Source organism: Balaenoptera acutorostrata, chromosome 12, assembly GCF_949987535.1.
Source record: "Balaenoptera acutorostrata chromosome 12, mBalAcu1.1, whole genome shotgun sequence".
NCBI lineage: Eukaryota > Metazoa > Chordata > Mammalia > Artiodactyla > Balaenopteridae > Balaenoptera > Balaenoptera acutorostrata.
The window spans coordinates 12,472,983-12,534,356 of record NC_080075.1 but is presented as its reverse complement, the minus strand read 5'-3'; the positions used below and the strand labels follow the sequence as shown (position 1 = coordinate 12,534,356).

At 41.9% G+C, this 61,374-nt stretch overlaps 1 protein-coding gene across 1 annotated transcript; it reads left to right on the top strand.

Moving 5' to 3' along the window:
• Window positions 1-29,056: 29,056 nt before the first annotated feature.
• Window positions 29,057-46,175, top strand: LOC103006479 (uncharacterized). The gene is made up of 5 exons (XM_057558674.1): window positions 29,057-32,377; window positions 36,315-36,500; window positions 39,707-39,879; window positions 42,989-43,106; window positions 45,904-46,175. Exons 1-5 carry the CDS (start codon window positions 29,057-29,059, stop codon window positions 46,090-46,092), a joined length of 3,987 nt encoding a protein of 1,328 aa, XP_057414657.1. The 3' UTR covers window positions 46,093-46,175.
• The last annotated feature ends 15,199 nt before the right edge of the window (window positions 46,176-61,374 follow it).

The following is a 61,374-nucleotide window of genomic DNA, read 5'->3' as shown; positions in this document are numbered from 1 at the left end:
GGCGGGGTTCTTCAAAGTCCCTTCGGTCCTGATCTCACTCTGACTTCCTTTTAGGAAACGATTTTTGGTGCATTTGAGGGCCAGCGAAAGGACTCTATCAGATTTCCCGTAAACTTCCTACACTTCCCCATAAGATAGCCACATCAGCCACGCGCTTCACATCTTTTACTCTTCTTTAGAGAAAGAACATCCTGGGACGTCTCCCCGTCCTGCTCTCCCTGTGCTCATGGTGTCTAATTAGCATATCGTAAAAGCGGTCTCCTCTCTCCCATTTTGCCCACATTCCCAGCGGCGAGTACTCGCCTATTCTGCGCTCAAGCCTCCAGCTCGGCCACCACCTGGAGGCATTCACTGTCGGTGGGAAGCTTGCTCAGAGGAGGAATGGGGCAGAATCAGGAGTGCCGGGTTGGTTACATTTCCTCACCCCCCCCCAAGCCCGCCCCCAGCAGTCAGACATCCAGGAGGAATGAGAGTTGGTAGATAGTCCCCCGGCTTCCTCACCCCTCGGCGGGGAACGAACCGGCGGGGAGGCATATATCCTGCACTCTACTTCGAGGTCATCTGCAGAAGCGTTCCAGTTGTCCACAGTTTGTAACCTGCTCACTCACGCACCTTCTCTTGTTGGAGTCCTTCCTTTTCCTGGTTTACTATCCCACCTCTCTTGGGATCACTTCCCAAATAAACTACTTGCTCTCAAATCCCTGTACCAGGACCACCTTTTTGGGGAACTCAGGCCCAGACATTGTAGCTGCTTCTCTTCACAGCCAGTCATCTCGGAAGAGACACCCACTTTCATCGTAACCCCTTCCTCTTCACTCAGTCACTCCTCCTGCATCACCCACTCTCCCCGGCAAGCTGGCTTCTCTCTCTGCCACTCCACAGGCACGGATGTCATTAGGAACATCAGCGACCTCTGAATTTCCAAATCCAGTAGTACTTTTCTCCTTTTTCTCACCTACACTTTGTAGTGAACATCTTTTTTGTTTGTTTTAGTGCTTGTACAGCACCCCTTTTCTTTTTTTTTTTTTAAAGCAATAATTAGTTGGCTTTTGGTTTTATTTATTTATGGCTGTGTTGGGTCTTCGTTTTTGTGTGAGGGCTTTCTCTAGTTGGGGAGAGCGGGGGCCACTCTTCATCGCGGTGCGCAGGCCTCTCACTGTCGCGGCCTCTCTTGTTGAGGAGCACAGGCTCCAGACGCGCGGGCTCAGTAGTTGTGGCTCACGGGCCTAGCTGCTCCGCGGCATGTGGGATCTTCCCAGACCAGGGCTCGAACCCGTATCCCCTGCATTGGCAGGCAGATTCTCAACCACTGCGCCACCAGGGAAGCCTCAAATCTAAAAATTTAATCAAGGCCCTTAGATGCCAAATCCCATATCCTTTCTGCTATGCCAAACCTTAAGAGGACATGGTGAGTAAGTGGAGTCTTAAAATTTTCCACTTTTGTTTAATACTCCTACAAGCAATTACAACACTGTTATTGTTATTATTCAGCAGATTATATATGCTAGGTACTTGCCAGGCATTTTATAAATATTTTTTCAATTAATCCTTACTATAGTTCCATGAGGTAGGTTTATGAGTGTCTTACCCATGTTACAAAGGAGAAAATGAAGCTCCAAGAGATTAAGTAACTTGCTTGGGCATTGGTACCCATGTCTCCTGACTGTGCTCTTAACCACTCCCACTTTTAACCTGTGTTAGGGCAACAGTAGCAAAAAGGAACACAATCACAGAACCCAAGCAATTTACAGTTTAGTTGGTGAGATTAAGCATGCACCAAGGGAACCATTATAGAAAAATCACAAATGAAAATCGTAATAAATTTAAGACAATTGATAGACCTAAATAACTAGAGGTGCTAAGGGGATAGGAATACAAGAAGCATTTGCGAGAGGGGGAAATAATCAGGGAAAACTTCTTAGATGAAATCAGTTTTGAAACAGATCTAGTATGGAAGGAAATAGTCCCATCTCTATTGACCAAAGGAAAGGCCAAAGGCTAAATCTTCCTCTACCCAGTTTATCCCTCTCCCACCTGACTTTGGGTACCTCTAAGGAGTCGGTTTGGCAATTTGTATCTTTTTAGGAATTTTTCCATTATGAAAGTTATCCAATTTTTTGTCATGAATATGTTTGTAATATTCCCTTACATTCCTTTTAATTTCAATAGAGTCAATAGTGATGCATCCTATTTTGTGCCTAATTTGACTTCTCTCTTTTTTTTCTTGGGCAGTCTAGGTAAAGGTTTGCTAATTTTGTTGATCTTTGCAAAGAACTAATTTTTAGTTTTATTGATTTTTCTCTGTCATTTTTCTGCTTTCTATTGTACTGATTTTTGCTCTAATCTTTTTTATTTCTTTTCCTTACTTTGGATTAAGTTTGCTCTTCTTTTTTAACTTTTTAAATGTGGAAGTTTAGATGATTGATTTAAGATTTTTTTCCCTTTTTCTTTTCTTTTTTTTTTTTTAAACTAAAAGCATCTTTTTAATTGTGGAAAATATTTAAACATTTTAAAGGTGAAAGACAAAGTGGGGGGAAATGTTTGTAGCCCATACAGTAAGCAAAGGGCTAATTTCTTTAATATATAAAGAGCTCTTATGGGTCAATTTTTTAAAGAACAATAAACCAATTTTAAAAATGATCAAAACACATAGGCTTTCAGATTTTTTTTTCACAACTCACACACACACACTGTATTTTATTTTTACAAGAGATAAATAAACTGACACCAAGCATTGTAAATAGATGACCACAACAAAAGCAACAATGATTGCAATTACCAAACACTTTTTTCCCTTTTTCTACTTTAGACATTAAAAGCTATAAATTTCCCACTAAGTACTGTTTTATCTGCATCCCACACATTTTGATCCATTGTGCTTTCAGGTTCATTTAACTAAAATTTTTTTCTAAGTTCTCTTGTGACTTCTTCTTTGACCTATCGACTATTTACCAATGTGTTTTAATTTTCATATAGTCAAGAATTCCCCAAATTTCTTTCCGATGTTGTTTTCAAATTTAAATCTACTGTGGTCAGAGATCGTACTTTGCATGATTTCAATCCTTTTTATTTATTGAGACTTTTATACTTTTATGGCATAGCATGTGGTTTTTCCTGGAAATGTTCCATGTGTTCTTGAAAAGAATGTGTATTCTCCAATCATTGGGTGGTGTATTCTATATATACTAGTTAGGGTGCATTTGTTGATAGTACTGTTCATGTGTTGCTCATTTTCTGACTAGTTGTTCTATTAAATATTGAAAATGGGGTCTTGCAAATCTACAACTGTATATGTTGAGTTGTATATTTCTCCTTTTAAATCTGTCAGTTTTAGCTTCATGGATTTCTTCACTGACCAGGGATGGAACCCGGGCCCCAGCAGTGGAAGCACCTAGTCCTGACCACTGGACCACCAGGGAATTCCCTAGCTTCATGTATCTTGGCGTTCTATTGTAAGTGCATTTACATTTTAATTGTTACATCTTTCTGACAGATTGACCCTTTTTATCATTATGAAATGTCCCATTTTGTCTCTGATGGTATCTAAACTGGGTAGCTTAAAACAACAGAAATTGATTCTGTCACAGTTCTGGAGGCTAGAACTCTGAAATCAAGGTGTTGTCAGGGTCATGCTTTCTTTCAAGGCTCTAGGATTCTCAAGGGAAGAATGTTTCCCTGCCTATTCCTGGTATTTGGTAATTGCCAGTAATATTTGATGTTCCTTGGCTTGTAGATGCATCACTCTGATCTCCGTCTCCACCATCACATGGCGTTCTCTCTGTGTGTTTGTGTCCAAATTTCTATTTTCTTATCAGTACATCAATCATTGGATTAGAGCTCACCTTAATTCAGTATGACCTTGTCTTATCTTGATTACATCTTCAAAGACTCTATTGCCAAATAAGGTCATATTCACAGATTCTGAGTAGACATGAAATTTGGGGGAAATGCTGTTCAACCCCATTCAGCACTCTAGCTCTCTTCTGGTTACTATTTGCGAAGAGTATCTTTTCCCAACATTTTACTTTCCATTTATTTGTTGTTTTGAATCAGGGTTGTGTCTCTTGTAGACAGGATTGGACTTTGCTTTTTATGCAGTCTTTCAATTTCTGCCTTTTGATTAGGGTGTTTAGATAATTCAGATTTAATATAATTATTGATATTGTTTGTTATATATTTGTCATTTTGCTATTTGTTTTTTATTTTCTCCTTGATTGTCTTCTTTTGTGTTAAATATTTTTAGTATGCAATTTTAATTCATTGTTCATTACTTTTAGTATTTTTTTTAATTTATGGTTGTGTTGGGTCTTCGTTTCTGTGCGAGGGCTTTCTCTAGTTGCGGCAAGCGGGGGCCACTCTTCATCGCGGTGCACGGGCCTCTCACTGTCGCGGCCTCTCTTGTTGCGGAGCACAGGCTCCAGACGCGCAGGCTCAGTAGTTGTGGCTCACAGGCCCAGTTGCTCCGTGGCACGTGGGATCTTCCCAGACCAGGGCTCGAACCCGTGTCCCCTGCATTGGCAGGCAGACTCTCAACCACTGCGCCACCAGGGAAGCCCACTTTTAGTATTTTTAAAAGTTATTTTCTTAGTGGTTGCTTTGGGATTGTAATGTACATCTTAACTAAAAAAAAACTCTACTTCAGTTTGATAATAACTTAATTCTGGTAAAATAACTAAAGTTTCCTTCCATGTAGTTTCATTCTGTCTTTCCTCCCTTATGCTTTTATTGTTATAAATCCAACAATACGGGCTCATAAATATTCCTTTATATAAACTTATATCTTTTAAATCAGTTATGAGGAAAATTGTGTATTGTTTCTGATACTTATGTAAGTACCTTTATAGAAATTCTTCATTTTTTTTCTGTTGATTTGAGTTACCATGTGGTGTCATTCCCCCTTCAGGCTGAAGGACTTTCTTTAATATTCCTTATAAGACAAATGTGCTAGCAATGAATCCTCTTAGTATTTGTTTATCTGGAAATGTCTTTACTTCACCTTCATTTTTGAAGGGTATTCTTTCTGGATATAGAATTCTTGGTTGATTGACAGCTTTTCTCCCCACTGGCACTTTGAATATATAATACAGCTACCTTCTGGTTCTCATTGTTTCTGATGTGAAGTTAGCTGTTAATTGTATTGATGCTTCCCTGTACATTCTGCTTTCAATGATGAAAGGGTCTTTGGCTTTCAACAGTTTGACTATAGTGTGTCTAGGTATGAATAGCTTTCTTGGAATTTGTTGAGTTTCTTGGATTGATAGATAAATACTTCTCTTTTAATTTGAGAAGTTTTTGGTCATTTTTTCTTCAAATATTTTTCTGTACCTTTTTCTCTCTCCTCTCCTTTTGGGATGCCCATTAAGTATATATTAGGACACTTGACGTACAACAGATCTTTGAGGCTCTGTTCATTTTTCTGCACACTTTATTCTTTCTGTTGTTTAAACTGGACAATTTCTCTTGATCTATCTTCAAGTTCCCTGATTCTTTCTTCTGTCATCTTGAATCTTTGTTGAGCCCTTCTAGTGAATTTTTTATTTCAGTTATTGTACTAACACCAAAATTTTTATTTTTTAATAATTTCTCTATCTTTATTGAGATTCACTGTTGATTGTTGTCTTAATTTCCTTTGAGTCTTTGCACATAGTTTTATTTGTTTGAACATACTATATCTGCTTTGAAAACTTTGATAAATCTAACATTTTTAGTCACTTAGAGACAGTTTCTATTGACTGCTTTTTTTTCTTAAATATGGGTCACACTTTCCTTTTTCTTGCATGTCTCATAATTTTTGTTAAAAATTGGTCATTTTAGGGATTTCCCTGGTGGTCCAGTGGTTAAGACTCCGTCTTCCAATGCAGGGGGTGTGGGTTTGATCCCTGGTCAGGGAGCTGGGATCCCACATGCCTCAAGGCCAAAAAACCAAAACATAAAACAGAAGCAATACTGTAACAAATTCAATAAAGACTTTAAAAATGGTCCACATCAAAAAAAAAAAAATTGGTCATTTTAGTGACTCTGGATTTATTTCGTCTCCTAAAGTTGTTTTTGTAGCTGTTTATATGTTTAGTGGTTTGCCTGAACTATATCTGTGAAATCTGTCTGTCTCCTTTGTGGTGTGTGACCACATCTTCATAGATGGCTTTACTCATGAATATATTTTTGTTTTTATGTTTAAGCCTTGTCTCTATGGTTTCACTGTGTCTGCACAGCCCAGTGGGTCAGCCAATAATTGGACAGAGATTGTGCTCCAACACCTCAAAGCAGTTAAGCTTCATGCTCTGCTGATGCATTTGTATGTAGACAGGGGAGCACATTCATGGTTTAGTCTGTCTTAGGGTTTGCTCTCTGATGGGCCTTTTGAGTCTTCTATGCTTATGCACAAGACCTTAGTGTCAGCCAGGAGTCTCTAAATAGCTTGAGGATTCTTGGTCTCTGCTACATATGTACAAAGCGTTAGCAGGGAATGTGCTTACCCCAGTTACAGCCTCAACCTCTGGCCGGTAGAAATGAACGCTTGGCCCTCCCCAGCTCTCCTGACTCTGGGAAACCACTTTCACTGACAAGGACCCTGAGTGTGGGCACTATCCGCTGCTCCAAATGGAGTGAGCCCCCTTTGATGGCAAGAGCAAAGCTGCTGGTTCTCATGGTCTTCCCTCCCTGACAGTACTCCACATTGAAGGGATAGACAGGATCAGCCACAGACTAGAATGCCATAGATTTCCACCAAGTCCAGCATTTGCTAAAGCATAAACACTTCTCAGATTGTTGAATGCCTATGGTCAACTTCCAGAGCGCTGAAATGATTGTTTGGGGGCAATTTTGTCCATCTTTATAGTTGTTTTTAGGGAAGAGCGTTTGACAATCTCCTCACTCAACCATAGTCAGAAGTCCTGCCTGAAATCATTATCCTTCCCAACACTTTTGTACTTAATTCTTTGAATCAAATTCCCTCTGATTTAAGTACCTAAAGTGCTTTCTGTGTTCCTGATCAGACACAACTCAAACATCACATAGTCTTTAGGAACTTATTGCAGATCAAGGAATGAGTGATAACTTGAATAGGAAATAATTCTCAAAGGTTTGGTACCATTCACCTGCCCCAGTCTTTGGTTTCCTCACTTGTAAAGTGAAGTTCATAATACTTACCTAATTAAGTTGTTCTGGGAAGTAAGTGAGATGACGTATAGGAAACACCCGGGACACAGTACAAACGTTAAATACATATTTAATTCTATTTTCCCTCCAGTTTAAGACCCCATTTCTTTTATTGTTCCCGGCAAACAGCAGCAGTGAATATTCACTCACAAACCAGATTCTTGTGAAAATCTACACATGAGGAAACTAGAAAGAAGCCAAGTTAACTAAACTGCTTCGTGATTCATCATCTGGCTTTCAGATGCCTAATTTCCTTTCAGTTGCCCACAACAAAACTTTTTGAAGACCCATAGTTGAGTCTTATTTTTATGACTGAATTGATTAAAACATTTAGATTCTTTCTCGGACTGTAATCTGGTTCCTATTCCTGTGAATAAGCAGGACATTCAATACTGCAGAAACAGCAGACTTTGAATAGCTCCATGCATAAATTATGATGTTTGCTTGTTAGCAATACTGTGTGTGACGTCAGTAGCAGAGTCAGCTAACAGACGGTGGGAGATGCCACCGTTTTGAACAGTAGTATGGATGTAAATAGATTCCTGTTGCTGGTTTTAAAAAACTGGATATTTTTCATTTAGAGTGAATCCAGTATTCTGCTCTTTGGCTTAGAGAGTGGAAAGCATCTTCCCATCAAGGTAAGCAAAAATGTCCATGTTTTCCCCCTTGTTGGTTCTCTGTGGGTGGCTATGCTCTCATGATTGTCAATCAAAGATGGATCATAGGGTTTTTACAACTCATGCTCTTGGCATAAGATGATGTTGGCTGATCTCCAGGCATACTCAGAAGCAGGAATAACCACGTTTTCCTTTTTCTTATGTGTTAAACTCTTTCTTATCTGGAATAACTTATTTTATGTTTTTTGTTTTTCCGTTTGTTTGGTTGTTGTTGTTGTTGTTTTGGTCACGTTGGGTCTTCGTTGCTGCGTGCGGGCTCTTCTCTAGTTGCAGCGAGCAGGGGCTACTCTTTGTTGCGGTACTCGGCCTTCTCATTGCGGTGGCTTCTCTTGTTGCGGAGCACGGGCTCTAGGCACATGGGCTTCAGTAGTTGCAGCGTGTGGGCTCAGTAGTTGTGGCACTCAGGCTTAGTTGCTCTGTGGCATGTGGGATCTTCCTGGACCAGGGCTCGAACCCGTGCCCCCTGCATTGTCAGGTGGATTCTTAACCACTGCGCCACCAGGGAAGTCCCAGGAATAACTTATTTTATAATAAGTTTTGGTGTGTTAAAATCTTTCATGAACAGAGTTCACACTAGAAACATTGTGTGGGGATCCATTTAAAAATGAGAAAGAAGATTTTTATAAAATAAAAAAAAAATACTAAATAAAAACCTTTTTTAAAATTTTTAAATTTTTTGATAACTGAGACAGCGGGCCAGGATTCTGTAGCTCCTCCCCGCCACTCTGTAAGCACTACAGGTGGTGCTGACCACGTGTAGCTATGCAGAGAGAGGGCCCTCATTCCTCTGGGAGGTTCCCAGGTATGTCAGCTGAGTCTCCCCAATGTGACCAAATGGTTTAAGCAAAACAAAAAAAGGGTGTGTTGGAAGACAACTTTTTACCTGAATCCAAGGGCGTAAGCAATGTCTTCAGGACTTGGTCTTACTTGCTCCATCCCTTAGCTACCCTTGCTGGCTCCCTCCAAGAGCAGACACCACCCGCCACGCCATCATGGGGGCAAAATGGCTGCCAGCAGCTCCAGGCGCATAGGCTGGCTCTCAACGGGTTTTGGGGGTCAGCTTTAATTGGATGGGCTGAGATCATTTGCCCTCCCTGAATCAATACATGTAGCCAGGGGAAGAGACTGAGCCCGGCTTCCCCAGAAGCAGAGACTGAGATAGTGGTTTGGGGGCACAGGATGTACTGAAGAAGTGCCCTTCAGGAAAAGCCTGAAGGGAGGACAGGGGAGGGGAAGGAGCAAGGACCTGGTCTCAGGATCAAGTCTAACCTGGTTTGACCCACAGGATATGACCATGGAGCATAAACTGCATCCTAGATTTGCCTCCCCTAAAGGCAAGGGGGCCTGACCATTTACACTCCATAACATTCAGTCATTGGCTACAGTCTGCTCTGCCCAGGGGGAAGGAATTACTCCCCAGGGAAAGCAGCTCTGTCAGCTCAGAGCAATTCCCAGGAGAGGGGAATTGGCAGCTCACACTCACAGCACCAGCTGCACTGCTGGTGACAGTGTCCGAGCGGGCACCACTACCTTAATTTTAGAGGGACTCTTCCTGTATCCCTCCACACCCCACCCCTGTGGGAGCACGCCTGCTTGGCTGACACAGATTTCTCAAAAAACTTGTGGGTTTTTTGTGTGTGTGTGTGAGTCTCCTTGGGATTAACTCCACTAGATGAAACACACTACAGATCCTTGAGATAAACCCTTCACTACCCTGAGCTCCTGCATGAAGGCTGAGGAACACTGCTCTTAATCTCCCCTTATTGTTTGATTGAGAGGATCTGAGAGGAACACCCAAATCTCTTTAAAGGGACCTTTGTATGACGGAACAAAACTCAGATCCTTTGATTTTCTTGAGGTAAGTAGCCGTCTCCACCACACAATGGTTTTAAAGGCAATTCCCTCTTAATCTTTGCCTTAGCTTCTTGGTTATTCTCAAGCACTTATTTTTCCGTATGAACTTTTCTGTCATTATTGTTGTTCCATATGACTATTTTTAGCTAGCTCTAAACTCATTGTGATAGAATGGCAGTGATGTCCAAACATATTAATGTTGGGAGGGTTCTTATTTCTATGATACTAAGTCTTCCTATCCAGACATGTTATATCTCTCAATTGATTCAGTTTTTATGTCCTCTAAAAGATTTTATTTAAGCTAAATCATGCCTTTCATGTTAAATTTACTTCACGTTGGATATTATCACTATTATAATGAGATGTTCTTCCATATCCAATTTTTGTTAATACAGAAAATATATGCAACAATTTAACCAAATTTTCTTTTTAAAGATTTTCTTTCCTAAAATGTCATGGATGATTTTGCCTATTTTTTAATTTAATTTTTATTTTATTTTATTTTTTTGTTTAATTGCATTAAATAGAACTTTGGGAAACGTTGAATAATAGTGATAGATGGCATAAGTAGTTTGAAACTGATTTTGATGAAATTGGCTCTGCATTTTACTCTTTAGTCTAAAGCTTTCTCTTGGTAAATAATCTTTATCATATTTAAGCATATTACTTGGAAATCTTTTTAAAGATTAGGAATAGCCTTTTTACAATTTATTGATTTAATATTATCATATTTAATTTATTGATTAAATATATTGTGATCATTTATTTTTAAAAAATAAGACAATTCTCTTAAACAGTTTTGAATTTACAGAAAAATTAAGAAAGTAGTATGAGCTCCCTGAACCCAATTTCCCCTATTATCAACATCTTATATTAATATGGTATATTTGTTTTAATTAATGAACTAATACTGATACACAATTATTAAATTTTTATTATTTATTTATTTATTTATTTATGGCTGCATTGGGTCTTTGTTGCTGCACGCAGGCTTTCTCTAGTTGTGGTGAGCGGGGGCTACTCTTCGTTGCAGTGTGTGGGCTTCTCATTGCAGTGGCTTCTCTTGTTGCGGAGCACGGGCTCTAGGCGCGCAGGCTTCAGTAGTTGTGGCACACGGGCTCCGTTGTTGTGGCTTGCAGGCTCTAGAGTACAGGCTCAGTAATTGTGGCTCACGGGCCTAGTCGCTCCGCGGCATGTGGGATCTCCCCGGACCAGGGCTCGAACCTGTGTCCCCTGCATTGGCAGGCGGATTCTTAACCCCTGCACCACCAGGGAAGTCCCCACAATTATTATATAAAGTCAATTCTTTATTCAGATTTCCTTAGTTTTTACCTAGCATCCTTTTTCTTTTGCAAGATTCCATTCAGGATGCCACATTAAATTTAGTTGTCATGTGTCCTTAGATTCCTCCTGGCCATGACAGTTACAAAGGTTTTCCCTGTTTTTGATCACCTTGATCAAAACAGTTTTGAGGAATACTATTTAGATTCATCACTGTTGATGTTGACCTTGATTGCTTGGCTGAGATAGTGTTGTCAGGTTTCTCCACTGTAAATTTACTCTCCCCCATACCCGTTCCTTACAGTCCTCTTTGGAAGGAAGCTGTTAGGCACAGCCCACACGTAAGGACTGGGGAGTTTTTCTCCCCCTCCTTGAGGGTGGAGTTGCTATAGAAATTATTTGGAATTCTACTGCATGGGAGATTTGTCATGTCTATGAAGTAACCCTCTTCATCTCCAGTAATATTTCTTGCCTTCGGTCTACTCTGTATGACATTAATTATAGCAAAACAGCTTTCTTTTAGGTAACATTTCCATGGTATGCTTCTTTATTTTACTTTCAATCTCTCTCTGTGCCCTTAACTATGCCTCCTGTAAGCAGGATTACTGTATTATAATTAGAATGAATTTGTTTTATCTAGACTGACAATTTTAGTCTTTTACATGATGAATCCAATCTGTTTACATTTAATGTAATTAGATGTATTTGTGTGTATATATATATACACACAATATACACACAAATATATATATATATACTGTCTTACTGGGGTGACTTTTCTATCCGGCATCTGTTTTATGCCCATTTTTCTTGACTTTAAAAATCAATCAGAGGGCTTCCCTGGTGGCGCAGTGGTTGAGAATCTGCCTGCTAATGCAGGGGACATGGGTTCGAGCCCTGGTCTGGGAAGATCCCACATGCCGCAGAGCAGCTGGGCCCGTGAGCCACAATTACTGAGCCTGCGCGTCTGGAGCCTGTGCTCCGCAACAAGAGAGGCTGCGATAGTGAGAGGCCCGCACACCGCAATGAAGAGTGGCCCCCACTTGCCGCAACTAGAGAAAGCCCTTGTACAGAAACGAAGACCCAACACAGCCATAAATAAATTAATTAATTAAAAAAAAGTGGGACTCCTGATATTCATACAAAAAAAAATCAATCAAAATTGTAATTTTTCTGTTATTTCCATGTAATAACTTTTTAATTACACATTCCTTCACTTTTTTAGTGGTTAACCTAGAGATTATAATATGTGTCCTTACATTATTATAGTTTAACACAGATGATTATTTTTACTAATTTCTTAATGATGCTGCAACCCTAGAACACTCTGACAACATTTACCCCGTCCTGCTCTCTGTGTTATGATTGTCAGGCATTTTATCTCTTTTTTTGTTTCTGGCCATGCCTCACGGCTTGAGGGATCTGAGTTCCCCGACCAGAGATCGAACCCGGGCCCTCGGCAGTGAGAGCACCGAGTCCTAACCACTGGACCACAAGGGAATTCCCTGTCATGCATTTTATTTTTTTTAACACCTTTATTAGAGTATAATTACTTTACAATGGTGTGTTAGTTTCTGCTTTATAACAAAGTGAATCAGCTATACATATACATATATCCCCATATCTCCTCCCTCTTGCGTCTCCCTGCCTCCCACCCTCCCTATCCCACCCCTCTAGGTGAACACAAAGCACCGAGCTGATCTCCCTGTGCTATGCGGCTGCTTCCCACTAGCTATCTCTTTTACATTTGGTAGTATATATAAGTCCATGCCACTCTCTCACTTCGTCCCAGCTTCCCCCTCCCTGTGTCCTCAAGTCCATTCTCTACGTCTGCGTCTTTATTCCTGTCCTGCCCCTAGGTTCTTCAGAACCACTTTTTTTTTTTTTTTTTAGATTCCATGTATATGTGTTAGCATACAGTATTTGTTTTTCTCTTTCTGACTTACTTCACTCTGCATGACAGTCTCTAGGTCCATCCACCTCATGTCATGCATTTTAGATCTACATATATTTTAAACTCTACAAAATATACCATTATATACTATTATTGTTTTGTATAAGCAATATCGTATGTTACCCTTCTGCTGTTCTTCTTTTTCTTCTGCATTTGTTTCCCTCCTTGGATCATCTTCTTTCTGCCTGATAAACTCCCTTTTTTTCCTTCAGTGCAGTTCCTGCTGGCAACAAATCCCCTTGGTTTTCGTTTGTCTGAAGATGCCTTTGTTTCCTTATTTTTTTTCATAAAAAAAAAAACACAGTTTACATACAGTAAAATGTACCCTCTTTTAGTGTACAATTCTGCAACTTTTGACAAATGTACACATTTACATAATCACAACAATCAAGATTTAGGACTGTTCTATCACCCCAGCACATTCATTTTTTTAAGCATATTTCACTGGGTGTACAATTCTAGGTTAGCAATGATTTTCTTTTATCGCTTTAGAGATGCCATTCCATTATCTTCTGTATTCCTTTGTTTCTATAGAGAAGTCACCTGTCAAATTTAATACTGTTCCTTTAGAGATAGAGTGTCTTTTTCTCTGGATGCTCACAAATTTTTTCTCTTTGTGTTTAATTTTCAGCAGTTGGACTATGTAATGTTTCTCAGTGTGAGGTTTTTTTATTGTAAAAGCTTTCTTTTTATTTGTTTCCCCCAGCACTGGGCTTCTGAATTGTCCAGGCCCTGTTCCTCAGCCTGTGCCCAGAATTAACAAATTCCCCTAAGAAAATAGTCATCTACACTAACTCATCTCTGAAAGATTCTCTCATTCCTAGAATTTTAATCTGTCTCATAATCCTTGCTGCCACAGCTCTCTGATGTATTTGGAATATAATTTTTATAATTTATCTGACTTTTCTTAATGTTATAGCAGGCACTTGGACCTGTTGTAATCTCTTAGGTCTTAACTAGAAGGGCAAGTCTGAGCCTTCCTCTTTTCATCTCAGCCATGTCATACTTCTGTCCACAGATGGAGTCTTTCCTCTTGGATGACATTGGCTCCATGATACAGAACAAGGCCATTGAGAGAATCATCTCACCAATGACTGTTCAGCTTTGCCATCTGATCATCTCAATGGAGAGGAAAGACATGGACAATGAAGTATTTGCCTCTTTGGAGAAGATGGCAGAGGAATTGGCTCAAGCTAGTGAAGAGTTTGTGCAAATTGCCCAAAGGTAATAATTTTAAACAACTCAAGCGCTTTATTCTGACAAGTTTGCAGAAGAAGAGTATAAATAGAGCCTTATTATAGTCTCCTTAGATACTTTTGGAAAGAAGTCAGGTGTGACAAGTAAATTGATAAAACATAAAACAAAGCTACTTAATATGTTGTTATTTATTTGTTGGGATGTAATTTCAAAAGGCAAACATTTCAGAATTAGCTGACTGAGTTTTCCACTAAGAATACATGTTTTCATCCAACATGTATTTATCGACCACCTACTAAAGTGTCAGGCACTATTCTAAGTGCTGAAATATAGCATGAATAAGACATTCACCGTCCTTGCTCTCAGGAGCAGTGGAGCAAACAGAAAAGAAAACATACAACTATATCAACAAGGAAAAGCCAAATACATAAATAGAAAAGTAAGGAAAGTACAGCTATTTCAGTGAAGAAGAAATAAAAATGAATTTTAAAATCTGGAATATATATTCAATCTTACTAATCCTCAATAATTCTTTTAGCAAACAAAGAAATGAAAATTAAAATGGTAAGATACTATTTTTCTGGCCCAACATATCAGCAACTATTAAAGAATAATGATAATACTGTGTTGGCAGAAATGGGTCATCTCATATACTCATGATAGAAATGGAAATTGGTGTTTTAGAGGGTAATTTGATAAAATAGATCCAAGACTTTAGAAATATGTACCTGTTGACTCATTAATTCCAATCTTACTAATTTATCCAAAGGAGATACTCACAAATATGAGCTAAGATGTATTTACAAGGACGTTTGTTGTGTCATTATTTAAAATTGTGAAAAAGTAGAAACAAGCTAAATGACCTAGTTTAGTAAACCATGATATAACCTTATGGTAAAACAATAAAACAAAATAGATGCTTAAAATGTCAATTAACATTTATTAATTAGGGGAAATACTTGTAGTATTGCTTTACATGGGGAAGCGGGCTATCAAACAAAATTTTTAAGCTAAGATAGAGCTAGAATTAATATGAACAGAGAATGCACCTATCATAATAATAACTGTTCCAGGCAAGGGTCATCAGTGGATGCTAAAATTAGTGGGCAAAAGTTTAATGAGGAGCAGGATATTTGTATTGTCTCTAGTTATCTTCCGGCAGAGTATTTATTATTTACGAAGGGGAAATAGTAGTTTTACAGAGGAGAAGCCTGGCAGATATCACCTTACGCAAGTGATCAAAGTTAACATTACTGTCATTGGGACAAAAACAACATCACATGCCCGCTGATGTGGGCCATTGAGAAGGACACAGCACCACTTCTGTGGAATCAATTGCCAAGATGTAGAACCTGAGTCTATTAATAAAATATCAGGGTAGTTCCCTGGTGGTCTAGCGGTTAGAATTCAGCACTTTAACTGCTGTGACCCAAGTTTAGTCACTGGTCGGAGAACTGAGATCCCGCAAGCCAAGCACGTGGCCAAGTAGATATAGAGATATATATATATCAGAAAAACCCAAATTCAGAGACCTTCTACAAATAAATCGCTTGTATTTTCCATAAAGTGTCAAGGGTCAAGACAAAGTCTCAGGAACTGTTCCAGATTAAAGGAGACTGAGGGGACGTGTATTAGTTTTTTATTGCTGCTGTAACAAGTTATCACAAACTTAGGGACCTAACACAACACAAATTTAGTACCTCAGAGTTTTGAAGTTGGTGGGCTTGGCTGGTTCCTCCGTTTTGGGTCTCACAGGCCAAAATCGAGGTGTCTATGGGCCGGGCTCTTCTGTAGAGGCTCTGGGAGGAATTCATTTCCAGGCTCATTCAGGCTGTCCCTTGTGGTCATGGGACTGAGGAACCCAGTCTCTTGCTGGCTCTCAGCCAGAGGCTCATATTTGCTCTTCAAGGCTGCCTGCATTCCTGTGGCCTCTCCAGCAATGGCGGGTCAAGTTTGCTCACGCTTCAGACCTCTCTGACTTCCCCTTCTGCCTTATTCTTCTGCTTTTAAGGGCTCATGTGATCACTTTGACCCACCTGGATAGTCCAGGATAAGTTCCCTATTTTAAGGTCACCTTAATTGCATCTGCAAAGTCCCTTCCTAGCAGTACCCGATTGACTTGATTGACTTACCAGGGGATGGGAACGTTGGGGTGGGGGCATCTTTAGAACTGCCCACCACAGGACTCGACAATTAAATTTCATACATGTCCTCAGATTGGGAGCAATTAGCAAACTTAGAATATGGATTTTGGATTATGTAATGGCGTTGTACCAATGTTTAATTTTCTGATTAATTTCTGATAATTGTTTTGTGGTTATGAAAGAGAATGTGCTTGTTCTTAGGGAATCCACACTAAATCATTTTAGGGTAAAGAAGCATCGTATCTGGAACTTTCTATACACACACACACACACACATACGCAAAAAGAGAAAGAGAGAATGACAAAGAAAATGTGGCAAAATGAGAACAGTTGGTGAATCTCATTGAAGGATATATTGGAGTTTGTTGTATTATTTTCGCAAAAATTTTTGGAAGTTTGAAATTATTAAGAGCTACAAAAACATTGTTAAAAAGATACTCATGGGGGTTTCCCTGGTGGCACAGTGGTTAAGAATCTGCCTGCCAATGCAGGGGACACGGGTTCGAGCCCTGGCCCGGGAAGATCCCACATGCCACGGAGCAACTAAGTCCGTGTGCCACAACTACTGAGCCTGTGCTCTAGAGCACGCGAGCCGCAACTACTGAGCCTGCGTGCTGCAACTACTGAAGCCCGCATGCCTAGAGTCTGTGCTCTGCAACAAGAGAAGCCACCGCAATGAGAAGCCCACACACTGTAACAAAGAGTAGCCCCCGCTCGCCACAACCAGGGAAAAAGCCCACGCACAGCAATGAAGACCCAACGCAGCCAAAAATTAAAAAAAAAAAAACCACCTCATGCTCAAAAGTTAAGTGAATTAGAAGCAAAGAGGATTCAAAATTGTACATGAGTCCTCAAAAAACCAAAAATGGAATTACCATATGATACAGCAATTCTACTCCTGGTTCTATATTAAAAAGAATTGAAAGCAGGAACTCTAACAGATATTTGTATACCCGTGCTCACAGCAGTATTATTTTCAATAGCCAAAAGGTGGACACAACCCAAGTGTCAATAGACAGATGAATGCATAAACAAAATGTGGTGTACACATACAGGGGAATATTAGTCTTAAAAAGGAAGGAAATTCTGACACCTGCTATATCATGGATGAACCTTGAGGACTTAGTGTTAAGTGAAATAAACCAGGCACTAAAAGACAAATACTGTGTGATTCCACTTATGTGAGGTTCCTACAGTAGTCAAATTCATAGAGACAGAAAGTAGAATGGTGGTTGCCAGGGCTGGTGAGGGGCAGGCTCAGGAAGGGGGAAGATGGGAAGTTATCGTTTAATGGGTATGGAATTTCAATTTGAGGGACTTCCCTGGTGGCACAGTGGATAAGAATCTGCCTGCCAATGCAGGGGACACAGGTTCGAGCCCTGGTCCGGGAAGATCCCACATGCCACGGAGCAACTAAGCCTGTGTGCCACAACTACTGAGCCTGCACTCTAGAGCCCGCGAGCCACAACTACTGAGCCCATGTGCTGCAACTACTGAAGCCCGCGTGCCTAGACCTCATGCTCCGCAACAAGAGAAGCCACCACAATGAGAAGCCCGCTCACCACAACGAAGAGTAGCCCCCGCTCACCGCAACTAGAGAAAGCCCGCGCGCAGCGACAAAGACCCAATGCAGCCAAAAATAAATAAAATTAAATCTTAAAAAAAAAAAAAAATTTCAATTTGAGATGTTGAAAAAAGTTCTGGAGATGGATGGTGGTGATAGTTGCACAACAATGTGAATGTACTTAATGCCACAGTAGCTGTGCACTTAAAAATGGGTATGATGGTAAGTTTTATGTTACGTATATTTTAATACACAGACACAAGATATGCAGCCAGAGGCACTGTACATGGTGGGACCCCAGTGATGTGAAAGGAAAAAAAAATCATGGAAAGAAACTTGCCAAAATTTTTACTTAGGAGTTTGAGAATAGAATGATTTTATACTAATTTAATGCTCTTTTGTACATTCTAAGTTTTTAATGCAATGCATTTTGTAATCACACACAAAAAAGGGCACACAAAACTTTGGGAGAAGTTAAATATCCTTTTTGTCTGCTTCATTATAAATGCCTTTGCTGTATCGTCTGTTCCGGGCAAGTAAATTATTTATAAAGAGAATTATCTGTGCTCATGACCGTGGGATATGGTCCAGCCCATCAAATCCAAGCAACACTGCAAATAATTCATATTCTGACTTGGGTTTGGTTCCCTTGGCTTTCAGGACAGCTCCTCCAGCAGTTCTCAGGAGAGGGCAAATGGAGGCAATCAGTACACAACGTGCTAAGTGTTTCTCTCTGGCTGGCAAGTTCCGGTGTTTCTCTCTGCTGTGTAAGCTCTCAGGAGGCCAGAAGGAACTTGCCACATCAGCAGACCAGCGCTGGCATCAGGACGGGGCTACAGGGAAGACCCCACAAGAAGAGGCCAACACAAGCATACGTTCCCTTTTGCTTAAAAATGTATCATACGATGAACATTTAGAAAATATGAATGAGATGAGGAAGAAAAGAATTACCCATAAGTCTATAGCCCATAGGTAACCACTGTGAACATTTGGTGTATATTGATTCCAGATATTTTTGCTTTCTCTCTCTCCTTCCCACTCCCTCTTCCCATCCTTTTTTCTTCCCTATCTCTCCATTTTCATTTTAAAAATTCATATAAAGCATATCTATGCATGGATATGCCTGTATATATGTATATGTGTTTACCATACATATATATGATCATACTGGTTGGTAAACAGGGAAGGGTCCCTGGGTTGCACATCCCCACAGGGTACCACTCACTTCAGAGTCTGGGTGAATCGTGCCTTTGGGGCTGTGACTGCACGGCCAGCATGAGCCTCACAGCAGCCCTGGGGAAGACGGTTTAACACACCTTCTCTCCGCTCCACTTCCAGCTTCCGTCTCTCCTGGACCACGCAGTTGGAGATTTTCTAGTTACCTTTCTGATTTCTAGCATAATTATACTGTGGTCCAATAAATATTCTATATGATGTCTCTTCTATTATGCAGTTATGCACTTTTAAATTATCCTTTTAATGTTGTACACTATGCATGAGTTAGTTCATTACAACATGAATCCTTGACTTTTTAGACTCTAATATAAATTAGTATTGATTTTTTACAAAGGTGTAAAGGCAAATCGGTGGAGGATGGTTAGTCTTTCAACAAATAGTGCTGGAATAATTGGATATTCATATACCAAAAAAATGAACTTTGATACATACTATATTAGATTATATACAAAAATTAACTCATAATGGATCACAGACCTAAATATAAATCCTAAATCTATAAAAGTTCTAGAAGGAACCATAGGGAAAAAAATCTTTGAGATCTTGGATTAGGAACAGATTTCTTAGACATAATGCCAAATGCATGATCCATAAAAGAACAAATTAGACTTTTTCAAAAAATAAAAAACTTTTGCTCTTCAAAAGAAGAGAATGAAAAGAAGCTACTACTAAGAGAATGAAAAGAAGCCGGAGACTGGGAGAAAATATTTATAAAGCATCTATCTGATAAAGAACTTATATCAAAAATATGCAAAGAACCAACAGATCTCAGTAATGAGAAACAAACAACAATAAAAATGGTCAAAAGATTTGAATTGATACTTTACCAAAGGAGCTATGCAGATGGTAAGTAAGCATATGAAAAAATTCTCATGAAGATAAAATATTATTAGCCGTTAGGGAAATACAAATGAAAACCACAACAAGATAGCATTACAGGGCTTCCCTGGTGGCCCAGTGGTTAAGATAAGAGTACACTGGCCAATGCAGGGGACACAGGTTCGAGCCCTGGTCTGGGAGCATCCCACATGCTGCAGAGCAACTAAGCCTGTGCACCACAACTACTGAGCTTGCACTCTAGAGCCCGTGAGCCACAACTACTGAAGCCCACGTGCCACAGCTACTGAAGCCCACGCGCCTAGAGCCCGTGCTCCGCAACAGGAGAGGCCACTGCAATGAGAAGCCCGCACACCGCAATGAAGAGTAGCCCCCGCTCGCCGCAACTAGAGAAAGCCCGCACACAGCAACGAAGACCCAACGCAGCCAAAAATAAATAAATAAATTTTTAAAAAAGATAGCATTGCACATGTTATTGCAATGACTAAATTTTAAAAGACAATCCAAGTGTGGTGAGGATGTGGAGGAACTGGACCTCTCACATTGCTGATGAGAATGCAACATGGTACAACTACTCTGGAAAACATTTTGGCAGTTTGTTTAAAAGTAAACATATGCCTACTACCCCTAGGTATTTATTCAAGAGAAATGACAGCATATGTGCACACAAAGTGTTATACACCAATGCTCACAGCAGCTTTATTTGTAATAGCCAAAAGCTAAAAACAACCCAAATGTCCATCAACTGACAAATGAATAAACAAACTGTGGTACAGGCATACAATGGAATACTACCCAGCAGTATGAAGGGATGAACTACAAATGACATGGATGGATCTCAGACAGAATGATGCTGCATGAAAGAACTCAGACACAAAAGAGCACATTTTTTTCATTTACACAGAACTTTAGATAATGCAAGCTGATCTATGGTGACAGAAAGCAGGTCAGTTCCAGGGATAGGTGGGCTGGGGGGCCCAGGCTGTAAGGCAGGAACGAGGGAGCACAAAGGGCATTAGGAAAGTTTTAGAGGTGTTGGATAGGTGTTCACATGAATACATGTGTCAAGCTTATTAAAATTTATGCTAAATATGTGTATGTCACTTCTACCGCAAGAAATCTGTTAAAAAATAATAGAGTTCAGGTACACACATCACCTCATTTTCCCTAATGTTAACAACTTATATATGCATAGTGCAATTTTCAAAACCAGGAAATTAACATTGATACAATACTATTAACTATACTGTAGACCTCATTCAAACTTCGCCAGTTTTCCTCCTAATGTTCTTTTTCTGTTCCAGAATCTAATCCAGGATTCCACATTGCATTTAATGGTCTCTCCTTAAGATTTTCCAGTCTGTGGCAGTTCTTCATTCTTCGTCTTCTATGACCCTGATACTATGATAAGTCTCGGTCAGTTATTTTGCAGTCAGTTATTTAGTACTTTCATATCTATTAATTTGGGTTTGTCAGATTGTTTTGTCATGATTAGATTAGATTGAGGTTATGCATTTTTTGGCAAGAATATCACAGAAGTGATGTGTCCTTCTTTATGCATTGTATCATGATGTTGCTCTATCTTATTACTAGTGATTTTAAACTTTATCATTTAGTTGAGTTGCTAACTAACCGATAGATTTCTCCACTATTTTTCCTTTTGTAATTCATAAGTGTCTTGGAGTAATTTCTGTAACTGTTCTGTTTCTCTTCAAACTTTCATCCATTTATCCATTAGTGTATCTTACCTGTAAGAATTGTTACTATGATGTTTGCCTAATAATTTTTTAAATTTCTCTCATTTCTTCTACGTATATAAACTGGAATTCTTCTGTACAGAAATAATATCGTTTCTCCCTCATTTATTTATTCAATTATATGTATATATTCAATGATTTATACTGGATATTTATTTCATTCTATGGCTTATAATCCAATACTGTCATTATTTTACTGTTTAATTCATTCCAGTTTTGGTCATCAGGAGCTCCCTCCAATCAGCTCCTGTGTCCTTTTGAAAATGTCTCCATTTATTTAAGGCACCCACTTATTTTTCAGACTCATCTTGTATTTTTCCAGCCTGAGCCCTGGAATTAACTTCTTCCCCCAAAGAACCCTGGTTTCCTTTACTGAAGGATAAGAGCATTTAGAAACCAAGATCTGGGCTTTAAATATACTCACTACTGCTGTGTCATTGCTCCTTGGGGCTCTCAGGAGACAGAGCTAAGAAATATATGTATGTATCCTAATCCATGGGCACACATACATTGACTATTCATTTCTATGTCTCTGAATGCATATATATATATGTATCTCATATTCATATCTCCAAGTCCAATCCAACCCCACAAGGTTCTTTCTTATCTTCTCCTTTCCTTATTTGCAGCTTCTTTCTCCAACAATGAGAATCCTGGTTCTCATTATCCACAATATATCCACTTATTTTCAGCCCTATACACGTGAAGGAATTGCAAATTTAACCTATAACCATATGAGAAACAGATTACTAGAGGGAAGCATTTTTATGTAGTTCTTACCGTTTTTATCCTGACCCTCTCCTGGAAAAATATTGTTCTCTAGAGTTACTTAGGTGAGTTTTTTTCTTCCCCATCCCCTTCAGTGTTATTCATTTGTAATCATATTCGTTTTCTACTGCTGCGTTACAAATTACCACCAATTTAGCTGCTGAAAACAACACCCATGTATCATCTCACAGTGTCTGTGGGTCAGGAGTCTGGGCCTGGGGTAGCTGGTCTGCTGCTGTGGGTCTCATCTGGCTGGGTGAGCCGGATGACCCAGGTGTCAGGTGGGCCCCAATCTCACCTGAGGCTCAGGTCCCCTTCCAAGCTCACTGGTTGCTGGCAGTATTCAGTTCTCTGGGATTAGAGAACTGAGGCCCTGAGATATGGCCCTCTCCACAATGTGGCAATTTGCTTCTTCAAGGCTAACAGGAGAGTGTCTCTGCTGCTTCAAATCTGTCTCGTCAAGAAGGACCCACTCGCCCTTTTAAGGGCTCATCTGCTTTGGTCAAGCCAGCCCAAGATAATCCTCCTTTGATTAACTCAAGCCAATGATTAGGGACCTTAATTACATCAACAAACCCCTTTTCCCTATAATATAACATAATCACAGGCTGCCATCCCATCCTATTCACAGGTCCCACCCACACTCAAGGGGAGGCCATTACACGGGGTGTGTACACCAGGGGATGAGAGCCTTGCGGGTGATCTTAGAATTCTGACAACTTCAGTGATTAGTTAGATTCATTTGTTAGTTTTCATATTTTATTTTGGGATTTCCCCACATTCTGGTTAATTTTGACACGTGTATTTTTTAATATCTTCTTTCTTACGTGAAGAGTATGTTACAGATATTGTTGTGCACTTTGATTATTTTACTTAATATATCATGGAGATCACACATATCATTTCATAGAGATTTTCCTTACTTTTTTATATGGAGTTGTATAATAACTCCATTGTGTGTATGAATGCACCATAATTTATTCAACCACTGTTGTATGAATGCACATTTAGGTTGTTTCCAATATTTGAAATTATAAACAATGCTGCAGTAAATAACCTTGCGCATATGTACTTTCATATTGTTGGAGGTGGTAGATTCTTTGTAGTGAGATTGCTGGTTGAAATATATTATATATTACATGTTGGATCTATTGAAATATAATTAGGTTATTAGCCCTTTGTAGTGTATGTTAGGTTATGTTATTAATCCAAAACACATACACTATTAAGTGATAAAAGCAAAGTGTATGGTGCAGAGTTATATCATTAGGTTTATAAACATTGAATATATTATACGTTAAGGTTAGTAGCTCTTTGTCTGTCATATATATTGCAAAAATCTTTTCCCAGCTTACTGTATGTCTTTTGACATTTTAGGTGGTGTTTTTTTTTGCCATGGAAATTTGAAAATTTTATGTAGTTTAATTTATCAACTTATTCTTTTACTGACTTTTGGTTTTGAGTCATAGTTACAAAGGTTTTCTCACACCAAGATTAAAGAAGAATTCACTCACATTTTCTTCTAGTACTTGTATAGTTTTGATTTTATATTCAGATTGCCTAATCTACTCAGAGTTCAGTCTTGTGTATGGCTTAAGATAGGAATCTCACTTTATATTTTTCCAGATGTCTACTCAGTTGTCCCAGCACTATTTATTTATGTATTTATTATTTTTTTGGTCATGCAGCTTGTGGGATCTCAGTGCTCTGACCAGGGATTGAACCCGGGCCGCAGCAGTGAAAGTGCCGAATCCTAATCACTAGACCACCAGGGAACTCCCCCAGCACTATTTATTATAAAGTCTATCTTTACCAAAATAATTTGAGATGCTACCTTTATCTTTTCATGTGGGCTAATTTAAAAAACCCTGAATACAATACATAATGTATGCAAATTGTAGTATTGTCTCCTTCCAGAGAGAATTTAATTTTATTCTGATGGGCAGTTAAAGTAGGGAGAGGTCACTCTTCTCCAATCAAAACCTTGAGATGCTTCAAGACTAGTTTCAGTCTTTGTTAGGAGATGTCTATTTCCAGTTCTTACTTTTTTTTTTTTTTCTGAAAAGAAAACATGATTTTAAACATTCATATCTTATTTGTTTCTAAATGTCAGAGTTCTCGGTCAGACTTGAAAACACTTTAAAAACAAGTCCTTGGCAACCTCCAAATTATTCTTGGTGACCTTAACATCCCTCTGGCCATAATCTTGGGACAGAAGGGCATAAAAAAAGTCACCTTCCAGTTCTTACTTCTAAGGTGTAGCCTTTTGGGGCCTCAGCTGAAATCCTGGGATACTCATCAGGTTTCCTCCACATTGATGAGACCCAAACTCTAATTTTTATTTTCTCAGTACCATGAGACTACTGAAGTCTTGGCATAGCTGCTACTTTTTACATGGCTCTTGTGCCTCTTGGCCTGCATTACTTGGGAATAAATCTTGGCTGCCTTGGTTGATCTCTAGCACCTTAAAGTATCTGGGTTTTAAAAAATATTTCATCCATCTTTTATCAGTGTTCTTGGTGGGAACGTTGGTCTGATACTCTCATGGCTTGAAGCAAAAGTTTGAGAATATTCACTATTTTATTTATTTATTATTTTTGGCTGCATCGGGTCTTACTTGAGGCACATGGGAGTTTCGTTGAGGCATGCAGGATTTTTCGTTGCAGCGTGTGGGCTCTTCGTTGCAGCACGTGGGCTTCTCTCTAGTTGTGTTGCGTGGGCTCTGTAGTTTGCAGCACTCGGGATTAGTTGCCCCGTGGCATAAGGGATCTTAGTTCGCCGACCAGGGATCAAACCCACATCCCTTGCATTGGAAGGCGGATTCTTTACCACTGGACCACCAGGGAAGTCCCAAGAATATTTACTATTATGACTCAAATTACTGATCTGAAAGAGCAAGCTATCAATATAATTCGGCCAAAGAGCAAAAGCAGAAATATATAGAAATCACACATGTAAAATATAGTAAAATTGAAGGACAGATCCAGTAGACCCAATTTTCAGATAATGGGGCTTCTAGAAGGAGAAACATGAAGAGATTGAGGAGAGGCAATAATTAAACAAATAATAGAAGAAAAATTCTCTGAGCCAATTAATGACCCAAATCTGTACATAAAAACTGCTCCCTGGGTTCTGGGTGATTTGCAGAGGAAACATATATATAAAGCATATGTTGGCATAATTCCTGAACTCTTAGTGCTTCCAGACAAAAGAAAAACAAATTACTTATAAAGGAAGGTCAATTAGACTGGTATCAAATAGACTGACTTCGTATTTCTCACCTGTAACTCTGGAGGCCAGAAGATGCTGGTAGCTAGTCTATGGGCTGCGAAGAGGAAAGGCCTGCGATTAAGAACGCTCTACCCAGTCACCTCATCATTAACCTGAAACAGGAAATATAGGAATGCAGATAAGCAAGGATTTAGTGACCATATCACCATGTACCCCAACTCAAGAAATCAAGAAAACCCAGAAAAATACTGATAAACAACACAAACAGAAACCAAAGACCTCAAGATAAGGGAAGATGAAGAAGAACAGAACTTTGTCAAGGATAATAGTACCGCATCTTGGAATAGTTAAGAATCAAAATTCTTGAAAGAGAGATGCAATGCTAAGGGAAATTCTAATTGAGGCTTCAAATTCAAAACATTAAACTATCTCAGCCGAATCTAAAAGTAGGGAAGGGAGTGAGGGGAGAAAGGATTGAAAAATGTTCCAAAGGTCTCAGGAAGAGGGAGGAGAGTTGGGAAGGTCAGCAGGTCATCAGAAGATTCATTTGGGCGGATCACTGCAGAGTTTCTATTCTGTGTGAAGTAGCTGGTACGCGAGGTCATATATTTGAACACAGCTATTAATTGCCTTAAGACTGGACCCCACAACCTCATTTCACATATACAACCCTGATTCTTTTTTTTTTTAATTAATTAATTTATTTATTTTTGACTGTGTTGGGTCTTTGTTTCTGTGCGAGGGCTTTCTCTAGTTGCGGCAAGCGGGGGCCACTCTTCATCGCGGTGCACGGGCCTCTCACTATCGTGGCCTCTCTTGTTGCGGAGCACAGGCTCCAGACGCGCAGGCTCAGTAGTTGTGGCTCACGGGCCCAGTTGCTCCGCGGCATGTGGGATCTTCCCAGACCAGGGCTCGAACCCGTGTCCCCTGCATTGGCAGGCGGATTCTCAACCACTGCGCCACCAGGGAAGCCCAACCCTGATTCTTGACTGCTATGTTTCTCTCCCATGAGAAAGCCCAGGAAGTTAGCAAGTGTGTGAGGGCCCCAACTCTGCAACTGAACAGCTGCCGGGATGTGGCACAGTCATACTTGTGGGCTGAGCAGCCTGAGTGTCAAATTTATGGGCTGAGCAGCTGACGTGCAAATTCTCCGCAAGGAGTCAAAAGTAAAATAAGGGAAGACAGAAGCTGTCACATATTCTCTCCAAGAGTCCTTTCCCCCAGTGTTTCGAGATTTTGCTGTGCTGGGTTGTTTGGGTTGGTGTGATTCTGCACACTGGGAACTCGGGATATTTTACATGAGGGTAGCTGGATTGTTTGGGGCAGGAAAGAATGAGGAGCATTGAAATCAGCTGCCATTAGGTAAGGGACCAAAAGCTGAGAGGAGCTTCTCTGAGATCACTCAAGCTGGCACTCCTGTGTCCTCCCAGCCTGCAAGTCCAAAGGCACAGAGCTCAGCCTCATTTGCAAAGAATAACCATTATATGATCAGGCGGGAGGGGGTGGGACTTTTCTTGTTTTGTTTTGTTTTGTGTGGTTAGGGATTATTATTGAAGAAGAAATGTTTGCAATCACATGAACAAAACAGCTGCTGCGGACATCTGTGTTCATGGAAACTGATTTTTGTTACACAAAACATCTCCTCCTGATAACATGGATCGCAATGAGATTCTAGATAGTTCTTCCTTACAAAAAGAGGCTTATTGTTTTCTGTAGTAATTATATGTGTTCATTGCAGAGAAAATGAGAGCAATTCAAAAAGGAACAAAGCATATTTTAAGACGCCAAGATAGAACCACAGTTTGATGATTATCCTTCTCGATAAATGGTTCTCGATGTAGATCTACACTTAATTGAAAACAAATTAAGTTTGTTAGATCTTGCCACACACTATTCTGTAGTTTGGTTTTATTCACTCAATATCACATCTTGGAGAGGCTTCTGTCACCTGACATATAGACCTACGTCACCACTTTAATGGCTTCATAGTGCTCTGTAACTTCTATGCGTCATAGTTTCCTTACCGAGATGTTTCTTTTTTGTAACATTACATCCATGGAGTGTTGGTAAATGCTGAGCGAAGAACATGTCTGTCTAGGCTGGCGGGAGACACTGAGGAAGTGGGGCTCCAGGAGGAAATGGGGGTTGCTGCGGAGTCTCTGATCCTGTCTTCAAGGAATATCACGCTGGTAGCTCAGAAGCTCCATCTTCAGCCGGAATGTCAGAGCCACCAGGAGGAGCTAGTGACCACAGCTCAGCACATCCTGGTAGACACCACGAAGGTGAGGCTGATGTCAGAGCTGGCTGGCCGGTTGCTCTGGACGGAGAGCTCATTGCTAGGAAGCATGGACGGGGCATGTCATTCCCACAAGGGATGCCCACCCCAGAGAGAGAAACCTGCCCAAGTTTATGCCAAGATTGTAGAGTTCATTACCAATTTAATAAATGCTCATTGTGGAGGCTGCCATAGGGAGCTGGGTAGACATACTGAGTCTATGTTCTTAAACCCACGTGCAACCCCTGATCCCCACACTTGGCCACCAAACCGTAATGATAAGGGATGCATTTCCCACCCTACCCATGGCCAGGAGCTACCTGGCGAGAAGCTACCAAAACCTGGGCAACTCTAAGCCTATTTGGCTAACTTGCTGCATTGCCTTACAGCTGGGAGGATCTCAGGGGCCAGGATAACCCCTCAGCCTCCAAATACTCCCCATTCTCCATCCTGACATTCCACCATCTGTCACAGCTCTTTTAGCTCGGTACATTGCTCCCTGTTACAATGTTACATGCCTCAAATATTATCAAATATTAATATATTAATAATGTTCATCATTTAAACTTTAATACTGTGGGTTATTGGGAGGGGGTGTAGTTGTAATTTAACAGATCCTCATTAAAGAAAGATTGAAATGGGGAGATGAGAGAGGCACAGCCGGAGGGCTTTGGCACCTGCTGATGGGAGGAGGAGAGGGGAAGAAGGGTAGGCTCTTGGAAGTGGTTGGGTACCAGCTCTGTTGAAGTGGATGAACAGAGCAGTCAGGGAGCGACAGAGTCAGACCAGGAAAGATTTCTTAGAGGCACTTCTTGCACAAGCCATCTCGCCAGCCCCCATCATCCTCATGCAAACAGTAAGTGCTTCCTAAACACTCTTTCGGTCGTGGTGTGTTGGTTGCCACGTGGACGGTTGACTGCTCCTCCTGTAATGTGAAGAGAAGGGCGCTTCAAAGCTAGATTGGACCCCACATTAAATGTGGCTCAATTTAGAGGGGCTTACATTTTCAGTTAAGCCAAATGTTTTCTTTAAACGTCACTCTTAGGTGACATCGTCATCATTATTATTACTATTATTATCTCTGAGATTCTCTTTAGTCTTTTGGAGGACCTTTATTTGCACAATGGGGGTAAAGCAGCTGCCGTTGCTCTCGCTTCGGCTCCAGAAACGTGTAGGCATTTCCCAGCTTCTCTTCCCCCGATTGCCCAAACAGGTCCTGCTGCTGGAAGACGCGGCGACGGCGAGGAAGATGGTGCGAGCGGCGGGCTGGTGCCTGACTTGCCTGGACGCGCTGGAAGCGGCGGGCGACGCGGCCTCGCTGCGCGGCCCCTTCGCCGACCTGGCGGTGGCGCTGCAGAGCCTGGGCGGCCTGACTGCGCGCGGGTCCGAGGAGCGCCTGGGCCGCGCCGGCCGCCTGCTGCGGGGCTGCGTTCCCGCGCTGCTCGTGGCCGCCCGCGGCCACCTCCGGCGTCCCCGCGACCCGCGGCTGGCCGCCTCCCGGCGCCACGTCTTCGCTCTGGCCAGGAAGACCCTGAGTGAGCTCCTGGGGCGCCTGGAGCCCGGCGCCGCCCCAGCGGCCAGCGCCCCGCACGGCGCGCTCCCTCGAAGTCTGCGGCAGCTGCGGGAGCTGCTGGCGGCGCCCGGACCCGAGCGGCTGGGCGGCGGGCTGGACGCGCCGCTGGCGGCCGTGGTCTGGCACTGCATGCGCCTGGCCGCCTGCTCCCCGCCGCCCGAGCGCCTGCGCCTGGTGGCCCGTTGCCGCCGGCTGCTGGAGCTGCGGAGCGCCGGCGTCCGGCGCCTGCACCCGATTGACGGGCCTCCGGGGACGGGCGGGAACAGCCAGGAGCCGGGGGAGGAGTGCGCAGCGCTGTGGGCCGCGACTGAGGACCTCTCCCAGGGGGTCCGCACCGGGCTGCTGCGCCAGATCCTGGACACGTTCACCGACACGCAAAGCCCTCTTCAAAGACTGGTCCGGGCCGCCTTGGCTACTCCCTCAGTCTCCTCCCGGTGCGATGGCGAGGCCTTGCCTGAGAGCCTCCAGCTTCTCCTCGCTGCTTTCCATGACCAGGCCAACCGGATGCTCAGAGTGGCTCACTTGGTCTTGGTTTGCTGCCCACGACAGCAGACTGGCAAAGACATGGAGGCCACCATGGCAGGCCTTCGGGGGCTTGTGGTCAGAGTGCAACAGCTTTTCTCACAAAGCCCCCAAGGGTCTGGTCTGGACTGCAGCCCTGCTGCCCTGCAGGCCCTGCTTCAGGAGTGGGCCAGGGCATCTCAAGGCTTATTAGCGTGTTTTGATGATGTTCTCGATATTCCTGAGTTCCTGAGTGTGTCCATTCAGGAAATGACCAAGCACCTGGACTTTTTTACATGGGCTTTGAGGAGTGGAGATTCCAGAGAGTTCTCTCCACTTGTGGCATATTTACAGGGTCGAGGGACACACATCGTGCAGGTGATGGGCAGGTATGTGGACCAAGATCGAGATCCTATTTTCCGGAATGGCCTGAGAGTCTTGATCCAGCAGCTGGAGCAATCCTCCCGGGTCCTGGGTGCAGCTGGGGAGCACTGTTCAGGTGGGCACGGCTCTCAGGACACAGATGCACTATTAACTTTGGCGAAACATGTGATCTCTTCAGCTCAGAGCATCCGAGAGGGGCTGGATGGAACTAACCACCCAGATATCCTCAGTCCCCTTCGGGACCAAGTCCAGAGGTTTGACATGGCTGAGAGACGGCCTTATTTCATTCTCTCCAGCCTCCAGGATTGCACAGCTCCTGCACTGAAACACCAAAGGGAGCCTGGGTTGGGGAAAAGCGACCGAGGCGCCTCCTATCCACCTAGGGATCATCTTTTTTGCCCCTTGATTCTTGACACCGGTCTACAGAAGGTGGGCTCTCCACTCCCTGCCATCAGCAAACCCACGCTTGCTGTAGACAGCCTGAGCCACCAGGGAGTGACCTCAGCTCACACCATCCTGCAGGACCAGGATGCAGCTGTGGAGGCAGCTCAGGAGGCCCTGGCTGGAGAGGGACCACTGGCGTCAGAGAGGATGACTGGACTGCAAGAAATCCCATCACTGGCACCTTCTATTATTGACCTAGCAAGGGAGATAGAACATTGCACAACTGCTAGAACTGATGGGCTTCTGGAAGTGGCTCTCCAACTGTCTGGGAAGACCAGGGAAACCAGGCAAAGTTTGGTAGCCATAGCTGGTGACTGGTATTCTCTGTGTCAACAGCTGTTTTGCAACAAGCCAGCAGCTGATCTTCAAGAGAACATGACAGTGTTCATGGAGCTTCAGCAGAACTTAGCCTCAGTGGTTCAACTAGCAGTCAAAAGTGGACCCATGGATTCGGGTAAGAAGGATTCTGACTCATCTGGGCATCCAGAAGCACATTTACAAGTGCAAGGCAGATTGGAGGAGGCGGAGACCCATGCCAAACAGCTTTTGGACAAAGTTCTGGCCTCTGATGGTTTCCAAGCCCCCAGGTCGTGGGAGGAGAGCATTGAGGATGGGTGCCTGCTATGGTCAGTGGCTGTCCAAGACCTGTTCCAGTGCCTGGAGAGGCTCAGCGGGAGACAAGGCCTGTTCCTACTGCCCCTGCGACAGGCTGTGAAGGACCAGCAGGGACTGCAGGAAGGGTTGGCTCAGGCAGCAGATGTTTCTCAAAGGCTACAAGAGGCTGCTAGGCTGTCTTGTCTTCTGTGTGGGGATGAGCAGGTGAAGGGTGAGATCTCCTTTCTGTGCAGGGAGGTTCATGTGCTCACAGATGCTCTGCTGGATGTGGCACAGATCCTGGCCTCCTTCCCCAAACCATCTCCCAGCCTGTCCACCCGCTTTGAACTTCTCTGCTTGGAGCTCACCCTTCAAGCCAAGGCCCTGACTGGCCACCTCAGCAGCATCAATGCAGACTATGAACGTGTCCTCCAAGGTGCCTTCTGCCCAAGGCTCTCTGTCTGCAAAGACCCCCAGACCCGGCCAGAAGACTCTCTGGAAAGAATGGTGTCTGGTATCCAAGCTGTGCAGGGAATTGTGGCTGGAGGTCAGGAGTCTGGGCCCTGCCAGGAAGACCTTCTCATGGCTCTGGAGAGCATTCTCGTCCTCACCAAGGAGGTGGCCCAGCGGGTCCCTGTGCTCCGAGAATGCCCAGAGGGCTGGCTTCAGCAGGAGTGGGCAGCCAAGGCCCACCATGCTGTGGCCCAGCTCCAGGCCTGGAAAGGTGGTCACACCAAGGCTTGGAGACTCCTGGCCCAGTGCTTGAAGCCCAGTGATGAAGAGGACCCCACCCAGCCCCAGCTCCACCGTGGGGAGGGTGCATCAGGAGCCGCTGAAGCCAGCCGTGTAGATTCTCAGGGTGCTGCTCCAAGAGACACCGCAGGGAGCTCAGTGGGGACCTGCACTGCTGACCCAGGCATCACCGGGACGGTCGCGGACCTGGGCATGGTAGGAAAGTCAGCCTCTCTCCTTCTCCCCCACCTCAGCCTTCTTTCTAGTCACCAAAGCCCCCTGTCAAGTTCCAGAAAAAGCTCTCTTGGTGCCCACGTGTGTAATTCACACCTGGCAGGCAGCACAGGGCACCCTTTGAGAATCCAAGGTCAGGAACCAGACTGCCTGCGCGGTCCCTGCCTCTACCATTTCCAAGTTCTGAGATCTCAGAGAAGTTTCTTAGCTATTTTGGACTTTAAGATCCTAGTCTAGAAAATGGGAACATTGATACTTTCCTGGCAGAAGGTTGATGAAAGCATCCACGGAAAATACTCGCACTTGCCTGGAACATAGTTAGTGCCCTGTGGTAGGGCCTATAATGATTGACTTGCATGAAGTTCTTCCCATGGCCCCATCTGGAGGGGGTTCCCCTTGCTGTGACTGACAGCACTGCTCCTGTGGATCGGGCTGCTTCATGCCACCTTGACCTCCACGATGTTACCTCCCTGCTCCAGTCAGGGGTTCTTTGGTTTGCAAGTGGCAGGAATCCAACCTGAATCCTCGTAGGCAAAAAGAAAGATTTACTGGAAGGCTTCTGGGTCTGTTGAACACCTTCCACGTGTAGTCGTTGCCTTCTGGGGCACCAGACAATGTCAGGGATTGTGGAGCCCAAACATTTGATTTACTTAACGTCAACCGTGGGAGATATAATAGGTTGGCAGTGACCGCCCAAGAAGTTCCCAGGTAGATGTGCTCGGCCCAGCGTTTTGTGCATAACCTGATCTGTCCCCTTCGTGACCTTATGCTTGGCTGCCCAGACTCCCCCCCAAACCTTTCCCTGGGCTTTCTCCCAAGATAAAGTTGACCAGACCATGTGCTTCTCCACCCCATTACTCTTTACTTCGTTTTTCTCATTAAAATGTCATTACCATGAGAAAGGCCCTGTTCCCAGATTCTCTGGGAGCCCGGCAGGCACAGTTCCCTTGCTCCTGCAGCCTAAGCCCGCTTTGCTCAGGCTCCCGCTGTCTTCTCATCTCTCCTGCTCCGTGGCTCCTGGTCTCATGAATACAGACGTCCTGCCAGCTCCTCCTGATCTGTTTTTCCACAGGGTCTTTCTGACACATACGTAATGCCGCTGACTTCACTGACAGCACATTCTGTTTCTCTCAGTTCAGCTGACACAGTCCCCGTCTCAGCAAAGCCTCCCGACACGAGCATTTCAGAGAACTGCCCGCCCAGGTCAGCTGGCACCCAGAATGGTGAGAACAGCAGGCTCATTCAGCCCCCATCACCCCTCCTGTCCACGAAGGGGTGTCACCTCTGCTGTTGCAGGCTGCTTTTCTCTGGGTGAAGAGCAAGGCCTCACATGCCAAGGTGCCCACCCCAGGGAAGCATTCTCCTTCATACACCTAATTCCAGTGCATAGCAGGGGACAGTAGGGACAGCGGTCCTGCCGGGAGGGCTACCCCCGGGTGGGAGGGCAATTGGAGAAGGGAGAATCACATCCATGGTGCGTGTCTGCTCCACTGTCCCACTCCCTGGGGCTCCTGGGGGGTGGAGACACCCTCCACACGGCCCAGAACAGCACCTCAAACTGTGAGCCCCTGAGGGAGGGCATGGCCTTGGGAAGGTGCATCTTTTGGGCACTTGTAAGTCACAGTCTGGAAATTCTTTATTCCAGTTATGGGCTCTCCAACAGAGTCCTAGCCTCCTTCATTACTGAAGAGCCTGGAGACACTGCTAGCTTTGGATGCTTAAGGTCCCTGACAGTTGAATACGAGGCATGAGTTGAAAAGACTATTTCCTAGTTGCCTATCCCTTGGCTCAAAGCCCACCAAATCCCATATTTGCCATTTTCACCCTGGTTTTTAGTCACTACGGTTGAGTCTTAGTCTCAGTTGAGTTCTCGCCTTTCTCTTCATGTCACATAATCCCGGGCCCCATCTGGGCAGCCTGCTGGCCCTCAGTGTGTTGGTCCTTCTCCAGAAAAGGCTCCGACTTGCCCCTCCCGGCAGTCAGGGGGCATCCCAACCTGTCTAAAATGAGGCCAGCAAACAGTTTTCAGAAGGTGGGGGATTATTTAATTGAAGACGTAATACAAAAAAAGCCAGGTGACTTCTCAATATGCACTAGCACAGAAAGTCTAAACTCTCAACCGCTAAAGTTCAAGGACTTCATCTGACTCATCTTTAGATCCTTCAGGACAAGCACGGTGTCTGGGGCATCGCAGGTGCATGGTAAGTGATCTAGATTGCTTGCTGGGATGCTAAAGACAGCCTAGAAGGGCAGAAGGAGTTCAAATTTGGGGGCAAAATGGTAATGGGAGGGGTAGAGCAGATATTCTAGATGTCTCCTGAGAGGAGGGTGGTCTTGAGTTGAGCTTCAAAGGCAGTTTGGGATTTGTATTTGCCAGGGAAGAGAGGAAGGACATGGCAGGCAATAAGAGCTCTGACGTGAACTTGGTTTGCAAGTGGCTATGAGCCCCGGGGCCGCATACCTGTGCTCAGATGTGCTCCCAATGTGGAAGTGAATACTTTATGGTTGGAGAGGTAAACAGCCTGCAGTTAAGCCTTCACTATGGATGCCCTGTACCTCCTCCAGCCACCCACCTGGCTGGTTACTCTTCTCAGCATCTGGACAACTTCTGAGTCAAACCCAAATGATCAGGGCTTTCCCCACATGCTTGGCAGCTGTTGCCTCTGCTTGCTCCTGGGCCAAGCTTGGGGCCAAGCACCACACTTAGATCCCAGCCTCCACGGTCTCCTGGTCCCAGACTCACATATGTCCCCTTGTCTGTCACATGGCAACCGCTCGCTTAAACACCCACCTGAGCTCTACAGCTACAGCCAAATGATGTGATTCATCCAACCCCTTCCTTGGATCATTGGTCTCCTGATGTCACATCTTTAGCCCAGAACCCTTCCTGCGTGCTCGGCAGTGAGTGGAGCATGACAAAGACTGGACAAAGTGGCCAGCAAGGTGGGGGTGGAAGGGACACGTGCCTGGAGCAGTTATCCTTTGATTTCCATTCCTCTCCTGGTGACATATTTGCTACATATATAGCCTCAGACCAAACAGGATCATGAACTTATATCTCTCAATTTAGATAGAATTTGCTGTCACACTCATACTTTTCCAACAGCTACGTTATGACCCTTCTGAGACATCAGTATGCTACGTTGGGGTCTTGGGAGAGAAGTCAGGGTGTAGGAAGGCCCAGAGGTTCCTCCCACCCATGTTCTCCTTCCCATCTGCACCCAGGGCACAGCCCCTACCCCCAGGAGCTCAGGATCTGGTGGGTGAGGCCGAGAGATGATCAAGGGCACTCTTGACACTTTGTTATTGGGTTTACCTTCAAGGGCAGTACACCTGGTCTCGATTCCAGAGTCTGGAAGAGGCTTAGGAGAGCCTCTACTTAGGGTCCAAAAAAGAATAACATGGCCTCGCCCACTTCTGGTTGGAAGAAGCTGCTGTTTTTCTCACTAGAAAATAATAAGCAAGTTAATGGGGGAAAAATAATTATTCATACCAGAACTGTAAAGTCCTTCCATATGGAATAATTGATATGAAACTGTCCCAAAGTAGGGACATTCAAGGATTCCTGAATTTCTTCAAGGAGCTAGAGGTTCTCCCAGGTAAGCCCTGGAAATTCACCAAAGGAAAGAAAATGTGATATTTTAACTATACTGGGGATCTGAGTCTGCCTGGTTGCAGTTTATGCAAATTCTGGGTGAAAGGAGCACAGAGCAATAGGGATTCATTGTTTCCTCTTGTCACTTTTTTCCTAGGTATTTGGAGGAGATTGTCAAGAGCTGCTGGCATGTGGGGATCAGGAAACCCTCTTGATTCCCACTCTTCTTTTAAAAATGGTGAAGAAGCCATTAACATCCCCACTGCAGTTAAAAGATCTGAGCATCTTGAATTTCGTCAGTTCCACCCTGTCTTCTTCTTACAGCACCAGCATAGCGGCACCCCTGGCAGCTCCCCCAGCTGTCCAGCCTGGCCGCACACTGAGGTGGACCTGCCTCTCCCAGAGGATGGCAGCGTGAACAGTGGGAACAGAATCACCCAGGTTACCCAGGAGATGGCCAAGGAGGTGTTCCTGATGGCTCAGAGTCTGAGGAGGAGAGGATGCATCTTGGTACTTGACCTTCAGTGGGTGGTGGGAGGACTGGGCATCACGGGGGGAAATGGGTCTCTCAGCTGCTGCCCCGCAGGAGCCAGGACAGAGGGGCCACGAGCGGGGGCCATCGGGCACGTAGCATTTTTCGGTGCTGTCTTCTCTCTCCATCTGGGCGTATCATAGAGCTCACTTCATTTTTCTCTTCCCCCCTCCTGTGGGCTCGTTACTAAGGCTTTGTCTTAGTCCATCAGGGATCTAGATAATTTGCCGGAAGCTGCAGTTTAGTAAAATCAAGACCCATTCCTATCCCAGAGGATGAACTGAAGGGAGCCATTTACGTCTTTAAAAATTCCCCAAAATAGAGGTAACAGGGCTGCAAGCTCCTGAAGGATGGCCATTCAGGGCCAGCACAGCCTGGAGAGGATGGGGGCTACTTTCCACTGGCTTTGGGGTGGGGGGGCAACTTCAACCACAGGTCACCTGTTCTAATTCTCTTTAGCCATCTCCTTGATTCAATGTAGTTAAGCATCATTTGCCATCCACACACACATCAACATTGAAAAAAATAAAAGAAGTCCATTTACTGAGTGTGGGGACCAGAAGGAAGAGATTGAATGGCACCAAGAGCCATTTAGAACATGCCTTCTAGTCTAGGTCTGCTGGGTACTCATGGCCCCCAAACCCGTGGCTGGGCCTCATGCGGTAGAGGAGCAGGGCCCGGAGAGAAGGTTGGATGTCAGGGCACCTCCAGACTAGGTGACTGCAAAGCCAAGCCCAGCAGCCCTACCACACCCAAGACTCAGACCTTTCATTGGCCTCTTCTTTCTCCCAACCCACGTCCACTTCAGTTAGTTTCTCACTGGAACAGTTACCCCAAGGTCATTAGGTCAAAAGTGGGAGCAGTTACCACTTCTTGCTGACTGCCGATTTCCTTCCAAACATCTCAGATATTCTAATTTATATAGGACTTGGGTGCTGATGGGGCCATGTGGCTGAGGGCCCAGGAATATGCAAATCCTCCAGCCCGTGCAGTTCCCCGGGGAAACGTGCGCTAAAGGGAAATGACAAAAGGAAAATCAAATGGTGATTTTTAACAGTGAGGCTAGTGCCTGGTAAAATGGAGTGACTATGCAGAATTTCCCCACGAATCCTCCAAATCTCGATCTTAATACCAATCAGGTTTTAACAACCAAAGTCCCTGGTGCTCTTGAGTAAAACAGAGAAAAGAGTTAAAAATGGCTGGTTGGGGGGTAACAGGCAGCACAGGCATGGGGGCAGAGCAGTAATCCTGAGTCAACCGTATTAGCAACTCTTCAGCCCTGAGGCTGGGGGCAGAATTGGAGGAAGCAGGGAGGAAGATGGGGAGATTGGATGAAGGTTTCCCTTGGAGAGGCAGAAAAGGTAAGCATCTCCTTTCCTGGCAGAGGTCTACAAAAGTTTATTCTCATGTGGTTTGAGTTTTCTCTGGCACTTTTGAGACCCAGGTTATGAGTTCTGGAATATTCCAGCTTGACCTCCTCAGTTGAGCCCTCCCCCTTCACACATGGAGATGTTCTTACTAAAGACTTTCCAGCATCACGACCTTCATCAGCACTGTCTGTGTACCAGCAGAGAACGATAGCCATTCCTCACGTCCTTATCTAGGTCAGGGAAACTGTCGCAGTAATGTGTACAAAATAAAATACCCACAGGAAAAAAGAGGGGTTCTCTCACCCTCCTCTCTCCTATTTCTTTAGTATTCCTTTTCATTCTTATCCTAAAGACCAGTAATTCTGAAATCAGGTAATCAAACCCACATTTGGTACAGGGACAGAGTTGACAGATGCAGAGCTTGCCTAAACCCAAGCCTTATCCAAAGAAGTAAAGTACACATTTTAGGACTCATTTGCTAACTGGGGTGGCGTATCATAAAACAGAAACAAATTCTCGAGGGTGTGAGGACTCATGTATTCTCCTGGGACATCATAAAGAAGTGTGCTGCCTTGGATGTTTGGGATGGGGCTTGGTTTGGGGTTGCAACATCAGTTTTTTAAAAAGAAGGAGCAACATAGTGTCAAATGACCTGGCACAGATTTGGCTAATTTAGGACTGGCTGCTTGAGTTCTGTGTTTCAAAAAGGCTCTCCCAGTTGAAAGGGAGGTTTCTCGGACTGGTCTGCCCTGGAGCTTGGAATTGCTTGAATTAGGCATTGGACACATCTGTACGCACTCCTTTCTTATCTGGAATTGCAAATACCTCTAATAAACTGAGCCTCCAACACAGGTTTATTAGGATTGTTTTCTTCCTTACTGGAGAAGCTGAGACAGCATGACACATGGAGGAGAGGGAACCAGGAAGTGGCTCCCCACCAGGCTGGCCATTACGAAAAGAATGGGGCAGACAAAAGTAAGTTCTGTCCATCCTCATGGAATTTAGAGGCCCCTCAACAGGGCAGGTACACTAAAGAGTCTGACTCCATTTTTAATGTTTGCTGACAGCTTTCAAGCCCCACCCACTCCTTCTTCTTCCCCTCGTGCTCCACATCTGGGCAAGCCAACAAGAAGGTCCAGGCACGGTCTCCTTTGGTGCTAGTGGGAAGTTCAAACCACACAAGCCCTGACTGTTGAGTGGAAACTCCCACCCTGGCCCCATTCCCTGACCACAACAAAAGCCAGGCCGGTCTCCTTTCCTTGTTCTCTGAAGCCTTTTCAGACCTGGTTAGGAAAAGGCTTCTGTCACCAACCCATTAATTATCACTTTCCAACTGGGAAGCTCTACATGTGGCTATAGGCCTTTGACCCTTTGGTCAAGCCAAGACCTCCTTCAACCTGCACGTTCCTTACACCTGGCCCTTCTTAGGGGCCTTATCTCTGCCCCGGACCTGCTGAAAACTCTCTCTGAGCCACTGCAGGCCACAGCTCCTGTGCAGAAAATCTAGCCCAAGACCAGGAGGCTGGGCCACCTTCCCTTCAGCAGTCCCCATGGACAGATGGGCCTGGACCACCTCATTCTGTGGTTTTCAGGAGAATAAGCTTCTTGCTAACCTGGAGTGTCTGGACTTGAAGCCTCTGGAGGAGGTTCAGGACATCACAGTTTTAGACCAAGCTAAAATATGTTCATTCCGGGGCTGAAATAAGTTGTACCAAGCAAGTTTTGGATGTTAACAGTTTGCCACCGATTTCTTAGGGCAAACCTGCGGAGGCGTTGTTCACCTACTTCCAACTCTTTCATTTCTTTTGGTATAGACCAAAGAACAGCTCATTACCTCTGCCAGGAAAATTGCGACTTCCGGACAAAACTTCGCCAGACTTATCCGCATCATTGCTAAGAACTGTGTAGACCAAAGATGTTCCCAGGAGCTTCTGTATATGGTAGAGCAGATTCAGACAATGAGCAGCCAGCTCCGCGTCATCTCCAGGTAGGAAATGGCTTTGAAGGGAAGTTGCTGTCTTCTTTCTCGAGGCCCAAAGGGAAGGCTTGGAGGGGGGAAATATAATTCCTTCTTTTGTATACTCCTTTTAATGTTTTTTGTCCTCCAAGAATCTACATTTATTTGGGTAATATCAAATGTTAAAAATATAGAGTGTAATTACAGAGCACAAAAAACACATTTAGGCTACTGTCATTTCTCACTGTATCACAAACATATCTGATAATACACTTAAGAAAGAAAAAATATTTAACATGGAAAACTAGTTCCTGAGTAGGTGTGAGGATAAAGTAACCATAAGGATTTTTTTTTAATTTTTTTCTATTTTTTTGGCGGCGTTGCGTGGCATGCGGGATCTTAGTTCCCCGACCAGGGATCGACCCTGTGCCCCCCACAGTGGAAGCACGGAGTCCTAAGTCCCCATAAGGATTTTTTAAGAATCAAATACATCAGAACTTAGGCTCTCCTTCAACATCGGTCCCTCCTCCCTTCATAAAAGTGACTCCAGTGGTGCTGCTGGGCTCACAACACTTCAGGGTTAATATACAAGCACAGATGACTGATCTCTACTTTACAATCATGTTTACATTTTCACCATTAGCTCTCTATTTGTTTTTATACGAATCATATCTAACAAACAAGCTGGTTAACTCTAAAAATACACTAATTGCAAAGTGAAAGCATTTTAAATGTCATTTGCCTAGGAAAAACTATGCCAGCACAGGGCTTGTGTTAAGATTAATTCATTTAATGTGCCCAAACTCTGGAGTTGAGCAGTTTTTGGTCATTGTCTCCATATAACAGTTTTCACGTTGATAATATAGAACACTGGAATAGAAGTATAGGATGGTTTCATTTCCACCCAAGTCCCTTAATACCTGCAGTGGCATATTCATCAGTAACAAACGTTTATTAGTAATATATTATGGGAAAGCTTGGTAGTTAAGACTATTATCAATTATTGTGAGGCATAAAAATAACATCACCAAGACCAGGGTATATAAATTGTTTTTAAACTAAACATAAAGCCTGGTTACTGTTCTCTAGGAAATAACATTTCAGGCACAAAATCATCTCACGACTAGCTACCAAATTTTTTCTACTTAAGATACAGGAACTGTAATTAATTTTAGCATTTCAAATATGGGTATTGTTGTAAGGGTACTCCGGATTTGTTTAAATCAGTTATAGTAGGAGATGCAAACATGGACATGACAAGGAAGAAGGAAGAAAACAAGGAAGACAATCCCTCACGGACCCTTAGAAACAGGAGTCATGTCGGTAGGACCACAGAGGGAAGCACCAGGGTCAGTCAAAAAGCAGAAGGAGTGAGGGGAAAGCACGGACAAATCATTTACTGTGTTTTTGTGGGAAGGAATGGACAAGTCAGGGGAAGTAGGCTAAACAGGTTTAGGATTGGTTAATTTGAATTTGGGCTCTGGAGTATAGAGATTATCTCTAGCTGTCTGGCACCTGGCCCTGGGGTGATCAGGGCAGGGGAATAGTGGCCCAGAGTATAAGAGCGCTATAAAGGAGAAGGTTGGGGGTGTGAACTTTGGATTTGTTGGTTTGCATGTATAAGTGCACTTGCAGGCAAGTGGTTTACTCTAAGAATTGGCTAACCCTGGGTGGGGCAGTCTTTCCAACATCAGATGGCCCTAAGATAGTGCATCAGAAACACAGACAATAAAAAGGCATGATTAATACAGGTACATTTATCAAGCTCTCAGTCCTCGAAAGGATCTGGAAGTCCTGAGATTTTACCAAAATTAGTCACTTAAGTCTCACAGCATCTTCATTTTCTTTTTAATTTTAATTTTTATTGAAGTATAGTTGATTTACAATGTTTTGTTAGTTTCAGGTGTACAGCAAAGTGATTCAGTTTTATCTAAATCAATCTATCTATCTATCTATTCTTTTTTTTTTAATCAGTGTATTTATTTTTGGCTGCGTTGGGTCTTCGTTGCTGCGCACGGGCTTTCTCTAGTTGCGACGAGCGGGGGCTACTCTTCGTTGCAGTGCGCAGGCTTCTCATTGCGGTGGCTTCTCTTGTTGCAGAGCACGGGCTCTAGGCGCGCGGGCTTCAGTAGTTGTGGCACGCAGGCTTAGAGCACAGGCTCAGTAGTTGTGGTGCACGGGCTTAGTTGCTCCGCGGCATGTGGGATCTTCCCAGACCAGGGATCAAACCTGTGTCCCCTGCATTGGCAGGCGGATTCTTAACCACTGTGCCACCAGTGAAGTCCTATCTATTCTTTTCCACTATAGGTTATCACAAGATATTGAACACAGTTCCCTGTGTTATACAGTAGGTCCTTGTTGTTTATCTATTTTATGTGTAGCATCTTCATTTTCATTGGTGAAAAACAACTTGTCTCACTAAATTCAGTTACACTGAGTTTAAAGCAAGTATCATTGAGGTGTGTGATTCAATTAAGAAATATCAGTCTGATCTTTGATTAGAACGTTTACTTTAAGTCCTGAATGCAATTCTAGACAAAATTTCTTGTTCCCTTTCATTATGTATGGATGTTGGCATTTATTCTGCTAGTTCTCTTCAGTTATTTTCATTAAAAATACTTCTTAGCAGACTCACGGATATACAGAACAAAATAATGGTTACCAGTGGGGAGAGGGTAGTGGGGAGAGGCAATATAAAGGTAGGGGATTAAGAGGTACAAACTATCATGTATAAAATGAGCTGCAAGGATATATTGTACAACATGGGGAATATAGCCAATATTTTATAATAACTATAAATGGAGTATAAACTTTAAAAATTGTAAATCAATATATCATACACATGTAACATATAATATTGTGCATCAACTATACTTCAATAAAAATTTTTTTTAAAAACATACTTCTTGTTAATTTATAGATACTATATGAGTCATACTTTCTTAGTATCAAAATATAAATTTTATGTTAAAATGTTAAATTATACCTTAAGAACTTTCTTTCTCTGAATAGTCCCTACAAAGGCATCCCAGCTTTCTGGAAGAGGCTCACATTGTAAAACCTTCTGGTATTTGTTTATTTGAGATTACACCTCTTACCTGGTATAATGTTAACTGCTTTCCTCCTGTCAACTCCCAAGTGTAAAGGCCTCCTTGGCAAGAAGCAAGTCCTCTGAAGAGCTCCTGGTGGAAAATGCACAGCAGCTCCTCCGTGCTGTCTCTAAGACTGTGAGGGCTGCAGAAGCCGCCAGTCTCCGGGTAAGTGCTAATCCCAAGGGTGGACACTGGCACAGACATGCACAGGACCATGACTCAGGTCACAGGCTGAGAGCAACATTGCAGACATTCATGAGGAAACTCTACCTGCTTCTTAGCTATTAAATTCAACTTCATTTCTTACCCAAACCTGTCACCTGATTTCTTGTGCATTTTAGTTTGGTTAATTTCTATCAACCTACCTTCAGTTCTACTGATTCTTTCTTCAGCTGTGTCTAGTCTGCTGATGAGCCTGTCAAAGCATTCTTCAATCTGTTACCATGTTTTTTCTTAGTTTTAGCATCTCTGTTTGATTATTTCTCATAGTTTTTGTCTCTCTGCTAAAACTCACCATCTGTTCATGCATTTTGTCTACTTTTTCCACTGAAGTCCCTAATATATCAATCATAGTTATTTTTAACTTCCTATCTGATGATTTCAACATGTGGCTCATATCTGAGTTTGGGTTTTTTGATTGCCTTGTCTCTTGACAGCGGATCCTTCTTCTTTGTGTGTCTTGTAATTTTCCATTGAAAACTTGACATTATGCGTAGACTGGTAGAGACTAAATGAGTACTACATATGCCTGAAGATGGGCCCACCTCTTCTTCTAGGCCATTAGTGTGTGTGTGTGTGTGGTGGGAGGTGGGGGTGTGAGTCAATATAGTCAGGAGTTGAGCTGAGTTTGGGTGGCATTGTTACAGTCATCCTTGGGAAACCACTGGATTCAAATGTTCTAGCATTACTTTGTGTTCAGTGCAGGGTCTGGGTTACCAGAGTGTTTTTATCAATGTTCCTGTTCCACTGTCAGCTTGTGGCTTTCCTTGTGAGTGTGCACCTCAGCGGTGTTCTCTCTCAATGTTCTTGCCTCTCCATAGCCTACTTGTTACTTGTGACTCGATGATTGCTGGTCTGGAGAGGAGGTGGTAGTGTTCATTGTTGTTCTCACTCAGCCTCAATTGTAGGCAGGCCTGGTGTCCCTGGATCTCAGGATTGGGGTTCTCAGTGATCCTGTTCCTCCCTCAGCAATAGGAGACTTTTAACAGTATGAATTCAGGATGGTTTTCTGCTTCTTCCCCCGAGGTAGAGGGCTGTGTTCTGTTTTCTTTCTCCACTTGCAGTGGTCTTGACCTGTGCCCTGGGGATGACAGGATTTGCTGTCCTTCCTTCAGAGACTTGAGCTTTTGTGCCATGAAGAGACAGATGTGGGCAGAGATTTGTGCCTTTGTTGCAGTGATGGCTACTCCTCTTCCCAAAGCCTGCTCCACAAGGGAGACAGTCCCAACCTCCTGCCCTGTCCCAAATCTTTGTCATGAGCACCAGGAGAGGTCCTGGAGAAAGCCTGTGAACAGGTGTGGATTTTTCTTCGTTGTGATTCTCATGGGTCCTATACACTCACACTCGTCTACAATTGGCCACAGCAATTTGTTAAGAATTTTAGCTAAAATCTTCTAATCAGGTATATGATAGTCTCATCTTCCTCCCATGCTCCGTCCTAAGGAAGCCAGTGCTGGGCCCCTGCCTCTCCCTGAAAGTGGCTGTCTTTTCTTAGATTTCAGTCCAGTTAGTGGCCCTTCAACCTCAGCTCTCTAATAAGTTCAAGAAAAGGTATGGTTTTGTGGATTATCTGACTTTTTCTTGTTGTTAGGGTGGGAGCAACTCCCTTTCCAGCTTTCTATGTCCTAAGTGAGGGCAGGAAATGGGAAATATTTGGGTCCCCAAAAGAATACCCTGCCAGGGCCTTCACATGTGCTATTCTACCTGTGTGAGATGCATTTCTGCCCCTCCACTTCTACCAAATTGTCTTATGTCTGGCTCCTTCTTATCTTTTAGGCCCAAACTTAAATTCCACCCCCTCAAAAGGTATGAAATAGCCCCAATATATCTAAATGAAATCGCACCAAGTGTCCTCTGCTTTAGTACCTTGTATGGTTCCTTCGTAGCACTTATCACGTTTTGTAGATGTCTGCTTCTTTTCCTCGCTTTTATGTGTTTGTCTGGCTCTGTTACTAGAATGTATACTTCATGAAGCCAGAGACCTAGAATAGTGGGCAAGTGCATGGAGGCACTAAATAAATAGAATGGGAATTTTCATTTCAAGTTTAAAGAAACTTTGTACTGGTTAAATTCAAAGAGTACATAAAATAGACACACCCAGTGAAAAGCATTTGGAAAATGTGCATACTTGAACTACAAGTTCCAGAATTTCTTGAATATAAAGAAGGCTGAGAGGAAAGCTCAGGACTGGCCCTATGGATCAGTGAGCATCTCTCCGGCCAGCACGCCAGCATGGCCACAGCCACAGCCTCCCGCAGATCCTGCAGCACCACCCAGGGCAGGGCCAATCCCCGTGTCCCAATGCCCAGGCCATCTGAGTGCAGGAGGACCTGAGGGCCAGGCTGAGTGCTTGCCGTGTACACCTGTGTCCTGGCTCTGCTTAGGCCGCTGGCTAAAGACCCATGCATAGTTTGCATAAAGCAAAATGAATAAAGCAAGATCCAGGAGGCAGAATTTGGGTTAGAGAGAGATTTTTTTTTTTTAATTGACTACAGTCCCAGAACATTCTATCGTGATAGACAAGAGCCTTTGTTCTCTTGTGCTTGTCCTTTAAGAATGAGTGGGCTCCAATTCAGAGGACCTCTCCAAACACGACTCCTTGCTCTCTATTAAACTTAGGGCTAAAATATCAGAAAACCAGCCCCAGCATCACTCAGAAGAATCCCCTAGGAGCTCCAATCAGCTGACGCTGGGAGAGAGTGCACAGCGCCTCCTAGTACTTAATCATCTCTCTCTCCTCCAGGGTTTGAGACAGCCTTCCCCAGATCCGGAGGAACTGGAAGTTGCTGCCTTCTGCATGCAGTGGAGAAGAAAATTGCGAAGGCACAGACTTCAAGAAACCTCAGACCTGGACCGTGATGAGCTGGGCCTCCGAAAAACCAGCACTAAAGGGCCCCCGACACTCGTGGCCCTAGTTCAAGAAGCGTTATAAAAGCTGAGCAATATTCTCCAAGTCAGACTCTCTGTTGATGTGTGCACTGGCCCTGAGACTCTGACAGCCCATGGAAAGTGCCTTTTAGGCCGAATCAGCCTGTGGGGACACAGGGGGACATGGTGGGTTGGGTGGGTGCAGGGCAGCCAGGGCTGGGCCTTGAGCAGAGCTATCCTGACAGCATTCCCAGTCAAGGGGACAGCTCTGGGCCCCTGGTGAGACTGCTATCTTCCTGGGAAGGATACTTAGCTTTCTGGGTTTAGAAGGAACATCACACATAGACCGGGAAAGGATGGGGAAAAAAACACCCAAGCCCTATTAGCTTAAGCCTTTTTTAAGATGTTGCAATGTGAGAACAGTCCCAGTACGTTCTATAGGGATCCAGGAACTGAAAGATTTATGGATTAGATTGGTAGTCAGTCAGAGTTCACCTTGCTTGAATAATTTGGCACTGTTCAAATTTTCAAGGTGTGGGGAAACTGAAGATGTGCTAGTTTGGGACACAGTGCAGGAGCTGCAAGTCTGAAGGCCCTGAGTTGTGATTTGGTGCATCTGGGTTTAGCATCTGGGATGGAGAGGAACAGTTGGGCATTAAGGTCTTGGAGAGTCAGTGGAAATTTTTCAGTTCTCAGTATCTTTCACAAAACCTATGTGGTAAGGGAATGAGGAAAAGGAGAGTGAGGAGACCAGTGACCTTCACCTCAGGGGTTGAACTGCGTGGGCCAAGAGTGGAGAACTGGGTCTGGGGGAGGGGGATGCAGACAGGGACTGGGTACATGGTCTGGGAGCAGGGATGCCCTAGGGGCTGGGGCCTTGCTTGTTTGGGGGACATCGTGCCACCCTCTTATATTCTGGTACAGCCCATAGGGAGGAGGGCTGACACTGGATGAGATAGAATTTCCCACAACCCAGTGGGATTGTGGTTCAGATTTACAGTAAATAAAGATAGGGATTTCTTTCCACTTTTTTTTTTTTTTAAAAACAGAATACAATGTGATGTTTTGCCTTGTATGCACCCATTAAATCATCACTACAATTGGGATAATGAATATATGCATCACCCCAAAAGTGTCCTCACTCCCCTCCGCGGTCCCTGGAATGACTGATCTGCTTTGTCACTTAATGATTAATTTGAGGGACTTCCCTGGTGGTCCAGTGGTTAAGACTCTGTGCTCCCAATGCAGGGGGCCCGGGTTCGATCCCTGGTCAGGGAACTAAATCCCGCATGCCACAACTAAGAGATCTTGCATACCACAACGAATATCCCGCACACAGCAACGAAGATCCCATGTGCCACAACTAAGACCTGGCGCAGCCAAATAAATAAATAAATAAAATAAAATTTGTCAACCTAACCCGCTTTAAGAAAAAAGAAATTAGTTTGATTAGTTACCTGCAAATCAATCAATGTTATACACCACGTTAACAAATAGAATAAAAATCATATGATCATCTCAACAGATGCAGAAAAAGCTTCTGACAAAACTCAACATCCATTTATGATAAAAACTCTCAGTGAAGTGTGTATAAGGGAAATACCTCAACATAATGAAGGCCACATATGACAAGCACATGGCTGTCATTGAAAAATAAATCAGTCAATCTAAGAAAGAAATGGAAGATTTTATTTGAGCCACATTGAGGATTGTCACCTGGGAACAGCCTCAAGGAAAGTTCTGAGAACTGTTCTGCCCATTAGAGGTCAAAGCACAGTTATGTAAGTTTTTAAGACAGAGGCTGTACATTAAATAACGTATTGTTAATAGTTTATACAATCTAGTGAATAGTGGGTCATGGTTCATCGTGGTCCCTTACAAGATTAAGAAGGAATGTTATCTTTTAAGTTGCCTTGTTGGTACTGGGAGAATGTTGCTCTTTATGATGGAGCAGATATTTCTGCTGATGGGGAGGTTTGGACAATGTAATATAATGCAGATGCACAAAGCACAGTAGAGAGGAGAGAGGAGGCCAAAGGGCAGAGAAAATTTTTTATGTTTAAATTTTTCTTGACTTGTCATAAAATATGAATTTTATTTCACACAGCTAACATCATACTCAATGGTGAAAAGCTGAAAACATTTCCTCTAAGAGCAGGAACAAGACAGGGATGCCTATTCTCACCACTTTTATTCAACATAGTATTGGAAGTCTTAGTCACAGCAAATCAGACAAGAGAAAGAAATTCCTTTTATCTAAATTGGAAAGGAAGAAGTAAAATTGTCACTGCTTGCAGATAACATGATACTATATATAGAAAATCCCAAAGATACCACCAAAAAACGATTAGAACCAATACATGAATTCAGTAACTTGCAGAATACAAAATTAATATAACAGAAATCTGCTGCATTTCTATACACTAACAATGATATATCTGATAAAGGGCTAATATCCAAAATATACAAAGAACATATACAACTCAATATGAAAGAAAAAAACAAATCAAAAAACAAATTTAAAAATGGGCAGAGGACCTGAATAGACATTTTTCCAAAGAAGACGTACAGATAGCCGACAGGCACATGAAAAGACGCTCAACATCACTAACTGTCAGGCAAGTGCAAATGAAAACCACAAGGATATATATCACCTCACACCTGTCAGAATGGTTATTATCAAAAGACAACAAATAAGTGTTGGTGAGGATGTGGAGAAAAGGGAACCCTCGTGCACTGTTGGTGGGAATGTAAATCGGTGCAGCCACTACGGAAGACAGTATGGAGGTTCCTCAAAATATTAAAAATAGAACTAGCATACGTCCAGAAATTCCAATTCTGGGTATTTTTCCAAAGAAAACAAAAACACTAATTTGAAAAGCTATATGCAGCCCTATGTTCACTGCAGTACTATTTATAATAGGCAAGATATGGAAGCAACCCAAGTGTCCATCAACAAATGAATGGATAAACATACATACACAATGGAGTATTACTCAGCCATAAAAAAAGAATGAAATCTTGCCATTTGCAACAACATGGATGGACTCAGAGGGTATTACGATAAGGGATATAAGTATGACAGAGAAAGGCAAACACCATATGATTTCACTTATATGTGGAATCTAAAAAACAAAACAAATAAACAAAACAAAATGAAAATAGCCTCATAGATACAGAGAACAAAATGGTGGTTGCCAGAGGGAAGGGGTGAGGGGATGAGTGAAACAGGTGAGGAGATGAAGAGGTACAAATTCCAGTTGTAAAATAAATAAATCACAGAGATTTAATGTGCACGATAAGGGATATAGTCAATAATATTGTGATAACTTTGTATGGTGACAGATGGACACTAGACTTACTGTGGTAATCATTTTGTAACGTATAACAAATTGAATCACTCTGTTGTACATCTGAAACTAATATAATATTGTAAATCAATTATACTTCAATTGAAAAGATTAGTTTGCATTACCTAGTATTTGTGTAAAAATGGAATCATACAGTAGGTGTTCTTTTCCCCCTCTAGCTTCTTTCATTCAGCATAATTATTTTGAGATATCCATGTTACTATGTATATCAAGATTCATCCTTTTTCATTACCTAGTAGTATTTCATTATATGGATATAGGACAATTTGTTTATCCACTCACCTGTTGATGGACATTTGTGTTGCTTACAGTTTGGGGGTGTAACAAAAAAATCTGCTATGAACATCTTATGTAAGTCCTTGTACACACAAATGTTTTCATTGCTTCAGGAACATTTCTAGTAGCGGAATGGCTGGGTGGTAGTGTAAGTGAATGTTTAAATTTTTAAAGAAACTGCCAATTTTTTTTTCAGAATGTCTGTAGTGTTTAACATCCCTACCAGCAGTGTTTGAGAGTTCCAGTTCCTCCACTTCCTCTCCAATACTTGGTATGGTCAGTCTTTTTCATCTTAGCCTTGTAATATGTGAGCAGTGGTATCTCACTGTGGTTTTAATTTGCGTTTCCCTGAAGACTAATGATGTTGACATCTTCTCATGTACTTATTTGCTATCTACACATCTTCCTTGCTGAAGTGTCTTTTCAAATCTGCTGCCTATTCTTTTTTTTTGTTTTTTCTTATTGTTGAATTTTGAGAGTTCTTTTTATATCCTAGATACAAGTTCTTTTGTTGAGTATGTGATTGCAAATATTTTCTTCCAGTCTGTAACTTGTCTTTTCATTCATTTAACAATGTCTTTTAATTTTTAAGTACAATTTATCAATTTTTGGGGTGGGTATATGGATCATGCTTTTTGTGTGCTAAGAACTCTTTGCCAAACTTAGGTCACAAAATTCTCTATGTTTTCTTCTAAAAGACTGATAGTTTTACATTTTACATTTACATATATAACACATTTTGAATTAATTTTTGTTTGAAGTGTGAGGTAGAGGTCAAGATTTGTTCATTTGGGTTTCTTTTTTTTGTATATGAATGTCCCACTGTTCCAACACTATTACTTTAAAAGACTATCTTTTTGCATCAAATTGTGTTTGCACCATTGACAAAAACCAACTGACCATGTTTGTGCAAGTCTGTTTCTAAAATCTCTATTCTTTTCCATTCATCTATATGTCTATCCTTTCATGAATATCACACTGTCTTCATTCTTGTAGTCTTATTGCAAGCTTTACAATCCAGTAGTGTAAGTCCCCCAACTTTGTCCTTTGCAAAATGATTTTGGCTATTCTAATTTTTTGGCCTTTCATATACAAGCTGATTCTAGAATCAGCTTGTCTGTTATCTCCAGAAAATTATGCTGGGATTTTGATTGGAATTACATTAAATCTATAGATCAGTTTGGAGAAAACTGACATCTTAACTATGTTGAGACTTACACTCCATGAGCACAGTGTATCACTCCAGCATTTTGTAGTTTTTAGCATAAGGTTCCATGCATATTTTATATATTAAACCTCAATATTTCACTTTATAGAGTTGTTGTAAATGGTACTGTTTAAAATATTTTTTTTTCCAAATTTTATTACTAATATACAGAAATACAACTGATTTTTAAAAATGTTGACCTTGTATCCTGCTACCTTCCTAAACTCACTTATTACTTCTAGGAGCTTTTTGTAGATTCCTTAGGATTTTCTATGTAGATATTACTGTCATTACTGTAAAGCTTACTTCTTCCTTTTTAATCAGTCTGTCTTTTATTTCTTTTCCTTGTCTTATTGTGCTGGCTAGAACTTCCAATATAATGTTGAAGAGAAGGAGTGAGAGTGGACATTCTTGCCTTGTTAGGGGGAAAGCATTCAGTCTTTCACCATTAACTATATTGCTAGCTGTAAGCCTTTTTGGTGAATGTCCTATATCAGGTTAAGAAAGTTCCTTTCTATCGTTATATGTGAGAATTTTTATCATGAGTGGATGTTGAATATTGTAAATACTTTTAATGCATTAATAAATATACCTACGTGGGGGTTTTAATTTTTGTTTTGTTTTTGTTTGTTAATATGCTAGATTACATTGATCAACTTTCAAATGTTGAAACAACCTTGCATTCCAAGGATAAACACCATGTGGTCATGACATATTATTCTTTTGATGTATTGTTAGATTGTATCTGCTAGTATTTTTTTGTTGAGGATTTTTGTGTTTGTGCTCATGAGGAATATTGGACTGTAGTTTTTTGTTTGTTTCTTTGTACTGTCTTTGGTTTTGGTATTAGGGTAATACTGGCCCCATATAATGATTTGGGAGGTGTTCCCTTCTGTTTTCTAGCAGAGAATTGGTGTTATTTCTTTTTTAAATGTTTGATAAAATTCATCAGTGATACTGTATGGGCCTGGTGTTTTCTTTATGGGAAGATTTTAATTAAAATGTTATTTTTAAATAGGTATAGGATATTCAAGGTGAATATTGGTAGTCTGTGGAGTTAAAGGAATTGTTTATTTCTTTTAAGGTCAAACTTATTGGCATAAAGTTATTCATAATACATTATTATTCTTTTACTATCTATAGGATCTGTATTTATGTCACTTCTCTCATTCCTGATATTGGTAATTTGTCTTTACTCTTTTTTTTCCTAATAAGCCTCTGTAAAGATTTCTCAATTTTATTTATTTTTTAATATAACCAGCTTTTGGTTTTGCTGACTTTGTCTTAGATTTATGTTTTCTATTTCATGAATTCCTTCTCTTATCTTTAACATTTATTTTCTTCTGATAACTTTTGGTTTAATTTTTTCTTCTTTTTCAAGTTTCTGAATGTTGACGGTAAGGTCATTGTTTTGTGGCATTCTTCTTTTCTAATATGGGCATTTACTGCTGTACATGTCTAAGCCCTATTTTTGCTTCATCCCAGCAATTTTGATATTTTTTTATTTCTCATTATACATTCTAATTTCCTTTTTAAATTATTTGTTGACACATGGATTACTTGGAGCTGTGCTACTTAGTTTCAAAATATTTGGGGGAATTTCCAGAGATCTTCTGTTTTGACTTCCGATTTAATTCCTTTGTGGTCAAAAAACATACTTTGTAGTACTTGAATCCTTTTAAATTTATTGAGCCTTGTTTTATGGCCTGGGTTATAGTCTATCTTGATAAATGTTCCATGTACACTAGAAAAGAAAGTGCATTCTGCTGTTGTTAGTTGGAGTGCTCTATAAAAACCAATTAGGTCAAGTTGACTGACACTGTTGCTCAAGTATTTGATGTCCTTACTGATTTTCCTTCTACTTGTTCTATCAATTTTAAGAGTAGGATATTGAAATTTGCAAATATAATTGTGAATTTGCCTATAATTCTATCAGAGTTGCTTCATTTATTTTATTTTATTTTTTATTTATTTATTTATTTTTTTGCTTCATTTATTTTAAAGCTCTGTTATTAGGTGCATAAACATTTATAGCACTTTGATGAATTAACTCTTTTATCATTAATAAATTAATCTCTTCATTCCTGGCAGTATTATTTGCTCTGAAATTTGATTTTTTAAAATATTTCCTAAGCTTTTACTTAACTTACGAACATGTGGGATACAATTCTAATAATTCTTTTAATGTCTTTGTCTCTACAAATTCTTACATCTGTGCCCATTCTGGGTTGCTTTCAATAGATACATTTTTCTCCTCTTTATGGGCAGTATTTCCTGCTTCTTTGCATGCCTGGTGATTTTTTTACTGTGTGCCAGACATTGTGATTTTACCTTTTTGGGTGCTGGCTATTTCTGTGTTCCTATAAATATTCTTGAACTTGTTCTGGGAGACAGTTACTTGGAAACAGTTTAGTATTTTCTGTCTTGCTTCTAAGATTTGTTAAGTGGGATGAGAGTAGAGTTCAGTCTAAGGTGAAATAATTCCTTCTGAGGCAAGACCCTTCTGTGTACTCTATCCAATACCTTGTGAATCATGAAGTTTTCCATTCTGTCTGGTGAGAACAGGTGCTTTTCTTGGCCCCATACTAGCCCCAGGCACAAATACCTCTTATCCTTTCAGTTGGTTCTTTCCCCAGCCTCTGGTAGTTTCCTCACATGGATGCACTCATCAGTACTCCCTGAAACCTCTGAAGACGCCCAAAGTTCTATTTCTGTGCAGCTTTCTCCTCTCCAGTACTCTGTTCTGCAAAATTCTTTGGTTTCCCTGGTCTTTCAGCTCTGTCTCCTCCTTTAAGGAAACTGCAAGGCTCCTCCCAGGAATCTTCTCCCCACACAGCTTTCTTGCTTCTTTGCATGTCTGGTAATCTTTGATTGGATGCCAGCCATTGTGAATTTTAATTTGATATGTGCTGGAAAGTTTCATATCTCTGCAAGTATTCTTTTTTTTTTTTAATTAATTAATTAATTTATTTATTTATGGCTGTGTTGGGTCTTCGTTTCTGTGCGAGGGCTTTCTCTAGTTGCGGCAAGCGGGGGCCACTCTTCATCGCGGTGCACGGGCCTCTCACTATCGTGGCCTCTGTTGTTGCGGAGCACAGGCTCCAGACGCGCAGGCTCAGTAATTGTGGCTCACGGGCCTAGTCGCTCCGCGGCATGTGGGATCTTCCCAGACCAGGGCTCGAACCCGTGTCCCCTGCATTGGCAGGCAGATTCTCAACCACTGCGCCACCAGGGAAGCCCTCTGCAAGTATTCTTGAACTCTGTTCTGTGATGCAGTTAATTTATCTATAAATAGTTTGAGCCTTTCAAGTCTTACTTTTAAGTCCTTTTTGGGGTAGGGTCAATGCAGTATTTCTTCAAGAATTTATTTTGCCTCACTACTGAAACAGTATTTTTCTGAGTGCCTTACCTGGTATCTCATTACTTACATGATTTATCCATTCTGGATGATGGAAAGACAATCTGAATACAGCCCTGTGTGAGCTCTGGGGAATGTCTCCTCTCATTCTTGTCCTGACCCCAGGTAAGTTTCCTCAATCACATGTGTTAATTAGTATGTAGCTAAAGACTTGTGCCTCTCTGAGTTTTCTCTCTGTGCATCTCTCATCTTTTCATACTCTGCCTTACAAACTATAGACCCCTTGGGCTCCCTGGACTCCCAACTCTGTCTTCTCAGCCCTGGGAGACTGCTGGTTTCTTCCTGAATTTCCCCTCTGCATGCCACAGCTTGGAAACTCTCCAGGAAATAAGCTGGCTTAGTCAAGGGCTCATCTTTTCGGTTTCTTCTCTGTTAAGAATCACTGTCCTATGCTGCCTGATGTCCCATATCTGAAGACCATTGTTTTGTATATTTTGTTAGTACCTTCAGATGGTGTGTGTGTGTGTGTGTGTGTGTGTGTGTGTGTAAACCTAGTCTTTTTACTCTATCTTGGCCAGCAGAAGTACTCATTCTCTCTTTTTGAACTACCTTCCCTCTGGCTCATGTTCAAGTCTCCTTTTTTGGGGTAACATTCCCTGGACATTCCCCTTCCAGTCACAACTAAGTTTCTAAAAGTAATAATCTATTACTGCAGTTGTTTTATTACCATCCACCAAGTTTTCAAAAACCTGGCTTAGTTTTTCATCTTTTCCAATTTGTCAGATGAAATGGGATCTTCTTAGTATTCAATCTCTTAGAGTTCTTGACCCATCCAACTCCAGTTAGTACTCCCTTCTCGACACTCTCTCCTCCACTGGCCTCCCCTCTGCAGTTTTCCTCTTTGCTGTTTATGGCTTTTGACTCCCTTTGCTCCAGTCCACCTGCATCTCTTATCTCTTCCATACTGTTGCCATTTTAACCACTCTAATTTGCAACTGTATTCATGCCTCTTTTTGGCTTCAAATCCTTCAGTGACCTTACCTGCATGTGAGACACAGTCCAAAATCCTTTGCAGGGTTTACCAGACTTGCCATGCATTATCTATGTTGTCTGCTCTCCCCACCTCCCAGACAGACAGACAGACACACACACACACACACACACACACTCTTCCACTTAATTTCCATCTTGTGCTCTAGCCTTATGAGACTAGTAAGAGAAAGTCACTTGTAGACCCTGAACAGAAATTTCTATTTCATACTTTCATGTTTTTGCTCTCACTGTTTCCTCTTCATAAAATGTCCTGCTCCCTGCTCCAATCCACCTAGCAAACTTATATTTATCTTGCAGAACTCAGCTCAGCTGTATCCTTTTCTATGAGGCATTTCTTTAACGCTGACACACACTTAACAACTCTACTCAGAATTAACAAGCCCCTCCCTATGTGTTTCCTTTGCCTTCACCAATTTCTCCAAATTCTCAGCACAATCTGTAAGACACCATTTGATCTCGTTCCCGCCTCCCTCTCCACCCTCAGCCTTCCCCACCCTGTTCTCTCTTATTCTGATCCAACCACACTAGCCTCACTTCATTTCCTCAGGTACAGAAGCCCTGCCTCAGGGCCTTTGCACAAGCTGTTCCTACTCCCTGGAATGTTATCTCTTCCCTGCCCACTCAGCCTTCAGATTTCAGCTTAAAAATCACCTTTTAAGGAAGCCTTTCTTAATACCTCATACTACATAATGCGCTTTCAGTGTATGCTGTCCTTTTCTTTTAAAGCTCGTCACAATTTATAAATATATACTGATAAAATCGTATGATTTCCTCTCTAATCCCTACAGATAGTGAACACCGTGAACATGGGCTCTGTATCTTTTTTTTGTCTTATCATTTCACCCCTAAAACCTGGCATGACCTTGAGGCATTCAATGTTTGCTGAAGATGTGTATGGGATGGATGCTGGTACTTGGTACTCCATCTGTGAGCATTGATTCAACATGGCCTCCAGATGGCAGTCAGACTCAGCCACCCTGCCTGCAAGGGGCTGAAACAAGTATAGGCCAGAGTTCCCTGAAAGAGAGGGAGGTCCCAGCTGTGTCCTTCGCCAAGTGCCCTGTGGCTCAGCAGCCCTGAGAAGTGGTACTTGGCACAATGTAATTACATACTTAACACATGTCAGGCTCCTCCACCAACTGTAAACTCCAGGCCCATCTGTCCATTTGCAGCTGAATCCCCAGGGCTAGTGCCAAGACAGACAAAGAGTAGGTGCTTAATATATGCTGAATGAATAAATAATTAAAGCATAGGCAGTTATTCACAACTGGCTAAAACATCTTCCTGTATAATCTTGTACATAGCACAGAAAACTGTGCCTAAGGACTCTCCATTTTTCTTGCATATATAGTGAACAAACAGAAATATAATTAATACTCAGTACAAAGCTCCAGAACTATAGAACCATGAGCCCTATTTTCTCTATTCCAAAACATTTCTTGGATATAAATTCTGGATTGGAAGCAGGGCCATGTGATGACTTCCATAGGCCCTAGGTACTCTCATTTCTAAAGGCCCCACTGTGGCACAGTAAAGTGTACACATATGCCACATTAAGTGTGTGTGTCTGTGTGTGTATTATATACATATATATGTACGTGTATATATATATATATGATATTTTTATTTCTATATTTAATTATTAAATATATTCTATTTAAAATATATTTATATTTCTATATTTAATTACTAAGTATAAACATTATGAAAATATTTAATAACTTTGCTTTCAAAATTATACATTTCACCTTTATAATTTTCTTATAACATTTTGAAATCATAATCCTTTTTCAGGACTCAAACATTCCTGTAGATTTTTGAAAAGGCTGTGGGACCTGGGAGTGTGCACCTGTGGCCTCTGATTTGGAACCCCGGTCTGTCCTACACCATAGTGAGTATTCAACGAGCTCCTGCTGAGGAACAGACACTGTGTGAGGTCCTGGGGAAATGGAAGCAAATGGGAAGAGAGTTCACAGTGCACCTGAGAAGACAAATTTGCAGCTCATTAGAATGGAATGTGATTGATACTATGGGAGCACATAGAGAGACCGATTAGTTCTCTGCAGAACTAACTGGGTCTGGATCTGTGGATCTAGGGGTGTGACAGCCAGAGTCTGGAAGGCACTTGGAAAAGGAGCCTCGATTGCAAAAGCCAAGGAGTTTGGACCCGTCGTACAGGTAAGGGAAGTCCCTGTGGGCTTTTAAGCCAACGAGTGGCGAGGTATTAGCTATGCTTTATGAGAACTGGTTGCCCTGTGGGGGACTTGCTCCTTTGGGGTGATTCAAGTGTGGGATCCAGCACCCCACCCCAACTTGAGCCAGGATGTCTCTGCTTTCATCCATTTTGTAGGCTGGATTGCACATACATTTTTCATTTGAGAAATGTAGGATAGAAACTCCCTGAGGACCAGGTCTTTTTGCTCACAAATGAACCTAGAATTGGCAGAGAAGGTGCTAAATAAATATTTGTTGAATGAGTATGAATGTTTGATACAGAGAATTGATTCAAGTGTTCTGATAGTTTAGACTATTATTCAGCAATTTCTCACCCCACTCCCCTTCCCACTGTGGACAGACTGTACTTCTGCAGATTAAGATGTTCGTTTTGGCCATGGAACTTGTCTTAGCAATGGAATGTTGTTGATATGATGTGTTAGTTGAAATGTGCTTATACAGTTGGGTTCATCCTTCTGTGCTCTTGCCTTTTGTGATAAGAAGAATATGCCTTAACTAGACTTATTGTGGTGATCATTTTTCAATTCTTACAAAATATCAAATCATTATGTTGTACAACTGTAAGTAATTTAATGTTACATGCCAATTATACCTCAATAAATTAAAGAGGAAGGAGGAGGAGAAGGAGGAAGAAGAAGAGGAAGAGGAGGAGAGGGAAAAAGAATGAGAATATGCCTTAATTAGCTGCTGGCCAAGGAGAGTAAGATGTGGACCTGAACTGCCGCTTGACAAATGTATACACCTTGTAACCATGGTCACACTACAGAATATTTTCCATCATCCCCCAAAGTTCCCTTGTGTTCCTTTACAGTAAAATTTCACCCATCTCTGGGCCCAGGCAACCACTGATCTGTTTTCAGTAACTACAGATTTGTTTTGACTACTCTAAAACTTCACATAAAAGGAATCATATGGTAAGGACTGTTTTGTGTCTGAATTCTTTCATTCAGCACAACCATGTGGCTTTGTGTATCAGTAGTTTGTTACTTTTTATCACTGAATAGTATTTCAATTATGGATATAGCATAATATCTTCATCCATTTGCATGCTCATAAATATTTGGATTCTTTTCAGGTTTTGTTATTTTGAAAAAAAAATGAACGTACAAGATTTTGTGTGGACATGTATTTTTATTTCTCTTGAATAAATACCTAGGAGTGGAATTGCTGCATTGGATAGTAATTATACTCTTACTTTTATTGGAAACTATGAAATTATTTTCAAAAGTGGTTGTACCATTTTATATTCCCACCACTTGATATTGTCAGTCTTTATAAATTTAGTCATTCTCAAGGGTGTCTACGGTATGTCACTGTGGTTTTAATTTGCATTTCCTTGTTCACTAATAATATTGAGCACCAAGGGACTTCCCTGGTGGTCCAGTGGTTAGGACTCCGCACTTCCACTGCAGGGGGCATGGGTTCAATCCCTAGTCAGGGAAGTTCCAAGTGCCACATGTGGAATAAATAAATATTTATTTATTTAAATTAAAAAATAAAATAAAATAAAATAATAATAATATTGAGCACATTTTCTGGTACTTATCGGCCATTTGTATTGTTTTTTTCATTGCCCATATTTTTTGGTTGCTTTTTTTTAACCAGTGAGCTATAACAAAGTTTCTTATATATCTTGTATACAAATCCTTATTTCAAGTATTTTCTCCCAGTCTGGGGCATGCCTGTCTGTGTTCATAAAGATGAAGAGTAGAAATTTAAAATTTTTAGTGAAATCAAATTTTCCATTTTTTCTTTTATAATTCATTCTTTTTGTTTTATATCTAAGAAACCTTTGCCTCTCCCAAGATTGCAAAGATTTTCTATTTTTTTCTATAAGTGTATATGTAATTTTAGCTTTTACAATTAGGTCTAAGATCCATTTCAAATTACTTTTTGTGTGTGGTGTCAGAAAAGGGTTAAGGTTTATTTATTTATTGCATATGAATATCCAGATGTTCCAGCATAATTTGCTGAAGTGACTGTCCTTTCTCCATTGAATTACTTTAGCTTCTTAGTGAAAATCAGTTGGCCATATATATATGGGTCAACTGCTAGTGTCTCTCTTCTGTTACATTGGCCTATATGTCCATCCTTAAGGCAATCTGACTCTCTCATGATTATTGTGGATTTATAGTGGCTCTGACAATCTCTGCAGTTTAGTTGGAGTATTTAGACCATTTACATTTAACGAAATTATTTACAAGGTTTGTTTTCCTCCTTTTTCTCCTCTTTTCCGCCTTCTTTTGGATTACTCGAACATATTTTTATAATTCCATTTTATCTCCCCATTGTATTATAAGCTGTACTTCCCTGGTATATTTTATACTAATTGCTCTGGGGTTTACAATATTCATTGTTAATTTATCACAGTCTACTTTTAAATGATATTATACCTCTTCATGTACTGTATATCTCTCTCTCTCAAAAGAAAAAAAAAAAATCTTCCATTTCCCTCTCCTTTCCCATGTGCCACTGTTGTAACATATATTTTATAAACACCACAATCCAGTTATAATATTTTCTTTAAATAGTAATTTTTCTTTCAAAGTCTTTAAAATCAAAAATTTTAATATTCTCTTACATATCTTAACATTTCTGATGCACCTCATTCTTCATTTATTTCTGCCCAAAGAACTTCCTTTAACGTTTCCTATTGTACAGGTCTGATGGCAACAGATTCTCTCAGCTTTTGTTTGTGTGAAACTGTCTTCACTTTTTCCTGATTTGTGAAAGGTATTTTCACTACTTACCTAATTCTACATTGATAGTTTCCTTTAGTACTTTAAAGATGTCTTTCCACTGTCTTATGGTTCACTTGGATTCTGACAAGAAATTTGCAGTTATTGTTAGGCTTATTTCTCTGTACATAATATGTCTTTTGTTTCTGTCTCTCGAGTTTCCCTTAATCACTGATTTTCAGGAATTTGATTATGTGCCTTGGAGTGTTTTTCTTTGTGTTTATCGTGCTTGAGGTTCATTGAGCTTCTTGCATCTGAACTTACAGCTTTCATCAAATTTTGAAAATTTTCTGCTATCTCTTCAAATATTTTTTTCTGCTACTCCTTCCCCCACCAATCCTCCTCCTGGGAGTCCAATTACATGTATGACAGACTGCTTGGTATTGCCCACAGGTCACGGAAACTCTTGTTCTTTTGTTTTTTAAATTTATTTTTTCTTTGTGCTCCATTTTGGATACTTCCTATTGCTACATCTTCAAATACACTAATACTTTCTTTTGCAGTGTCTTATCTCCTTTTAATTGCATGAAGTGAATTTTTTACTTCTGATGTTGTACTTTTCAGCTCTAGAAATCTCATTATTTTAAAAATAATCTTCCATTTCTCTCCTCAATATACTAATATTTTCCCTTAAATATGTAAACTCATTTATAATAGTTGTTTTTATATCCCTGTCTGCTAATTTCATCATGCTATACTTTCTGGATATGTTTCTACTGACTTACTGTCTCCTAGTAAAAGACAATACTTTCCTGCTTCTTGGCATGTCTACCAATTTTTGGTTGGACGTGGGACATTGTAGATCTTACGTTGTTGAATGTATGGATTTTACTGTCTCACTTTAAAGAGTGTTGAGCTCTGTTCTGGCAGGCAGTGCAGTCACTTGTGGCTTAGTTTTATCCTTCTGAGCCTTATTTTTAAGCTTTGTTATATCAGACAGAGAGTAGTCTCTACCTTAGAGACTTAGATAATTTAAACCTACTATTAAGCTTCAGCCTTTCTGGAGTCTCTACTGCATACTCAAGTGATCAGTGAGAACTTTCCCGTCTGACTGGAGGAAGCCTGAACAATTCCTAGCAGTGGTAGAGTTCCTAGAACAGTATAACTC

Excerpts from the sequence above, each read along its gene's own strand:
- LOC103006479 (XM_057558674.1), top strand. The coding sequence starts at position 29,057 with ATGGGGGTAAAGCAGCTGCCGTTGCTCTCGCTTCGGCTCCAGAAACGT. Across the intron at positions 39,880-42,988 it reads CAGCTCCGCGTCATCTCCAG|TGTAAAGGCCTCCTTGGCAA; the intron begins GTAGGAAATGGC and ends TCAACTCCCAAG. Across the intron at positions 43,107-45,903 it reads CAGAAGCCGCCAGTCTCCGG|GGTTTGAGACAGCCTTCCCC; the intron begins GTAAGTGCTAAT and ends TCTCTCCTCCAG.